We start from the raw sequence: 60,929 nt of genomic DNA on the forward strand, positions 1-60,929 counted from the left end.
TAGGGTGGTTGTGGGTCTATATATACCAATCTGACCCCAGGGCCAGGGAAATGGCTCACAGAGCACAGCCCCACACTACCAGCTTTTAAACCAGTTTGGTTCCTTTATCTTGACAGAGTTAGCAAGGATAACAATTAAGGGGTAACACACAAGAACTCAAATTTTCAGAAAGCTGTGCCAAACAAGCACAGCTAAATCCACCTACAAAATAAATCAACCAAATGCACCCCCACATCAAAAAACAACCCGAATCTCAACCCCAAATTGGGTTAGCTGAATGAGTTGCAAATCAAGCACAGTGCAGACCTTCCTCTTCACTCCCTTAAATTCAGCTTGACCACAGGAATATCTTCTCATCACTTAATGAGGTTTTTGCTCTGTATCTGCTTTTCTGCATTCAAATGATGCTGATCATTAGTTAATGAATAAGATAAAACCACTGTCCAACAAGCTGGATCAAGAATTTCCAGAAAAAGGCCTTTTGTTTTTCAAGAAACCTTCAAGAAATCAGTAGATTTTCCTTTCAGGGCTTCTGGAACTCTGCTTTAATTTTATCTGCTTGACACAGAAAGAGAATATTCCACAGTACAAGCATAAGATTTCCAAAAAGCTGCAATTATATCTAAATGGGCTGGTTATGCAATATTCTCCCCATTTTCCATAAAGGAATGAGTGATCATTCAGGATTAAGGTCTGCTGTTTCTGTCCTAAGATCCTATCACGAGACTACCCCATTTGGACATGGCATTATGCATGGCATTATTTGCACTTCAGGAAACATTTACAGTATCTCAATATACTCAATATACTCCAGACTTCTATGAGGCAATCTCAAATGTCTGATTGTAAACAAACTTACCATATGTCTGTTGAGATTACTGATTTGCACTTACATCTAATATTGAACCAGGCAATCCAAGTCTGTGTCAACAAAGAGGCACAGAACACTGGTACTCACACAAGGCTATTTCTCTTCCCCCAGTTCTCCTAAAGCCTAGCCAAGTTTTCCTGGTTTTGGCCAGGACACAGCTGTTTTCACAGTAGGCATGAGGGGGTAGAACCTGGAGTGGTGTGGGCATGTGTACCTTGTTATTCTATACCATCCTACCTCATTGCCAGAGGCAGGGAAAAGAGGCTCCCTCTCTTACTTCAGGAAGAAAGGTGGCCCCTTTGTCTGTGGTGGGATGGAACACTGTTGTTGTCTGGGGGTCATCTCTGTACACTTTTGTTACTAATATTGTTGCCGGTACTGTTTGTTTTCTTATCTCATTGCTGTTTCCAGTAAATGGTGCTTATCTCAACACACAATCTTTGACTTTTGTGCTTCCAGCTGGGGGGAGAGGGGAAACAACTGACAGCGTGGTTTTGGTGAGAGCACTAAATTGGGGAATACCATTCCTAAACATGACAAAGTTTATTTGGGAGAGAACTGAGAAAGATGAGGCAACCAGTAAGGTATCTAGATGCTCATTTTCCTTTTTTGAACATGGTACCAAAAGAGCTTTTCACTCAAATCTTTTAACAGATAGTCACGAAAATATTTCCTTTCATTTAAGAGACACAAGCCATCAGTATTTCCTAGTCTCGTTCCTAACCTTTAAAGAGTTTTCTAGAGAACTACAACTACCCACAGCAATTTATTTAGATGTTTTACTCATCACAGGTGCAGTATGTCATACAATTGCTTCAAGGGCTAACTAAGTGACATAATGGAAGCCATACAGAGATCTCTACCATGACCTGTAATGTATTTTTCCCCCCGAAACAGGTGGTAAACTACATGTGAAATAAGCATCTTTCAAAGCCAAAATGAAGCATTCAGGAGACATGTTTGTATTTCATGCCAAAACAATGAGCTAGGTCAGTGGATAGAGTGGATAAGACAGTTAGGAAACAAATTATTTCAGTGAGGTACCTGGAAAAGAGTAAAAGGTCTGAGCTAGTAGACTGTTAAGTGGAACCACAAAACTTGAACTGCTCCTCTATTTCGAATAAAAATATTGAAATACACCAACAAATCAGTTTTTAGTTTATTTTCTGTTATAGAATAATTTTATTAAAAAAATATTTATAGGGCAGTTTTTTGCTCTGCACTTGTCTGTTTTGCAACAACTTTTGAAACCATTCAAAAGGTGGAATTGCCATACATTCCTCCAATCTTTATGAAGCATTAGTGCCTAGAGGGAAAGCCCCGAGTCCAGTGAGCAAGAACTCATATATGATGATCTCTACCTTGTCCCACCTGCACATACACACTCCAGACTAATCCAAGTTTCATTTGGACGAGCCCAGCAGATGTCAGAGAAAACACAGAAGACACTGAGGATGCTATGGGGTAAAGAGGTATAGAGCACAAAAATCCATCCAAAGCTTTGTTTTGCTACTTGGAGGACAATTTTCATTTTAATTGGCGATTTAAACCTTATAACATGCATTTTTCTAACCATTTTGTGTGTATCAATGTTATTTCAGATGACGCTGCAATACTGACTTGAAGTGTTAATGTATCTTAAATAGTATTTGGTTTAGCAGATAAACCTCAAGATGATTGTTAAATGCTTTGTCACAGAGTAGACTATAGTCTATGAGTAAGCTTTCTCTGTGACACTTAAAGAATGGGCTTTTACAAGATCTATCTCACTACATACAACATTTTAAAGAAAGAACACATTTAAGATCACATTCAAAACACTGTTTTCTAAAATATCATGGTATTTTTAAAAGACTAACAATTTATTCAATGTAAAGGCAACTTAAAAGGTCATGGGGTTGCAAATACACATCCAGTCTGACGTTTCTAGTTTTCTGCAAGTTAATTTACTTAAAATAATTTCAAACCTAGAATGGTGTCAACTAAGATCCAACCTCCAAGGTTACAGAAGTGTTATTTTTCACATCTAATTGAAATGACACTTCCCACTTTTACTACATTTCTTTTTGATTTAAAAGAAAACACCCCTGTAAACCATTACTGTAGCAGCAGTTAGCAACAAGAATGGGTAACAACTGTCAGTCTGCAAACATAAGTTATGCCCTTTCGTACTGTCAATTTTTAGTCAAATATGTAAATAAATACAAGAGCTAACACAAAATATACCACTATAACAAAATACATTATAAGCTGCAATTTGGAATAAAATATCATGCAGTACTGGCTGCATGATTTGGAATATGTAATTAACTGCTTGGAACTGATACTAAACAGTTAAACCTTTTCTTTGTGTAGAAGATCACTCTTTTATTCACCATTAGAAATTTGTTTTGTAATTAATTTTATACTGCTATATTAAAATCCTAAATGTGAAAATGACTCAAGTCATTTAGTGAAAGAAGATACCATAGGCACCATAATATATATATATATATCTTTTTTTCCTTTTTGAACAAAATCTGGTGATAAACCAGCATTAACAGGATGAAAATTAAAAGGCACATTCAGGCAAAAAAAAAAAAATCAACATAGTTTGCATGATGCTATATTTTAAAAAAATAATGTATGCTCTGAGTAACAGATTGGACTAGAAACAAATATTCTAGGAGATTCCAATCTGTCCGAGTTAAAGTAAATCTTGTAAAAGGTGTGCAATTCAAATGACATAATTATTTTTAGTATTGAATTTCGTTTTGTTTTTAGGTCAGTATAAGGCTTATAACCAAGTGCTTGTTAAGAACGCTGACTACTCAACAGGTCTTGTTTTCTGAGTGCATAGAAATACAATGAGCAATGAAGATGCTTTCCTTGCAGGAGGACATATTCTTCTACTTGTGCAAATCTTGATCAAGTACTTGAGCGTCTTTCAGGTCTCGGAACACATTTCATAATTGCAGCTCTCCACAGGGCAGGGGCCAGTAAAAGGCTAAGAGTAGTCACACTCAGAATAAGGAGGTAGACCTGCAAAAGGCAAAGGAAAGCCATTACTTCTCTTGGTTACATGGCAGCACAAAGAAGTATCTGGAAGTTTGAAGGATTTGACAAAGAAGTCCTACGCAACCTTGCGTATTGCTACAAAAGCAAACAAATGCCTGCTCAAATCATCTAATTACTTGTTTACCTGGTGTGAAGATACAATTGCAAAACTATTATGAACTTTTAGAAAAACGATTGTTCTTATGTGATCAATTTTGAAGATTCAGTACTTGTTAAAAAGTTAAAGGCCAATTATCACTTTATTTAAAAAACGAAACAAAAATCCCCACACAAACAAACCAAACCAAACAGAACCCCAACCAATCAAACAAATTAAAAAAAAAACAAACCCAACAACACCACTCTAAACTATTCTGGTTTAATGATATCATGGCAAAGTTCACTGCTAGTTCATTTATCAACAGAAAAACACATACAAAAATCCCTTTAAGTCATACTGTACATCTACTAAAAAAAAAAAAATCCTAACTACATAGTCTGAGTAAGTCTTAGAAAACAGTGGCAGGAAGTAGTTTTGAGGTCTCAGGCAAAAGAATGAGTTTAGGAAATTTCAGAGATATACAAACCTATACAGTAGATAATCATGTGAGAGGAAAAAAAAAAACGGAAGCCTAAAAGCCTCCAAACTCAGTGGGTGGGCCCCTAAACTGGTTCTGTGATCACACACAGATATCTTGAAACTCTATGCAAACATGCAATATTTGTAACTCTAAATTACATGAGGGAGTAAACATGAAAGTGAATCACTTTTACCTAAGTGAACAGCATCATGTAAGTTTTTCACATGTGCTTTATTCGGAATTGGTTCCAACACTGTGCAGTCCACTTGCTCAAATAATGAAAACCTTGTAACACCAGGAGAGCACTTTTTGTGAGCAGAAGCACACAGGAGAAAGCAGCTAGTACTAGAAACTGAGGTCAGTTGCTGTATCTCTATAGCCAGAATTTATTTAATTTCATAAATCAGACTTCATCTTCTAAAAAAAGTAACATTCTCACAGGGTCACTATAAAACTAAGTTTACTGCTTCTTTCCTGGGGAACTTTCTTCATGACTACCAAAAACATTGGTTGTTTCTTCTGTGAAGGATTTAAAATGAACAAGCTTTGCAGGTTCAAGTGATTATAAGTTTATTTGCTTGTTTAATTGGTAAGGCAATTTTCACAATATCTGCTCTAGTTCTTATTTACTGATATTTCCTTCTTCAAATTCTATATTCTCTCTGTATTGTACACTCCTATACCTCTTTCAATAGCTGTATCAAGAGTTTAAAAGCAAAGGCTTCTCAGTCTTTGTGACTTGGGTGCTATCTGCAACTCACTATTCACATAACTGTGAGAGAAGTTAAGGTAAAACATTTATAACTAAGCTATTTAAAATATTAAAGTACAGTATGGAACAAGTAAAAACCAGCACTAAGAACCCTGTCAGGGACATACGAGTATCCATTTGTTTGGGTTGATTCTACATTTTTACAGTTGAGAGGTGCCACAAAATTGGAGTATATTGGTATTTCAGATACTGAGATTTTGTATTACAGTGTAAGTTATTCAGGTGCAAAAAAGGAAGTTAGTAACCACAGAACAGCTTACCTCCCGAGATATGATCCCTGCTCTGCGTGCTCTACTTCCCAGAACAAAAGAGAATTCACTGACTTGTGCCAGTCCTGCTGACACAATCCACTTGATATATTGGCTGGTCTTTGGAAGAATCAAAGAAAGGACAAGCACTGCCAAGACAAACTTTAAAAACAAGTTTTTTGAGTTATTGTGGGTTTGTTTGTTTGTTTAAATAAAGAAGTGCAATAAATAAGGTATTTTATCTCTGTAAGATATATAGCATCAAATAGAATAATTTTGGACATAACATAAAATAATAGACTTCCAAGTGTGTCTTCTGTATTAATGTTAAAACAGACGAATGTACATTGCACAGTAAAAAGTAGCATCTTCTTTACTACAATAAAATACTTGATAACTGTCACAAATTTCAAGATAAACAGATGCTTTGCCATGTGCAACTTACTTTTAATATTAAATAATTTTCTTTTTAAATACCTGAAGAATATTGTATCAAGCTGTATTCTAATCAGTAAGACTCCTCCAAATACATATTTACAGTAATATTCTCTGTTATATCAAATGTTTGGTTCTTGCTTAGAATTTTCTTTAGGACATGCAGCACAAAGATTACTTAGATTATTGAAGATTAAAATATTTTAAAAAGCATAAAAGAAAATACCTTCATTATGACGACAGACAATGTAAGGAATAGCAAGACTGTGAGTTCATATATTACAAACGTGGGAAAAACATGAAGTCCTAGAAGGCAAGAAAACAACATTGCACAGTTTGAGGCCAGTATCTTACTATGGTAATTTTCTGGGTTAAAAATATATCTAATGGCAAGACTGTATTCTTAAAATCAATCAAACAAAAAGCCTTAACTTACCTACCAACCACTTGATCACTAAAGCCCTAACTACCTACTTGATCACAAAAGCATTTCCCACAATATCCAGCCCTTTTTCCTTTGGGAGAGGTTTAGCACAGGCAATATTCCCAACTGAATTAAGTTGCATATGACTGATGCACAAGTGCTTTAATTTCTAAAGCCTTTTGTCTTCCACACCAGCCAACAATACAAAATCTGAACTGAAATACACATCTAATGAAAGCTATAAAAATCCTGCAAGAAAATAATTCCATTGTTATGCACAGTCATTGTAATATTTTGCTGGTCATTTAACTTTTGTTTTATGATATGGTAAATGACTATCACAGTGGGAGGAATATGATACTCAGTATTTGCATAGACTACAGCTACAACAGAAATCCAAACTGTTTTCATTCTATGACCATCACTTCCAAACACTGAAAGTCACCTGAACTTGAAAAGTAACAGCCTGGAATCAGGTAAGGCCATAAACCCTTGGGCACGGTCTAACAATTAAGGAATTATAGAAAAATCCATTGCTATGATGTTGATGGGGTTTCTTTTTTTGTTGGAGTAGATTGTCTTTGGGATTTTTTGCAGTATTTGGTCTTTTTAACTTGGCAGTTATTTAAAGAAACAACTCAGAAACATAGAACTAAGTCCTGCAAATATTAAACATAAGAAAAAGAAATATTTGTTGGAGAAGTCCTAGAGTCACTGAAGAGTAATCTTACAACTAAGTCCATTTTTATCTCCCGAAGTATGAGGAACTTGTGCAGGCAAATGTAACTGTGTATCTTCGGAAGCTCGTTCCTTTTTCATAAAAGCTTCTAAAAAGTGAAATCAAAATAATGGTGGTGTTCCCAACAAATTCATAACAGTTGGCATTTCTCCAACCCAGTTATTTCTGATGAAGGACAAGAATTCAGCTTTCTAAAGCATAAAGCATGTAAATCAATACTGTAAATAACTTCTTATTTTAAGGTGGGACATGGTTCCACTAATTTTCCCTCCCTATAGTGCTGCAGATCCAGATGAGCTGTAAAGAACCAAGAGTTGTCATCTCCTCCAGACTTACAGTAACTTCACAGGATTTTGTCTGTATGCACATTCAATTGCCAATGGAAACCTTCAATTACATCAAAGATCTTTACACAAGTGCCATCCAGTCAGCATGCACACACCCTGTTTTATTTCTTAGTTTCCTTCCAACTGCTGAAGCGCAAATGCAAAAGACTATCAAAGTAAGAGGACAGACAGCAGAATAAGAGATGTAAACCACAGCAAACAAAGAAATCCACATATATGCACAGATGCATGTGGAAGGGCAAGTAGCTTCTCTGTTTTCACTGTTTACCATGTGCACAGTGCTCCTTCACCTTTAGGCCAACTTCAGAATATACATGAAAAGCAACCTGAGAAATACAGCCCGTAGCAATGGCATGTTTGATAAGAGGGAAAATTCTGCCAGATCTAGAACTGAAGGTTTCCAGGGAAGGCTATAAACAAAGCCTAGTGCTCTCATCACTGCTGGTGGCACTACGTGTTCAGTTCTGGAGCACACAGGCAGTCTGAAGTCCATTTGAGCAGCTGCCTGGTGTTGAGATTATTGCCATATTCCAAAGAGCTGAAAGACAAATTACAGCAGATTTCTATACCAATCCTTTGGAGGAGAGTGTCTGCAAGGTAAAAACAAGCCTAAACCTGTCACATCCATTATTCTGAGCAGACAAATCGACATCCCAGAAACCAGACTTTTTTTAAAATAAATAAATCCCATCATAAGGTATTTTTATGGTCAGTACAGACCTTTGCCCCATTCCTAGATGAAAACCCAGGATAAGATCAGAAGTGCTATCAGACTCTCATACAAGCACGTGGCACCTTCCTGACAACACAAACACTATCAGAAAGATTAATTTCATAGGCAGAAGATGCATGAATATGGCCAATTATTGCAGTGGTTTTGATCAGACCTTGACTAAGCTCAGGAGTAATTTTGAAATCATTCTTAAACATGGGAGAAACACTGCAAGTAACTCAAAAACTTCAGCAATGCCATCGGCACATGTCCCAGTGGCCAGCAGTCAACAGCTAGGATAGCACTTAGGTACACTTTTACAGAGCTGACCACAAGCTAGCAGACTTCACCTCTAAGCAGTATTTGCAAAGAGCTGGGACAGAGGCCTTGGAGTGCATCACTGTCAAGCCAAAAAGCACAGTTTACTCAGAGAAGTTGGTATGTATTCCATGGACAATTACAGGCAAGACTTTGCACAATCTTTCTAAAAGTACTTTCTTCTTAACAAGTAAACTCCATTTTTTGTCGATTAGATGGATTCTATCAATCTGCTGGATAGCTTCTAAACAGCATGTCAAGATCCAAATGTCTTGACCACATCCTGATTAGATCCAATATCAAAATAAGCAGTCTTGGAGATCTTTGATGGCAAACAAGAGTACAAAAATCAGAACTCTGTGGGTCAAACTGGAGCCAGTAGAATCAACTCTGACACACCCTCAAGACAGGGCATCACTCAGAAAAATCACATTAGCTATGTATTGAGATGCTGTGTCTACTAGGAGTCGTAATGAACCCAAGATCATAGCCAGCAAATGCAATAAATGCTACAGCCCTGGCTAGATCATTAAGCAGCAGAGGGAAAAGCCAATCTTCCTAATCTTTCAGCAAAGGAAAAAGTCCTTTTGATTCTACTGTCAGTTCTGAGAGCATGAAACCTCCAAGTTCCATTGTGCCCCATGCAGAAAAACAAAGCAGTAGAGCTTTGGACAGATAAGGAAAAGGCATTGCATGCCACCTAACAAATTCCAGTTGGGATCTTCCTTTGATTTTCTCAGATTCAACAGAAATGCTAAGAGGCTCACTGGAGAATCCTTGTGTGCATGTTTGTTCTGCACAGTGGTGGTGTTGGCAGTGTCAGCATCACCCATCTTCTGAAGAAAAAAGACTGAGGTGTCAAAGGGTTTCCAGCATTTGCATTTAAGGTCCAACACTGACCCCTGGAGTTACCCAGAAGGGAAATGTGTAACCTGGCAGGTGGGCACATCTGTGCAGCACATTGAGAATACACAACTTGTCAGTCAGTGGAAGTAATCTGTTACCTCACCAATGGCAGAGAGGGTCTTGATGCCCAGTTTCAAACCCTATACTCCACATATAGACTAAAAAAAATGGAGCTTTTTAAAAACAATCAGTCTATGCAAAGATGCCTGCGATCTTTCCAAGAAGTATAATCAAAACAAAATCAAATGATGTATGGGTAAAGATCTGTGTACTAGATACAAAAGCAAATAAGAAAGAAAGTGCCCAAAATGTGTCTCTAAGGGATTGGTCAAGATGTTCTCTCAAAACTACCAGTGAAGACAGAGACTCACAGAAGCACTCCAACCTCAGCAGGTGGCATAAAATGTGCCAGGAACCTTGAAGAACACCCAGAGGCCTAAATATGTGTGCAGATAGAGAGTAACTCAAAGTGCAGCTGTTAATGCCTAACTGCGAAGGTGCACGGTTCCCACAAACGCACCCAAGCGCAAGTTTGAAAGCGGCACCATTGCACAGGTCAAGCTAAGGGCAGGTCCACTGCTACAGATATTACATGGACAAGCACTGTTCAGCTCAGCTTTCAGGCACCAGAAGGATTTCTGGAGTAAGAACAGAAAAGCAGGCATTTAAGACAAGCAAAATAGGAACGAACTTTCCCAAATTACATTCTTACAGTCACTTTTCAATTAAGATATTTTTTTCCATTTGTGCCTGTATTCTAAAGGGACTAGAAATGATACTACTGCAGTGGCATTCCTCAGGATCTCAAGGGTTTCTGCTCTCTATAAGGTGCTTGCTGCCTATAGTAACAAAAAAACCTTCTCTTCAGGCAGGGGAGAAGAATCTTTCCCTGTGGCTTTTACATAATTTCACACAGTAAATCTCTATATATTTATATATACATATAATTTGCATGTATACATATGTATACATATGTAAGTAGAGAGCAAGCAAGAAGTCTTTAAAAAGAAATCTAGTAAGAAAGATTAAGGAATACTTTTTGCTCTAGTCAGGTTTTCTTTGCAATATCACATCACTCCTTTTAAAACATACCTCCTTGCCACCTCACAGAATTTCCAGTTAAGCACAAAATTTAAAAGTAACTGAAAGTTAAGGGGAGAGGAGGGGCTAATTTTTATTTGGGGAGGAAGGGGATTTTTTTTGAGGGTGGGAGGTTTTTATGGTTTTGAGTCTTTTTCTTGGTTTTGGAGGGGGTTTTGTTGCTGGTTGGTTGGTTTTTTTGACAAGTAAGCATTATCACATTTTGGCAGAGGCCTCTTAACATGGTTCTTCTGATTTTCTACTTATTTTCTTCTGAGGCAGAAATAATACCCATTTTCTGTAAAATCACACCAATTTGTTAGGCAATTTTATTTTTTTCTCTTTCTGGCAATTATAATGGCAACATTTGTCAAGAAGACAATTTTTTTTAAATTCTGTAACAGAATGACTAAAATAATTTCCTTAGAGTATACAATGTAGGCTGTATGGAGTGCTGCTAGCATGCCAACTGAGGTCTTGCTGTTTTCTTGTATTCTAGCAAAGTCTTATCTCTAGTCTTAATTTATGCAGCTACAGGACTGTAGAACAGTATTTTTCATCAGTCCATTGTAAAATTAACTTCAGGCTTATAATCACTTGTTATGTTTTGTATCCCTGATAACACTATCCAGTCCATCAGCAACTTTACTGAAACACATAAACAACTTACATCTGTGAACATTTAGCAATTACTCATCCAAGCTTGTCAGTTATACAGGCCCAAGTTTCATCAGAGCTCACCACTTTCCTCCCATTATTAAAAAATAGGTTATTCAAATAAACATATTTATTACTAAGTAATCTGACTCATCACCAGAAGCTATTATCATGGGCTGGATTAAAAAAAAAATAAAATTAAGACTGGCAAGCATAGCTATTTCATTTTTGTTTTGACAGCCACCAGTTTTACTTTCTGTTATGAAACAATGAGTATCAAACAGGTATATAAGGAAAAATATTAAAATTATGCTGATGATGGGACTTTACTGTTACCTGAATAAATATATAGAGATTAAAATAACAGCAGAAGAAAACCCAAGCCCAAACCCTAAGACTTTCTGAGTAAACATGGTTTGAAGGAGGTTGGATTGGTGCACCAGGCCACATCCAAACCCCCTCTTAGACACTGCAGTGTCCCCAGCATAGGGACATGCATCCCCTGTACAATGCACAGGGAGAGGGAAGTGCTTTCACAGTGCCTGTCTCCTCACCCACTGGAGCTGAGCACCTCAGTAATGTGCTCCAGATTTCTTCAGACAAAGTGTATTGGGCATGCACAGACAACTAGAGAATGTAGCAATTCAAAAGGAAGTTACTGATTTACTGTAAGCATTCTGAGTTAACTCCTTTCAGATATCAAGCATAAAGAGTTACTCTCTTGCCCTATACCTCAATGCTGCATTTCAGTTGGCATTCAAGTAGTGTCTGAGATACATATTTTTTTAATTATCTTTTTCCCTGCATTGGGAACATACAGATCATACCCTCCCAATTAAATTTCTAAATAAACAAGCTATAAAAATTGTAATATTATGACATTCTGCTCTTATAAAAATCCAAGTCACAAAAATCTGAAATCTACTCTATCAATTGTCTCAAAATAGTAATACAATTTTAGTATAAATAACTAATACAGCTGCTGGGAAGACAAAAGAACATTCAAAAAACCCCAAACGAATCACCAACCAAACCAAGGCCTTTTAATTTTAAAATATTTTAGTTACATGTTTTAAGTAGGATGATTTCAGAATTAACACTGAAAAACTGACAATAAACCAAGACTTGGGAGCACATCATCGAAATGGCTTCTGAAACTGAATGTTACATTTAAAAACAGTAAAAGGCAAACCAATGTTATGGTCAATTAACAGTACAGTATTTTAACAAAATAAAATCTATCTCCTCCCATCATATTATAGACACCATTTTTTCTCCTCACCCACATTGTAAGCAAGGTTTTTATACATTTTTATATATATTTTATATGGTATAGATTTATTATTTAATATTACATATAAATACCAAATATTTTAAAGTAAGATTTCTTGGAAGTTACCTATAGATGCAAAGAAAATGATGGCAAGAAAGTCACGTATTGGTTCAATACAGCACATAATCTCCTCAGTAACCATGTGACCCTGAGAAGAGATCAGAGCTCCGGCTAAGAAGCATCCCAGCTCCATTGAAACATCCAACAGCTCTGTGATCTGTTAAGGAATAACAGAGAATCTACTGCTGAGTGACTTTATATACCATTTCACAGTGAAACTATAAAACTCTTGTTATACCAAATGCAGGAAATTACTATGTCTTTATGCAAATTCAACAATAAACAGAATTCAGTGTATTTCAGTGTCTTGACGTGTTGTATTTATACAGAAGATTCACAAATCTAGTTTCTCCCTTTATGTTACCTCCTTTCCCAAAAAAACAAAACAAAATTTCTTAATCTACATTGCAATGCTTTGTGTGACCCTTAAGGACAGCATCTGATTTCACAAGTCAGAGAGAGAGACTATAACAGTTCTGGAGCTGGGATTACATAACACATTGAGGCTGTGAAGTAAAGCAGTAAGAACAAGGTATTTTCCAGCTGTCAGCCAAGTGAGAAAAAATGAAAATCTAAGCTTATATCTGGGAGAAGCGTCTCAATCTAACAGAAGTCCCTGGCATAAATTACGTTTTATTATTGTAAAATTGGTTCAAATGTGCCTGTGTGCTTTACTGACTAGGGATTCGTTTAAGTGTGCAAAATAAACTGCTGAAATGAATCACAATGACTGCTTGAAAGAATTCAGACTGCTTCGTTCTTTTTTAATATTTTAATGCAGTACTAGAAGAAGAGATGAAACACATGTAAAGAGAATAAACAAAACACAAAGCAACTGCTTAAGGCAATGTTTGGAAAACTAAAAAAAAAAAGCAAACTGCACTTCTAATGCATGGCATGATATAAAGTATGTTTTAAAATAATTACTTCAAAATCATGCAGCTGCAGATGGTCATCTTGTGAGAAAGGATGTTATTAATATTAATAGAACATTTAAAACCAATGATTTATTTTTATTCTAGTTTAAATTAAGCAAGAATACACTACAGTACATTTATGGACACCATTCATCATATCTTGAATGGTGTTTTACTGTAAGATATTAAACAAAAACTCAGGCAAAATGAAACTAATAGAGGAGTGCAAAAGACACAATAAACAAGTCTTCACCCTATGCATAAGATGCCACCTAAAAATAACCCCAAGACCTTTGTGTACTGAAGTAATAATGCCTGAATGCTCATCACATAACTGCATTTGTGATAACACTGTAATTTATTGCAGGATGTTTAAGGTAATAAATTGGTTCTGTCAACTAATATAATTAGTTGCTGATCATGCAAAGCAAACAAGGTAATGTCATTTTTATTTTAAAACAAAAGGAATTTCAGTGCTTTTTAGAACAATTTGAAATTTTCAGAGAGAAGAAGGCAATATATACATAAAGGACATTAAAATCACCAAGAGATTAATAAAATTAAGAAAACAGTTATGAATAGGAAATGTTTAAGTTCTTCTAAATCATACACTAGTTGTTTTAAAAGTCATGGCCTCTCATGGATGATTAAGATCCAATATAGCCTATTCACATAAAATTGGAATTATTTTTACTACTCAGCTATGATCTTCCCATACTTAAGTGCTATCAACTGCAACAGAGCTCCACATCAAAAGCTTTATAGCTAGTATTTTAAACATTCCCTTGGACAAGATTAGGTTACCATAAAGAAAGAGATGCAGCATATCTTGTACCAGAATTGCATGAAACCTCACTGTTGTGAGAATCACTCTTCAAGCAAGGAGCAATTTGAGTGTGAAAGAAACATGTTTATTCAGAAAGCATCAGACATAACTGGAGCAAACTGCATGTCTAACTGGCAGTTTGGTCCCACAGCATAAAAACTGAATTACATTCCTTCATGGCAATTCCTTTATGGCAAGCCAAGTATGAGCTCAAGGCCTGGAAAAAAATAGGCAAGTTTTACCATTTGTTGTCTAGCCTCTGGGTACTACACAATTTCAGCTCTACAAAATCCACAGGTCATTCTACATACAGAAAAATGCAAAGTGTATCAGAGAGCAAGAAAAGAACCAAAAATTACATCATCATCTTCTTAATACTCTCTCCCCTCCTCCAATTTGTTCTTCAGATTTACAGAATCAAATTGTTTGGAAAAGACCTTTGAGATCACCAAGTTTAACCTTTTATATGTAGCTTTATACAGAAATTCCTTTTACAATTCCTATCTTGGTCGCCAGCTGTCCCATAGTATTACCTACAAGCGGACACATTTCCTCAGCTAAAACTGTACCATCAGGGTTTGCTATACATAATGTATGGGCACATGTGCACACACATACTGGAGAGGACTTGTTTGACTGGCAGGAAGGCATTTGCAGCAGAGTTTTTTACATAAGCAAAACCTGGAAAGTATTGAGCACTCAGTATTCCCTCTCTGCTTGCATCACTTCTGTTGTTCAGCCTTTACCAATCAGGGTTTTAGCCATTACTAATCTCTGGGCTTTGCACTGTCCTCTTCTCAACTGTTATGTTACAGAAAGCTTTTTCAGTCAAAATGACATAAAAAATTTTGTTAATTCACATGTTTTTCTCAGCACAACTTAGTTTTCAGTTGTATTCAAGGGTCTCATTTTACTCCAATTCAGAAAGGATTGCATTGCTTTCATTAGAATATTGTATTTTTATGTTCAATGTTCTACCATATCAATAAATAAAGAAATAAGTATTACTGCTATAACATGTTGTTTTGCTTATATTCTTTATGATGTCTATCTTATTGCTATTCTTTAATCATCACAGAAGCTTAATGAATACGGTAAGCCAGTAAAATTAAACAAAATTTTTGTGGAAATAAAAATATTAGAATTTCAGGCTTCAGTAACTTAAATCTGCACAAGAGTAAAGAGGCGAATTTTAAGCTTGCATTTCGAGAAAGTGAAGCTGTAATGGAAACTGAAACAATTTTAAGTGAACCTTGTAAAAACTCTATCTCAACCGTGTTTTATGAAATAATTAACTAAAACATTTGAGATTACAGTTCTTCCTTAATCTTCTTTCAGTTGATAGAAAAGAGTTCATAAGCAGGTTATAAGCCATTGAGAAGTACTTCAGGCAAGCAAAGAATGATATTCCAGTACTAGTAATGATATCTATAAGATACTCAGTAAAACCTCATACATTTTCATTTGTACAATACTGCAATAACACCACTGTATTATCTTTTCAGTCTATAAAGCAAACTGACAATTTGCCTCCACTTGCTGCCACCATCCCAGGTCAACCATCAGGCAGTGAAACTAGAAGCCACTTTTCCTCTGGGTGTAGGTACAGTCCTATAAACACGTAAATGTAACTGCTGTCCTTCTTGTCAGGTCAGGGTTTATATTTTTCCAATTCCCTTATAACATTCCACAATTTCAGTTTTAAAAAACAGTAAAACTGACTACTGTTGTCCTGCAGGTTTCCAATGCAGCACTTCATTATCAGGACAGTGTTTAAAACATTTTCCTTGTAATGTTTCCATACATATAGAACATGGAAAAGCAACACTACACCAGTGAATGCTAAGGCTGACATATTCTTCAGCTAAATATCTTGACTTACAACTAGCAGTTTGGTCACTGATCCTGAATGGTCATGTTTAAAACCATAAGTTAGATTTGCTCCTGATGCTGCAATTCAGGAAAATAGTTCACCAATTAAAATAAGCAAACAAACAAACAAACAAATGCTATCTACATAACTCAAAGCTTGAAAAGGAGTTGCTGAAAGTACAATAATCATATACTGAACCTTTGTTACTGAACACAAAGCACATGATTCAAAGATGCACAACTTTGTCTCAGTGTCATCTATACTATTACAGGACCGGCACTTGACACAATTCCTACCTCCCAGCCTTGATCTGCCTAACTAGTTGAAGGATAAAAGGGAGGGGAATTTCAAATATTCCTGAGAATACTGCAAACAGAAAGGATATCTGAAGCCCTAAGTCTTACTAAAATATCTGCAAGTGTAGCAAGTTGCAGAGTTATCCAAGTGACTTAAATTCACTAATGCTCAAAAGTCACAACATACTCAAAGCTCCTCAACTGACATGATAATCCTCATATGAAAATTGCTAACTCATATGGCAGTATAGGAACCTTTTTGGTCTCATCTTCCCTCTTGTTCTCCTATACAGAATTTGCCCTTAAAGGCAGGGAAATGGCAATTCTTGTTTAATTAATCATCTGAGATTTTTCAAACACAGGAACCAAACAAAATAGATCAAGTTTATATATAATGAACATTACACGTGCTGGTGTCGCACATTAATCCAAGTACAGAATAAGCTTAGCTGGACCCCAGAAATCCAGCCAATACTGAAGCACCTAATAACTAACTATATGCATGAGCCAGGAACACAATACCATTCCTAGTCTCTTTTTCATGTATTGGAAAGGATGTGTCCTGCAGAGTAACAATGCTAGAGAGTGATTTAAATTATTTTATTTAAAAATGTATGTCAAATTTTCTAAATGGAGCCAGAGAGTTGTCTTTGGTTAAGGATGCTAAAATAGGCACTCTCTTATTGCTCCTTTATGGATTCAAAAGCTTTTTTAGAATTACACCAGTACAGAAAATTCTATGTTTGCAGATTAATTATACAATCTCCTTCAATATTTAGCCTTGGCTTTCCAAGGAGAAAGATCTTTGCAGAATCCATGACAGTTTAATTGTTTTACTACTTGGCACCCAAAAACCTTAATTTAATCTTTCAAAAGCTATGCAACATTTTTTTTCAGCTTAGATTGTAATCACTCATCCTATGTTTGTACTCCTGACAAAGTACAGCATCTATACCAATTAAGATTGGTTTTCCAGATGATTTGTTTGTTCACCTATTCAACTCAACAAGCAAACACTTTTTTACTTTTCTTATTTTAAGTTTGTGTGTTCAAACTATAACTTGTACCACTGCTCTAATGACTCTATAAATGTCAGTGAATATCAAGCATCTGAACTGGTTCACTTTAGTTACCTGCAGTATCCTTTGTACCATTCCCTTTGATAAATTATTCATCAGCTTTAAAAGGAAAGAACTTTGAAATGCTGAAGAAGTCTTCTGGGTTTGCAGTATAAATCCAACAAACTCAAACATATTCCATCCTGCCATATTTGTGTACACACATGTTTTGTGTAAAGTCACATAGACAAACTCCTTGTATATTTGAAATGCAATTTGGGTACAAGAAGCCCAACTCTGTGTAGGCCATGGTTTTAATTAAAGTTAAATTGCTTCTAGATACCATAGTATTTTACACAACTTCAGTGGTTTATTTGCTGGGTTTTTTTTTAAGTTGTTCTACAAGTGTAATGTTTGTTTGTTAGAAAACAAAAAGGAGAAACTAGTTTTGTTTCTTCTCTTATTAGAGGATGCATTTGAAATATGCATAGCTGTTTAGAGCAATGGCATTTCTCACACAGCAGAAGTCATGAACTAGCTTCTTTCTAACCTTCTTCCTGAAGGTCAGCTTTTCCTATTGGACTGTAGTAACTAAGCAAACACCCCAAGACAACAGGCATAGGAACTTTTTGGCTTAATTATTCTCAGGGGATGTAACAATCTGCACATTCAGGATAATGGCGTGTCAAAGCCACAACATTATCAAGCAACTGTCACATTCTGCTCTCCAGCAGTGTTGTTTCTCAGAAGGCTGAAACATGAGATAGAAACAAAAATGGAGAATTCAGGAGAAAATGAACCACACCCAGTAAGGTTAATCAAAATCTATAAACCTTAAGGCATTTCTCTATTTTTCTTAACTTCATCCCAAGATGTGTCTCTCACATAAAAAGAAAATTATTTTATAATAAAAACCATGTTGAGAATTTGCTATTGAGAAGAAACTTGTGAGCAAATGTCACAAATGTCATTATCAGTATCTCAAAACCCATCCTGAATGATTTTCAAATGCATGAAGTAGCCCACAATTACAACTCATGATTCCTAAGCTGGCTGTGTTAAAAACCAACAGCAGAATTTCAACTGATTCACATTCAAATTGTATCTCTTCTTACTCATCTGTGCTACACTGCAGGAATCATCTGCACATTTGAGGGTTGTTTTAAAACAGTTTACAACCAAATAATTACAGAGGCACATGCAATAACACTAAGTGGGATGGCTTTTGTGATACTGATGAAGTAAACTACCACATGTATGAAAATGTTTTATCAATTTAAAAGATTACCGTTAACATAAGGAAGGTGAATGCAGTTATTCCTAGAATGAGGATTTCTTTATTCCCTTTGCTTTCTGTGTGCAGCTTGCGGTAATACGGTCCTATGAGATAAGTCTTTATAACAAGACATAGAAGAAAAACAGCAGCCAGAGAAAACAGAATCTGACCAATCAGTATCAGTATTCTCAAAATTTCCTTGAAAATGCTGGAAGAGAAGAACAAAGAAAAAGTTTCTTTCAAGTGCTCTCATACTTCCCAACCAGTTCCCCGTAAATGAAAATACTCAAATACTGAGTACAGGAAAGTATTTAGATACATTAGTAAACAAGACAAAGACTAAATCTGCAGAGTGCCCAGAAACCTCTTTTAGAGTCTAGAATTTACTTCCATGTTGACTCAGAAAGATTTTCATTGATCTCCAAGGTAAGCCATTTGGCACAATGATACTATCACTTAGTCTTTGACAAAAATATGCTCTGTGGGAACAAAGTAAGTGAAGAAAATAACTAACTTATTTACAGTAACAAACTTTTCACTAAAAAAATTAACTACCACACAGCACTAAAGCAGCTATAGCAAAGAGATTATTTTCACACAACTACTTTCATATAACTACTACAGGTTTCTACTTCACGACAAGTAGGAACAGTAAAGGAAATCTCACTGAGCAGAGTGCCTGTTTTCCATGGAACTGACATGAACTGCAATGCTTTCATATTCATATTGGCAATCTAATTACTAATTGCAGGGGTAGGGGGAAGATCCACACAATGATTTATTTTACCTGGAATGCGTGCTCACTCCTGCTTGAATAAGTGTAGGCATGACAGCTATAAACAAGCCAAGCTGCACATCCTGCATCACCAACATGCCAAGCAGTACGCTGCTGTAGTCAATGTCCCCTGTACACCAGCAAAGGGGTCATGGAAACAGTCATCAGAAGCTGTGAATGCTTGCAAACACTCAGAAATCTAGAAAAGGCTTCATCAAATGGAAGCCCAATACAGCATTTAATGGGCTGAAGGTCATTCAAAGCAGTCTAGGGACTTTTTTTTCCTCACTAGTAGGTAAATTAAAATGTATCTATAAAGACATATTAAAATACAAACAAAATATTCATATGAAACTTCTGTTACACAATAAAAACATAAATTTTGCTTAGCAGTTAGGCACTAGTTATGCATTTAGTGGAACTCCTCTACTGAGAGTATACAGGTTTTATTCTGAAGACACACATTCAAGCCAGCATGTGTAAAATACACACCTCGAATTTTGGCATTAGAATGGATATGCTGGAGGGTGAGGAGTGCTTTAATACAATTTGTATGAGGGAGATTAAAGTGGAAGAAAGCACAATGTCAAAACTTTCAAAAGGAAACATTTAGAAGTATTTGAGAAGCTAGAAATATGGCCCTTGAAGGTCCTTATTTGAAGAGCTGTTAGCTAGGAAAAACCATCTGAACTGGTTTCTGTTTCCTGAAGAAGGATGTGAATTTTTTAAATTAGCCTTTCTGCACCAATGACAGGTAGCAGGGGCTAATCTGGTAACCTCTTAAAAAGTTCAAGGATTCCACACACTCAGTAAAGTCAGTTCTCAATGGAGAGCACTGGTTGTACTACACTGTCTTTGCCCAAAGAGGACTGGCTATGTACAAATCAAGTACACTTCCTAGCAAGAATACACACTAGCCAGTGTTAAACAAGGATGCGTGTTTGTAATACAGGCTTAAGAGTGAGTTTTGTTTGGTTTTTTTAACTAGCTTCTCTTATAATATTACAAAGTTGACTTCTTTCAAATTTTATTAGATGCTAGAGTAGTCCATATTTAAAGTGATATTTACCTTCTTTATCTCCTCGAACACTACCTGCAAGAAATCTGGACACCAGTGGTGTGCTTGACAAAGACAAACAAGTGGAAATGAAGACGCTCTGTGTTGGTCTGATTTGGAGCAAGTGCCCCCATAGTAAACCAAAGGCAATCATCAGAACTGTCATGTAGCAGGGTCCTTGCAAAGATATTTTCCACACCTTGGGAAGAAAAGAAGTTCTTATTACACTTTTTTCACTGCTAAGTTACAACGTTTTTCATTGCAAATAAGCAGTTAAAAATGTGTGATTGGAGGCTGCAGTACTGGGGCACAGAGTAATGCACTGTCACACCATATCACCTAAAGCTCCCAGCTTAAGACACTGAGTAGATATTCTATCCCTACCAGAAACCAGGTGAATTTCCCAAAGCTCACGGACAAATTAAGGGCCAAATGGTCCAGTATGTGTGGAAATACTTTAAAATTATCAAATGAAAGACTGGTTATTTTAAGTGATTCTGAGATGAAGAAAAAATGGATGTGGCAAAGACAATCACCAATACCAGTAACCTGCTCCAAACCAGTGCACAAACCATTCTGAAGCAGCAAGTTACCTACTACAGTTAGGAACCCTTGAATTACTGAGTTTTATCTTGGACTTTAAATGGACTAGAAATAGCAGATTAAGCAAAATGGTCATAAATTGTAACATATTTCAATTAAAGCTTTTCTAGTATAATAAACTCACAACCATCAGTTTAGGAACAGATCACACTGCAATTCTTTGCATATATACAGTCTTCACATATTTGTAGCCATACTTTCCAATATTAAAATTCTAGCTGGTTTATAACTTTTTCTTTTTAAATTAAGACCAAAAGAAACTTATAGTTTTTGCTCAATTCTGATGGCCACATAATTTAATACTCCAGATTGTATTAACATACTTGCTTAATCTGTTTATTAGCCAGTAGAGTATGTACTATCAATTCAGTATGCAGTACTTAAACTTTCTGATTTTTTTATGACAGGAATGGCAAACATCACTGACACTGTAACAGCAACTGCACATTACTGCATGTTAAAAAAAAAGCAGAGATGGACTGTCAAACTGTGAGAGCTTTTTCTAGTCATCAAATTGTTTTACTAAAATAGGGAGTAAATGTAGGTTTTTCTGAGACACTGAATAAATAATGCATTCCATTCTTCCCAAAGTGCAGAAGCAAATGTCACATTTGTCTTTTCAAAAATGTACAAAGCTACACCAAGTGTACTGTAGAAGGTGTGTAAAAATCTAAAATATAACTGAAATCTGCAGTTTCAGTCATTCACAATTAAATCCCTTAATGCAGAGATATTATTAAAAAATACCTTTCTTAATCTTTCAGGAGAAAATTCCAGACCAACCAGAAAGAGAGTGAAGAATACACCAAACTCTCCTAACGTCTCCACCTGCACAATAGACTTAGGAAAAAAAAAAAATCAGTGCACAGCAGTTGATTTATAACACAAAATTATAAGTACACTACAAAACAAATAGCTTCTCATTAGGGTTTCCACAGGTGGTTCCCTTGCTGCTCATACGACATCAGGAGTCCCCAGAGCAATTCTTTTTCCTGGATACTAGGCAATGATGTGGTGGCAGAGTGCTGGTCACCCTGTGTGCACCTGTGCACTGATCTTGGTAAGTGTTGAGGAACACACCTGATCCAGGTAGCTTGGCTGGCAAGCTGCAGATGGAGATGGAGACTGAACTCTCCGTGGGAGCCTGCAACAAGTGTCAGTGAACTACCAACCTTTGGGAAAACCAAAGTGAAGAAGGCAGAGAGCCTTGTCAATGGTCAGACTGGGAAGTTTCCTTAGGAGTAAGCTTACTTGCTGGTTGAAGAAAAATGGGTTATGTTTCATACATTTACTATTAAATCTCCAAGGCTTGCACTCCAGAAGCTACTTCTTACTAGTTATTTTATTGGTCTGTTGGTGTAATCTTTCTGCTAGACTGTGGTTGCTGTTCTGTTCTCCATTCTACAGGCTCCACACATCCATCTCTCAGACAAGCACAATCATCAGCCTTTGTGCTACAGAGAGAAGGATCCAACAGCAAGAAAAGTGGTTGTCTTTCTCATCTCAACAGAAAAATGGGGATACTTCTGGCTGGCAACTGGTGTACCCTCAGGGTTCAGGTCTCAGGCCTGTTCTGTTCAACAGATACACACATATATCAATGATCAGAATGGAGGAGGTGAACACACCACTCACAAGTTTGATAAAAGACTGGGGCTGTTGACTCTTCTGAGGGACGAGATGCCTTGCAGAGGGATGTAGATACTGGAGCATCAAGCAATGATTAATGGGAGGAAATTATTTGACAATATGCTGGATTCTGATCCCCCTAGGATGAGGTAATGCCAGGCACAAGTACAGATTAGGAGAGGAGTGGCTGAAGAGCAGCCCTGCAGAAAGGGATCTGGGGGTGCTGGTGGACAGCAGGCTCAGTGTGAGACACCAGAGGGCAAACCCCGTCCTGGGGTGCATCAAACAGAGCATCAGCAGTCACTCAAACTTATCCCACTATGCTCAGTGTTGGTGTGGCCTCACCTGGAGCACTGTGGGCAGTTCTGGGCCTGCCATGGAAGGTGGATGTGAAGGCCCTTGAATGCATCCAGAGGAGGACAAAGCTGGTGGAAGGCTGGAAGAATGTCCTGTGAGGAACAGCTAAAGACTGGGTTTGCTTAGCTTGGAGAAAAGCAGGATGAGGGGCAACCTCATCATTCTCTACAGCTTCTTGAGGAGGGGAAGTGGAGAGGGAGGTGCAGAGCTCTTCTTACTGGTATGCATTGACAGGATGAGTGGGTCCAGTTCAAAGCTGCCTCAGGAGAGGTTCACACAGGACATTAGGAAGCATTTCTTTACTGAGAAGGTTGTCAAACCCTGGAACAAGCTTCCTAAAGAGCTGATTGATGCCTCATGCCAGTCAGTGTTTAAGAAGTATTTGGACAATATGAACAATATGCTTTAACTTTTGGTCAGCCCTGAAGCGTTCAGGCAGTTGACTGGAATAGTCTATTCTATTTTAAAAACCTAGTATTTTTCTATGTATTTACAGGCCAGAGTAGAAGAAAACAAGGTTCATCATCAATTACAGAAGTGGGGATGAGAACCATCTTTTCTGCCATTAGAATCTGTCTGCCTTCTCAGTTCTTCAGACATTCAACTTCTTTAGGAAATGGAGAAGAGACCAAACACAAGAGACCCAGTCAACATGAGTATTATCCAGATGAATAATGTTTAATCACAGCTCCACAAGAAAAAGGCACACCACTTAAACTGCTCTAAAGAGACTTGTCTGTTCTGACCACATCATCTTCAATGTAAGTCTCTTGAAAATTCGTTGTTGGGTCTCTTACTCGCCAAGTTTACAAACTTGTTTCTCAGTCCAAGTAGTCAAACTTTTCAGACAGTCTCAACCCAGAAATTATGTACAACACAGAGGCTGAGATTATTTAATATCTTCCAATACAAGACCAACAAAATCCTACAATTTCTACTAATCCCTACTTACTTTTGAGCTCAACAATCATTTTCAACAGAAGCCTACACAGGAGCAGATGTTGCAAAGACAGTAAGTTCCAAGTGGTTTCATAGCTATCAATGCAACAGACACATGCAACTTAGGCAGACATTACCATGCAGCCCTAGCATGTGTTCTGTTTTGCCTGCTGGCTAAACAATCTGTTAATGCACACCAGAGCACTAATCAAAACATGTCCAACCAACCACAGCTCACAGTTTCACAGGAGCCACTAATCTGAGTACACGTGATGGAGCTAAAAGGTTCAAAAGACTTCAGGAATGTGGGCAGGGTACTGGGAAAGGAATAGGGGGACTAGGGTGGATGAAAGCACTACAGAGGTGCAAAATAGCTCTCTAGAAAGCCAAGCTATGTTCCTTGGGGAACTATTTGTTTTAAATGCTTCCTCCGCTGTCCACACTGACTTTTTGCAAGTTTCTATGTATTTTATGTCATTTAAATAATTTGGCTCCCAACTGTGATGCTTTATGATTAAAATCAAAAAGAAAGAAAGAAAGAAAAAAAAAACTGACGTAAAACTTTCACGATACACAACCTTCAGTTTTCACTTTCAACAATTGTCATAATTTTATAGGAGAAAAAAAGATTGAAAACAAAATTATTCAAAGACATAAAATTTGAAGCCCTCCTCTTGTAAAGTTTCTTGTAAGGTTTGGGGATATCTCTTTTTTAAATACATCTGAGGTTGGCAATACCATATTATTTTAAAACTACTTTTAAAGATTTCAACAAATTAAATCAGTCAATGAGTAACTTGCATACTTACCTTGATACTATTTAGTCCTGAGGGTCCTAAGAGTACTCCACAGATAATATATCCAAACATGGTTGGCAATCCTATTGTTGTGCACAGCCAGCCACACGGCAAAGACAACATTCCTATTGTCACAATATCCTAAATACATAAGATTTATCAGGCATTAATATAAAGGATGCATAAATCTGGGATGAAATTGAAGATTCTTATCTTTCAAAAGATAAATAGTACTGTAAAATTAAATATAGACTACTTCCCATGAAAAGAAAACCAAACTTCTGTAAATTAACCTCAGTGCTGTTGTACGGGTAAGCACAGCAGTTTTTCAGATGAAAAAGATGAGGTACTGACCTTAAGTAACTGGGGGACTTTAAATCAATTTATAAATATTTTAAATACATTATAGAAAGTAGGCAATTTCCTGGCTGGAATGACACCTTGCATTAAAACAAGATGGTGACACAGAACTGGTTTGGGTTTTATAATTAAAACAAAAATCCCAATCCACTTATTCTATATGAAGCACAAATACAATCAAAACTCTACCATGTCTATGTATTTTCCAGTATCCCCTTTTTCATCACAAGGCACAACCAGATAAATTCTCTCTCCTGACAACATGCAAGTGGCTTCTTAAGCACAGCAGTAGCTTTAACACTTTGTAGTCTGAGAGAAGGAACAGTGCCCCAAAGGTACAAGAGAAGCGGAATAAAAGCGGAGAGGATTCACGTGACATCATGATCAGTCTTGTGAAGACAAACCTAAGAGTAGGGAACACACGGCTGAATCACCAGAGACAGGGGAGTCATGATAACTCTGATAACTTCAGAGAGACAGAGGATGAAACTATACTCACTCCAACCAAGCAGTACTGACATGCAAACTAGGGGGACTAAATCCAAAAGTGAATGACAAGAATGTCTCTAAAATTATTACCTTTATGAAATGATGATCAGCACGAGGAATGGTTGAATCTCTGGGTTTAGTAAGGATATACTGATTGTTCTGAGAATCAATAAGCATACTAAGACCTAAGTCATCTTCTACTTCTCTTTTTGAAGCATTTCTTTTGGAGTTGGCTTCATCTTCTTCCACCCTTAAAACTGCTTCAAAGTTTACACCTCTTACCTTTAAGAAAAAGAAAACAAATAAACAAACAGAAAAGGTGAGTCAATTAAGCATATCATAAAAAGGGAAAAACTATTAGCTGTGCTTGAAATTTCTACAGAACTTGTTGACACCAACAAAACATACTGCAGGTTTCTTCACTAAAAATCTTTCAATTTCTTTATTAAAACTTGATGTCTTTAAAAGTAACATTTTATTACCTTGAACAAACCCAACTGGAGATTACAAAGTGATATTCAGTTCACGAAAATCTGAACTAAAGACTGCGTTCCAAGTCAAGAAAAGGTCACTATCCTGTAAATTTGAAGGAGAGATTATAAGAACTGTTTCTACCTAGTTATTTTCAGAATTTTATTCCTCAGAACAGCAATTCTTGAACACAGGTTGTAGTGCAGATTTTTTAATTCATTTTTACCTGATACACTTCAGTATTTGGCTATATTTTAATAGAAGCTTGTGTATCTTTATCAGAATATTGACTACTATATTAAAACTTCTCTATTCTAAAATGCCACTGTTTTAGTTTAAAATAATGTTCCTTGCAATGGATGGAGAAGCACACAGCCCTCCAGGCTGCACTTCACGATTCCTTCTCTTTCACAGAGGGAGCTGGAGGCAGAGGGGCAGGGAGATGCCGGGAGAACAGGGCAGCCCTGGCCTGTGGCGGTGCCCGGGTGCCGCAGAGCTCCGGCTCCGGCGGGGCCGCTCCTCCCCGGCGCGCCAGGAGAGGGCGCTCCCGCCGGGCCCGCCCCGCCCGCGGCTCCCACGGCCACGGCCGCTCCCGTCTGCTGCACACAGAATCAAAACGCCGGCCGCTTTCACTTTCTCTCGATTCCAGCACAACTGCAGAAGAAAAGAAAAAAAAACAAAAACAAACAAACACCCTCCCCAAAAAACCAAACACAAAAAACCCAAACAAAACAACAGCTTGGCTGTCTAATACAGAGAAACTGGTTTTTGCCTCCTCAGAAGAACTCAAGAGCTCTGCTCACCTCAGGAGTCAACCTGGAAATCAACAAAAACCTCCCAAGAGCAGAAGGCAAATAAAAGGTAACTCGTGTTTATGCAAACAGGGCCAATTTAGGGAGTCTGAGGATGGCAAAATGGGACACGAGAATAAACTGACCTATTCCTGGCCCCAGAGACATACAGCCGTACCTGAAGGATACTGTCCCATCAGGCAACATAAAAACAAGGATCAGTGCAGGTAGGCCAAGGTACAAAATACAGAGCAAGTCAGATGTGGAAGAAAGTAACATCACAAATACATTTCAGGTCTTTCCTTTGAACAATGTGTTTTTTCCCAGACTGTGAAAACCAACTGCAAGGATTCTTTCTCTCCCGTAACTTTCTCAAGAAAATGAACAAGTGGAGACAATGCTTAACATGGTAACTCCATATCCTGCCAAGTCCAACCACCACAGAGATGCCATATCTCTCATGGGCTGTATCAGTGAGATGGACTACACTTGTCCCTGTCAAAGTGGCAGCTGCAGGGAGGACTTTCAATCAAAACCGCAGAAATCACTAGCAAAAAGGAGCAATTACTCCTGTTTGCTCACTCTTTAACAATCACTAAAATCCTAACAACTATATAACACAAGAGAAACACACAGTGCAAACACCAACTACAAATAAATGCACTCCAGTGAAATGACTGAGTCTACAGCATCACTTACAGATTTGTTGTCATCAAAGGCATGCTCTTCTATTTCCTCTTCCAGTCTATCAGCTGCCCTCCTGACATCTTCCAGAATTTCATCAAGCATCGACAGGCTTTTGTTTTGGTGCTGCATGTTCTTAAGGGCTTCAACCTGGTGTTTTTCTGCTGCTAAGAGTTCAACATATTCCATTTCTTCCTGTTGAATTTTACAACACACAGATAAAGTGTTGGCAGGCCTTTGAGCAGAAAAAACATTTGACATAAATGTGTGCTTCTTTTGACACAAAACATTTTAGCAGTGGAATTGCAAAAGCAATATAGATGCCATGAAGACAGTTAAAGATTGCTTTTTCTTGTGCCAATTTTCATTGGGTAAGTGGGTAAGAAAAACAACCAAACAAAATATCTACCAACTGCCTTTTTTATTACATTAAAGAGTAGACTTGCCCCAAGGTTATGATCCAGAAAATACAAGAAAGGATTTACTTTGAGAAACTCTAGGAAGCATTTCACAGTCAAATAAAGTTTAGAACTTTGTGCTTTTGAAGGGAAGCATAATACCTTGAAAGCATAGCTATACTATCTACAACAAACAAACAAATTAGATGTAAAGCACAATGAATCTTAACTTTATAAGCCCTTTTATAAACATAGGAAGAGGTCTGTTTATGGTTTTCAAGCATTACAATAACTGTGGAAACGAGAAGGAAAAAAGAACTGGGGAGAGATGAACAGCCAATCACTCTAGCCACACTTCCTGTTCATGTTTCCCAAAAAGCACTTTTCCTATTAGAATTAAAACATGGGACTTTTCCCTCTATTTCAGTTTGGGTCTTCTATCAACTTGCACTGACAACTTCTGAAATTACTAGGTTTCTGAAGTAAAAAGAGAAAATATGCTAATATGGTTTGATATGGTGTGAAAACATTTCAGTAAGTTCCCTGATAAAGTTATGATGTTTCATTTTTCTTTGGATGTTTCAGGTTCAAAAAGAGAAGTAAAAAGCTTAATTTACTCACAACTGTGCCAACACCTTTTACATAGTTACCATGACAGTAACCAAACAGAATACTTTGTGTAATGACTGGGAACAACTGGAGGGTTTTGGGGAAAAAAGATTCTTTCCTTTACATGCCTCTATTCTTTTAAAGATTGTTGAGAGAACAGCAATGAGTAAGGAAACAGACACAGGGCAGCGCTCCTTCCTTTCAGTTAGATTCAGGATTCTCAGAATATTTACAAGCAATCTATAGGTCTGGCTGAATTCTCAGAAAACACAAGTTTCTGTCTCCAGATGCCCTGCTCCTGCCATGCCCAGTTAAAAATCAGAGAATATAGGTCTCCCATAGGGTGTGTGTTATCTGCCTACCCTCCATGGATACCTTCAATAACCTCAGCTTATAAAATGGTCCTATACATCTATGCTTTAGTAACAGCAATGTCTCCTCCTCCACACATTTGCAGATGGACATTTTCCTCCTTGGAATCTGCAAGAACATGCACATAATTTAATCAATTCCTTGATGCCAAGACAAGAGTATGTTCGGTACAACCAGTAACTGTAGCCAAATCCTTTAAAAATCCTGACAGTGGGATGAATGTCTCAATTGTGATGAAACCACAGTACTGGTGTCTGTTGGTGTTTAGAACTATCATAGTTACACCCTCATGGTGAAAGTTACCCGGATCCCAAAATAACTGGAGCTGGGAAGAATGTAACTATTAATGCGTTTGGCCCAATGTCAACAATTAGTTCTTATGCAACACGTAAGTAGGAGACACAGCCACTCTGATACAGCCTCAAGGAAAAACATTTCCTATCTATTGCTCTCTGCTAGCAGACATCGCTCAAAAGATGTAAGCAACAGCCCCCATATGAGCTGCAGACTCTCTGCTAATTCAGCAACAACTCAGAACACAAGATGAAATCGACAGTGATTAGATTCTTTCCCCTCAAAAATGGAAGAGATTTTGGGTGCAAGAAGTCCATCTCAGTCCTTTCCATTGGCCAAGACAAACAGGCTAAACAGAGCTACAGAGGCCAACTACATAAAAAATAATTCTCTAATTTCAAAGAAGTTCACTTTCCCTGAAAAGCAAGGTAGAAAAGCTTGGAAAAAATAAGAGCTTAGCTGCAAGTTCCTTCATGGAGATAAAGGTTTTTGTAGTCTATTAAAGTGGCATCTGTTTCCACCAAGAGACAAGTGTGGTAGCAGTAGACTGGGATAACCACAGGCAGTGGTGTCCATAAAAAGCACCAGTTAATTCAAACAAGCTGCTGTGTGCTAAGGAGGAGTGCATCACAGCACAAACACTGTTCTGCACCTCGGGCTGGGATTGGAGACACCTACCTGATCACGAGGTACATCCCAAGCAACCTCTTAAGCAAAGTAATACAGATAAGGATTGTACACTTACAGGAACACCCAAAAACACATGAGCAAAATGAAGAAAGATTGAGTAAGACTTTAGGGCAATGCTGATTCAGAATGCAGCATTGCTGTTGCTCTCTACTATTTAATCAGAGATGACAAAAGCACATGCAGAAGAGGTTGCACCTTTGCAATACTTGCAAGTCATTTTTTTCACCCATGTCTGATTAGAAGGCATCCAAGAAATTAGAAGCTAATTAAAAAGTAGGTAAGATTTTGTTACTTTTTCCTGAACTTCCAAACAGGATCCTGAAGCAAAAGAAGGCAGAAACCAGCTTCAGTGCTTCTTTCTTACTTCCCCCTGCCCCACACCGTGAATAATTCCATCTTTTCACAGCAGCAGAATCAGCAAGAAATGCATCAGCCATACATACGTATCCCAGCACTAATGACTTCCAGGTATTTTAACTCAACAGAATAAAATAAAGGGAAGAGTCCAGCACTCCCTACAGTTATTAATATTTTCCATTCACTTACTATTTAAAAAATAGATGTTCTATGAGTATACCAACAATATAATCATTACAGTAAAATGAAACTGGGACAAAGTTGGACCTAATATGTGTCTTATGAAGTGAGAACAAGTCCAAAACAAATTTATCCCATACAATTTTCATCTTTTTGCATGCATTTTTCCATCTCCTTTGCTTCCCTTTTACAACATTTATAAGGTTAGAATCACAAATATTCTGTTTAAATAACCACGTGCATGGCATAAGAAAGAAGGTGCAAAAGATTGCTCACTCAAGTAAATATTTTGATAATACAAAAAAAACCCCTGCACAATCCACTTCTGCAAAAGTAAAGTTTTGTCTGGACACACCTGTAAAACTTTGTACACAAAGGCTTCCTTCTAGGAGAAGCACCTTTCTCAAGTTCAAGGATAAATTACTTCACTGTTTTACAGTAACGTTACCAAGAATTAGATAAATAGGAAAGAAGATTCTGGACACCTTCAGTGCTGCTATTTTACAAGCTCTGAGAAAGACAAAAGGTGGGAAATCAAGTAAAGCTCATGACAATTTCTATGACATTTCTATGCAGCAGAGGCTACCTCTACCATAAAGTATCAATATAAAAGTCACATAAAGCAGTTCACCGGAATACATCTAGACCCAAATTACTCTCTATTCAAATGTGTGGTAATTTAGTCTTCATTTCCACTGCACAGAATCACTCCAATCTGCCCAGTTTAATCCTAATTTCTACTTCCACCAACCCTATTTTGGCACGATTCACTGGACATCTTTCTCACACGTAATTTCTTTCCATCTTCACCTGTCAAGATCTGCACATTTCTTAGCAAAAATGCCCTTCAGAGACTCTCACAATTCAAATGCTAAATGCCAATTACATTTTTGTTCCTTCTCTTGCTCCCTTGTGCAAGGGCAGCCTCTTCTTTTGGAAGACAGAAAACAAAGAGAATTCTTAATATATTCCTCCAGTGGTTGACGGGTAGAAAAAGGAAAAGAGCAATTTAAATATCAAATATATTAAATTACATTTTCTCACAATGGGAGACTTTCAGTACAGTCAGATTTTCAGTCTGAGCACTACCAAGTCCAGAAGACAGTGGCAGATTGTGCTCAAATTAATGGGACATGGGAACTCAAATTTTCCGTGAAGTATTTGTGTTCAACTGTTACTCATCTGTGTTTTTCCTTGGCAAAGTAATTTCAGCTGACTCTTGGAAGCACTGCTTTTCAAACCTGCACTTCTTAGGCTAGGAGTACAGAAGTGAGTTTAAAAATCTAGTCACCCACTGTTTTGCATGTCCATTTTACCCATATCTATACAAACACGGAAATGAAAGGCAGCAAGTCATTCTGTTTTAACTTTGGACTTTGGTTGAGCAATTCTCAATTCAAATGGATAAAACAATCAGTATATCACTGTTTGATAGCATTATTTCCACTCAGCTAGTGCCACTGGCTTGTCTAGTGCAGCTGTGCTATGTGCACTGATTCACTCCTCTTATTCCTCTCCCTTGAACATTATATTTGCCATAGGTCTTGTGATTATGCTTAGCTTTGAGATAAGAACTACTGACTGCTAATAAGTTTTAAGCTGTACACCAAAATTAATTGTAATTTTACTAATGAAAACAAATACTTCATTAAACAGTAAACATTGCAGGTTTTATGTAGATACCCTTTTTATTAAAACAGACTGAAACTGTGTCATAAGAAAGTCAAAATCACAAGTAGAATATGAATACTCTAGTAACAAACATGGGGAAACCAACCTTAATTGCAGCTTCTCTCAAGGCTTCCAGTCTCTGTCTACTGCTTTCTTTCATATTCACAACATCTTTGTAATCACCCTGCAGAGCTCTCTGGAGGCCATGGATTGCCTGAAAGACTGAGTTTTCACTTTCATTTAGCTCCTTTTGGAAAATTTCGAAGGTGTGCACCTGAAAAAGTTTCTCTTCATCAGACAGTCCTGCGTCCTTCTCAACTGCTCTTATGGCATTTTTTAGTTTGTTGAGAACAACATTCTTTTGGCGAAGAAGACCAGACAGTTTTCTGCAGCTCTCCAACACCCACTGCTTCCTCTGAGTGATAACAGCTCCTTTCCCACGGTGCAGCTTTATTGCGTGCTTCACTACATCTTCACGTTCTGCAGGGTTTGCTAAGGGGCCACAAGGCAGCGAAACCAACGTCCACAGGGAAATAAACCCAGCCGCCTTCATTCTTCACTTTATATTGCTCTTGGGAGAAACTGATGATCCACTGCTCAAAGCTTTCTGCATCTCCAGTATGCTCACCAGGCTGCAAGACAGCACCAACCAGTTATCAAACATGGTAATGTCGGGACATTAGATCAAACGTAGAAAATAAATCCAAGACTGCCTCCTGCACCACAAGCTTTAACAGAACACATCCAGTCTTCTTCATTCAGCATTTATGAAAACCAAGAAACAGTCCAAGGTTACTGACAGATTTTTGTTTTCCCCTTGACTGTTTCCTAGATAACATCTTGTTTTAAAAGCAGTGACTGGAAAGCTTAGTCACTTCACATGGTACTCATCTGCACTTCTCACACGAAAGAAAAGCCTTTAAAAATATCAGGCCATGACATCATAAGGCTGCATTTCAACCCAGCTCTAGAACTCATTAATCTCAGCTATCAGGAAATCTCCTGTCTCTTCTCAAACCTTTCCTAAAACATTGTATCATAACCATTTATTATTTATAAAGCCTCAGAAGCATTAACAAATTCAACTACACACATTCAACAAAACATAATAATAAAAAACTTAACTGAACCAGATTACATTATAAATCATAATTGTGGAAGAAAAAATGGCAAAACTTCCTGGACTTCTGAGTGCTACTAGTTTGGATTAGAGACCTCCTTGACCTGAAAAGCTGCAGGGCCTTGAGGTACTTTACTTCAAAACCTATTAGGGATATTCAGGATTTCAAAGTAAATTATAAAAACACTAAATCAATTCATTTGTAAGTTTACTTCCCAGCAACCACTTGAAGATCTATACTTAAACTGCTGTATTTAATTTTAGCACCAAGCAGAATAGAATTTAAAAACTAATTTCCTTCCCTCAGAACCTAGAAGGAACTACTGACATTATTGCACAAAATAACAAGCGTATTTTCTTTTAAAAAATCCAAAGAAACATAAAAACCCTCAAAAAACCCCTCACACCACGAAGTTACACATAATAACATATAAAATTCTGTGCATGCCACGCTAAAAGCTCACATCACACACAACACGTTCATAGATCATCAATATAGCAGGGATTTCCCTAAAAAATTAATTACAGTCTTGCTCATTGGGCCAGCAGCCCTAATCAGGAACCAACACATGGACACAGTCATCTGGAAGCAGTGTGCCTAAGAGAGAATCTTCTCCTTCAAGGCAGTAGCAGTCACAACCCCAGGTAACCAAGCCAGCCATCATCAACACACAGAATGAGCTCCGAGTAACCTGGTGCAGTGGAAGGGGTCCCTGCCCACGGCAGAGGGGCTGGAGCCAGTGGTCTTTATGGTCCCTTCTAACCCAGGCCATTCTGTGATTCCATGGGAAAGGAACATGGCAAGCATAGTCACGCACTACCTTCATTTTTTAAAATGCCCTCCCATCTCTGTTTCAGAGAGAAATGAGAAAATCTGTCTGTGAATTCGTTTATTTCTTTTATCAATGCATGAAATGCAAGCCAAAATATTTAGTTACTAATAGTTGACTGTTGGCTAGGGTTTAACAACGCAAAGAGCTGAAACATTTAAAATGAAGAACTGACAGTGCAATCAAAGTAGCAAAAGCATATCACATCAGACTAGTGCCAATAAAATAATAAAGTACAAATATTTCATAACTTTGATAAAGCTGTAGGGTTCACTACTTTTAAGGAATCAGGAAAATAACAATCCCCACCATCTGGCAAAGTTCTAGAGTGAAATTTTAGGAAATATTTCTTCATATATACAAACTAATACTCTTCCTCTTTAGAGTAGGCTTGGGGCAGAGATTTTGCTAGATATATATTACAACCTATTTTGGCAAGAAAGAGGGAGAAGAAAACACCCAGTGTATATCCAAGGTGAGTAAAAGACTGCTGCATGTCTTATGTGGTACATCAAACCACAAAACTAAATTTTGAGCAGAGATTGACACCAGAAAAGTGTACTCACTGCTGCACTGTGCAAATTTAGCACTGTGGTTGACACATGGGACAGTTTTGTTTCAGTGCTTTTTACTTGGCTAGCAAATCTGTTTAGAGGAGCGGCAGTGCGCAAAAGCTCTTAAGGGAATAAAGATTTCACCTATGAAGTTAAATGATGTGATGCTGAGCGGAAAAAAAAAAAGGTAAAAAACGAACTCTCCATTCACCACCAGTAAGTATCAAATCGGAGAGAGCTACTGTAGTTTGGAGTCCTTATTTAAGCAGCGTTTGCTTCCTGCTGGATTGCAGCTCATCTTCCCCCTTTCTCCTTCTCGAACACGACACTGTAGCAGCAAATTTCCTGAAGCTGATGATACCTGACCCTGCCTGCAGACCGCTCCTGCGGGTCCTTCCACATCAGTGGCTTCGCCTGCACTCGCCCCCTTCCCAATCCCCGCTCCCCCGGGAGCCGCAGGGCAGCGGGGCCGTGTCCGCCCGGCGCCTCCGCCCCGGTGCGGTCGCACCTGGGCGCGATGGCAGCTCCCGGCCGCTCCCCGGGGCAGGCCGGGCGGACGGCGGGGCACAAGGGGGGAACACAAGGAGGTAAGCGGAGCGCGGGAGCGACCGGCCCGGCTCCCTCTCCCTCATGGCGGCGGAGGGACGGGAGAAAAGAGGCGGCCGCCCCGCCCGGCACTCTCGGCAGCGACGCTCACCTGAGGGACGGAGGAAGGCCCGCAGCGGCGGGGCGGGAAGGGCGGGATCGCAGGGCGGCGGGCACGGGTGTTAGAGGGCGGCGGCCGCTGGCGGAGGGCAGCGAGGAGCCCCGTCCTTGCGGCCGCCCCTCGCCCCGCGCCGGTGCCCGAGCGCCGGGGCGGCGCCTCGGAGAGCAGCCGGGCGGGACCCGCGCTCCGAGCGCCGCCTCGCGGCGGGAAACGTCACGGCGGCTTCTCGCCGCACGCCGGGAGTTGTAGTCGGAGCCGCGGCCCCGCAGCCGCCCCAGCGCCGCGGCCGCCGCCGCTCCCCCCGGCAGCGCTGCGGGCTCCGCACCGCGACCCGCGCTCCGCCTCTGCGGCCCGTGCCCGGAGCGCTCCCCGGCGGGAGGCGGCGCGGGCGGGCCGGTGCGCGCCTGCGCGGGAGGCGGCGCCGGGCGGTGAAGTTGGTGGGAGCGCCGGTGATAAAATGGTAGGTTGTGCGAGCCGGGGGGGAGGGGAGGCGGCGAAACCGGGGAGGGGGAGCCTCGAACAACCCCAGGAGCCCCCCCGGGCTGCTGAGGCGAGCGCCCCCGCACCTCCCGCAGCGCCCAGTCCCGTTGCCGTGCCCGCGGAGGCGCCAGGCGGGGGGGACACGCGGCGCGGGGACTTGGGGACGCGCACCCCCCGTGCGGAGTCGCTCTCCCGCCGCCTCCTCCGCCGGGCCAGGAGCGGGGAAGGTCACCGGGGGCGGCGGGGGAAGGGAGGGGGCCGGGCCCCGCCGCGGGTATTTCGAGCGCAGGCAGCCGGCGCAGCGCGTACCTTTCCCTTTTTTGGGATTGGGGCTGGCGGGGCAGGTCACCGGAGCTGCGAGTCCCTCGCTCCTACCGGCCCCTTCCCCGCCGCGGGACGCGGCAGGTGCAGCCTGAGGCGGTGGGAAAGGTGCGGTACGAATTCCCTTGCTGGGTCTGGGTGGCGGGCTCGGCCGGGGCTGTTTTGGGAAGGAAGGGCTGTCCTAGTGCCTCTGCAGCAGCTTCAGCGCTTCCCTGGGGTGTGCGGTACAGTGTCATTAGCGCTGGGAGAGGGCTCCCGGAAGGTGACTGAGCTGTGCCTGGATGCGAGGGGCGCATCCTTGTTCGGCTGCCACCAGCGAGGTCGTGCTGGGGACGGGCGCTCCGGAGCCCCGCGGCCCCGGGGAAGGTGCGCGGTGCCGCTCCCCTGCAGGGCTCTGCCCGCGGGTGAGCGGCAGGAGCCGTGCTACGTGGCAGGGTGGTGGGCTGGAGAGTCGTGTGTGTTTCTTATCGCTTCTAATAATTTAGTGTTTCATTCCGCTAGAAATGAAGCTAGAAAATAGCCGTAAGTGCCTGGCGTTAACCGGGCTTGAAAGAGGACGTAGGGTTTGCTTTGGCGTTGTTGGCAGAGCCCTCTGTTTTGAAGCGATTATCGCTAAGTTTGTTGCCCAGAAGAAGTTTATGTAACTGAGGAAGATCTAGGTGCAGAGACTCCCTTAGCTAAACCTTCATGAAAATTTGGAGTCAGGCTGGAGCTTGCAGCCAAAGGATTATTGGTTATTTACTTACCAAAGTATGCAGTGGTTATATTTTGCACATTTTTCCTCCCACTGTACACATTTCTTGTTTGAAAAGAAACCCGGCACGTTTCTTCTTATATTAGATTGAAAAATCTTGTAGGAAAGACCAAAATCCTTATCTTGTTTACATGATGTGTTTCTTATCTCAGGACCATCTATAGTCAAGATGTCCATATGGGTACAAGAGATAAAAAGTAAACTGAAAGGTGGTCCCATGTTTACTGCTCACTGGATCAGGATTCAGTTCTCTTTTAAGAGACCTGTAAATTTTCCATTATACCTGATGATTTAAGCGGTAGTGGGGAATTTATACAAATTTCTCAGCTTAATTGTTGGCCCAGAACATGTGTTACGTATGGTTTAATAAAATCGGAAAGCACGGAATATAATAAAAAACAGAGTTTGATTTAAGCTATCTCCTTCTGCTTCCAATTTCACGTAAATAACATTATTGAAATATGTTACTAGCAAATCATCTCCCTGTAAAATGCCCACTCCTACCTCTTGAGTGTTCCAGAAGTTTAAGGATATTATCTCAGTATGGTTGCTGCAATTGAGAGAAACATCGTATTGGTCCCTGTAGACCACTGCATTAGGCTTTTTTGTTGTTTAATATATTAGTAGTATAAACAATTTTCAAAGTTTAATTTGAGTTTTAGATCACATTTACAGCAATCTTAAAGTTTCATTGTAACATTCAGCAGTCTCCAGTATATCCGTCTATTTTATTTTTGCCTTATGTCTTCTGTTGGTGATGTTTTATAACATAATGGTATGAGAAATGCTTCTGCCTTTTTTAGCTGGGGACTTAGAATGATTAAATTCTGCATTGTTAGTTGTTACTAAGAAAATATTAGGAAAACTCTTGGGTATTTTTTCTCCATGTATGAAGGATTTATACAGAATTTGAGAGTCTCTGAGTTGCACCTTTTTAATTTCTTTCTTTTATAACCACTAGGCATATCTTTCAGAAGATAACCATATTGTAAAATGACGAAACTTGTGTTTACTGCTGTTACAGAACAGAAAAAACGTCAGCATATGTGAGCAATAAAGCAGAAATACAAGTTTGTTACTGACAGAATATGTGCTGCTAGAAATGTATATATAGATGCTGTCATTTCAATTTACAGAAGAAAATGCTGTCTGTTTAACTGCAGAAGAACAAGGCTTTGTCTTCCTGTAATTCTGAAGTGAAAGTTGTCATCAACAAGAAAACTAAAACCTTTAAAAGATAGGCATTAGTAGTAGAATGCTGAAACAAACTTCTGGATTAGCTTCATTGGCTTTCCTGCTTCTTTTGCATCCCAAAGCATAAACTTAAATCATCCCAGAAGGACAAGGTCCGCCAGTTTATGGCATTTACCCAGGCTGGTGAAAGGACTGCTATATACTGCTTAACACAGAATGAATGGAAACTAGAAGTGGCAACAGACAACTACTTCCAGAATCCAGACTTGTACTACAAAGAATCCATGAAAAATTCAGTAGACAAGAAGAAATTAGAACAATTGTATAATCGATACAAAGGTAAGGTTTAGTTTTCTGGGGAGTTTTTGGTTGGTGGGCTTGGGGTTGTTGTTGTTGTTGTTGTTGTGGATTTTGTTTTGGTTTTTTCTAAATTATTTTGTGTGAGGAGTTTTTCCGCTTTTCTGTCTACCATTTTTAAGGAGTTTTAAGTAAAGCTTGCTAGCTTTTGCTTCTCTCTATGTGTTTACAATAATAAGATAAGAATGCAAAAAGGTTTTAAAGTCTCTTAATGATCTGTACACAACTTCTGTAGAGATTTCTGTAGACTTTAAAAGTAGGAAATTAAACTTAGAGTGAGGAAGAAGTGCTAGCTGTCAAATATGGTAGCAAAGTTTATTATGCAACTTACATGATTTTTTGATGCTAGCTGCTCTTAAATGTGTAGGATGATCTTTCCATGGCAAAATAATACATACTGGTCTTATGCTAACTTTTGGGGGAATTAACTATGTTTAAAGACAGTACTATTTCTATACATTAAAATCAGATAACATTACAACTAGGAGTGTGACAAAACAGGTAAGAAAACTAAAAAACTGGAAACTAGATCCTTATTTAATTCCTTCATGCTGGCATATTACAGCAAAAGTGATGTGCCTTTCAGAGAGGCTTGGAGGGAAAACCGCAGAAAAGTGGAGTAAAGGCAGAGTTGCTTGTTTTCAAAGTTCCATTTTACATCATTGTTAAAAAAAAAAAAGCTAGGCATTTAAATATCAGAATGTATGTGATCCAGGTGACAGTGCTTGCTGAGCTGTGGCCATCTGACATGAGTGTGGATTGCTCATGTTGGAGCAGGGCAGGCTGGAGTCATTGCTGGCTCCTGTTGAAATCCATACATCACCTGTTTGAAAACACCAGCTCTTAACCACTACTCAACTATGATTTTATCTACTTTTCTAATTGAAATTTGTATACACTTTATCCTTTTTTATGTTACTGCTTCCACCATTTTTGTTCTTCTTTACATAATCTGTTCTATTTTAAGTGTAGGGATTCTTTAATACTTGAATGTTGTGTGGTAATGAATTGTGTAGGGACAAAGAGACAGCAATGCTATAGCATTTCTTTGTGAAAACAAAAACCCAGAGACAAAATGCAACCATATTTTGTTTTATAAGTGCCTATGTGTATATGGTATATACTATATACATACATGTATGTGACTCTTTTGTTTACTCCTTGAATGTCAGTCTTGGAGATTGCTGGGTCAAAAATATATATTTAAATTCATGAATGCTATTAAGAATATCAAAAATGGAAGAAGATTATCACGAATACTATTAATTATTTATAGATTTCTAGCAGTGGCAAATTGCACCATTTGACTTTTGTGAAAGCAAGTGTAGCCAGTTTACATCAGTGTTTTAGGTAGCAGCACACCTTTGCAGTTCTGGGACTTAAACACTGAAGCTGTAAACATTAAAAACTTTCACAAGATTTGACAGAAGATTATAAAAAATTTTGGTTAAGCACCTTTCCTTGATTCATGTCTGGCTTAAACCTGAGTCACTGGCCCCTCAACAGTAAGGGATTCCTTCGTTCCACAAGATCTATGGGTTAGTGCACTATACTTGGAATCTGAAATGTCTTTTTCTGTGCTCTTTTTTCTTAGTTTTCCTACCTGTTTATCCAGCAACTATGTCAAAACAAGAATTGCATTTTTGTTATTAGTTGCTTGGATGATGTGAAGTATGATAGAGGTGAAAAGTCCTTGTTGAAATCCAGCAGAATTTTTCTACTGATTTCAAGACAGTGCACATCTCACCTTCAGTTCTTCAATCACTCCCCAAATACACAAGAAATATGCTTTCCATGTCTTAGAACTAGTTGAATAGATGTATTTACTTGTTATTTGGGATCAAAGGTTCCTGAATTACACTGAATTGTGGGTGTGATTCTTGGTTTAATAGATGCAAGTCTGTTTGCCAAATTACTTCCTCTCTGGAATTTAAAATTACTTTCACTGTAGTATTGGCTGGAAAAGTAAAAGATATCTTAGCTTAAGAATTAAAATAAAATTCAAAAGGTTTTATCTTGATTTTTTTAAATCAACTTATTGGATCAGGACTTAAAAATAACATGGTTGAAAATGGTAGTTTAAGAAGCTAGTGTTAAATCTACTCAAGAGATGCTTTTCTACATAGCCCAACTTATGATATTGAAATATCTCCCTCTCAGTAGCTGGGAAAGAAAGTTTTACAGTTTGTAAAGTCTCAGGCTTTGAAAACTAGAGATGTTCATTTATCTTCTTTTGTTTTCAATTGCTTTTTCTTCTCCAGTTATCTAAGTTTACATGCAGAGGATTGTTTGTTTGGGGGCTTTTTCCAGAAAGAACTTTGTTACAGAATTATTATAAGGCATGTACAGACATTTAGAAAGGTACTACTGGGGAAATACTATGTTTCACTTGTACTAAATTGCATTAATTAGCTTAAGACTCTGTTATGCTAAGACATTGTTTGAACAATGTTTTGGAGATTTTGCTGACTTGTGATTAAACCCCCAAAATGTTTAAATGTGGTCTTTAAGTAGATATAGTGGATACCCATATATCACTGTCAGGGAAAAAAAATTCTGGGGTCTAATGTGGTAGGTGTGTTTTTGTTAGACTTGAGTTTGGGTTGCATTTTTTTGTTAAGTTTAATACACACTGACCAATATAAATGTTGTACATTTTGATGTGTTTATCACCCTTACTGTTTCTGAATATAGGCAGCATCTCCTGAGTTAAGTCCAATCTCATAGAGGATTGTGGAGGGAAAACAAAATTATCTAGTCGATGTTAGCAGATAACTTGAGGAAAACTTGCAAATCAATTTCTCTATAAGTTTACAGAATACCTGATCTGTTTACTGATTCTCTTTTAAAAATATCTAGACTTCAAGTGAAAACATTTGTGAAGGCCATGAAAAAATGAATACCTGTATTATGCAGCACATCAGAGCTGTCACATGAGTATTTATTAAGAAGTTTTGTAAATAATTATAATTCTCCTCTTTGTATTTTGAACTCCAGACCCCCAAGATGAAAATAAAATTGGCATTGATGGGATTCAGCAGTTCTGTGATGATTTAAGCCTGGACCCAGCCAGTATCAGTGTTCTGGTCGTGGCATGGAAATTCAGGGCAGCCACGCAATGTGAATTCAGTAAAAAGGAATTTGTTGATGGCATGACAGAGTTAGGGTAAGTATCCATTTCTGCATCGTTTATAATGTAAGACCCAAACCATTTTTCTGTTCAAAACACTTTCAGTTATATTGCACAAAGCTTGAAAAAGCTATTGAGGCTGGTGCCAAGCTTAACAGGTGCAAAATGTCTGTAGTGTCTTGTCTTCCTTGAACTGGTGCTTTACTGCAAAGCCTTAATGACCACAGCAGGGGAGACGCAAAACAATTTCTACCTGTACAGCAAGCGAGTCAGATGAATGATTCACACGTCTTTTTATGTAGTTCATAGTAAGCATATGCATATCTGTGTTAAGGATTTGAGTTGGACCTCCTGCTGTTAAAAACTGAAAGTCACTGGAGGAGTATGAAGGGAAGAAAAGTCAATGTTGAAGTAGAAAAGGAATAGAAAAGAAAAGAGCCTTCAATTCTTTCGCTTTACCTTGCCACCAGCAAATGGACCTGTCTTTCTTTTTGTCCATTTTACCACCCATACTTTCCTCTCTTTCATAGTAGATACTTCATTTGTACAAAATATCTATGAGGAATTGAAATAAAAATGAGGATATTGGTAGTAGAAAAGATTGGTCCAACTGTGATGTAACTGATAAAAATTTCCTTCCTGGATTATGGAGCTATTCTGGATAATAAACTTTGAACGTTGCCTCTGTTAACCAATAAAGTCAAGCATTTACCATCATAAAATAATACTTTGTGTGTAATTTTTCCTTGAAGAGGAGCAGCATTTCTAATATTTAGAGACGACAAATGACTCTTTTTATCAGATTGCATTCAATGGGTGCATAAGAACAGTTTATTACTTGTTCCTGGTTTTTGTAGCTAAGCAATTTCATTTGGTCTTAGAATGGCACCTTATCAATACATTTCTAAGATAGACCAACTTTTAGGAATGTGGTGGTTGTTTCTTGGGCAGAGATTGTAGCAGTCTGATGTTACTGACCTCATTAGTTATTGATTTCTTTTTAAGCTTTCCTTTTTAAGAAATTACGATGAAATAACTTTTGATAGCATCTGAAGTTTACTGCTTTATTTTGTCCCATTGGGTAGCTTTGGATAGAAATTACAAGAAGAACTAAGATTTTCTAACCATGGAGAGAAATTAAGTGCTCATGCTGTTATATTAAAGGTTGCCAGCATTTTTTTTTTTTTTATGGAAGTGATTGAAAAGGTTTTGCTAAACCACCTGTTCTTGGAACAACAACTGTTCTTGGGAGCACAATATGGCTGTGCCTGCTTGCCACAGCACTTACTGAGAATTGGGAATGGTTTTGTTACATACTTGGAGGCACAGTGTCTGCGGTTTTTAGCAGTGAACACAAGTGAGCAGTCGAATGGAAAGAAATTCCCTGAGGCTTAGATCACATAGCATCTTTAGGATGCATATGGGAAGGTATATTTACTGACTAGATCGAGTCCCAGTGAAACTGAGCTTCTCACTTGAAGACTGTTGGCAGAATTCTTTCTTTTCTCCGCCAGGTACTGCTGGAGGCCGGAAAGGTACTTATTTTTATCTGTACCATGCAAGACAGTTAAAACTACATTTGCATTTTATGGATGTTGTTATAGTTACCCATCCTTTAGTAGATTTTTTCCTTGACTCTTTAGAATAAATACAAACATATCTCTACGGGGATCTTTCAAATACACAGTGTTAGTTGTGATAGCTGTTCTTTGAAACCTGTTTGCTTCGCTTTGAGTTTCTAGGTAGAATGCAAGATATTGGTAATGTCCTGTACACCTTGATTATTCATTTGATGCCTCATGGTAGCAGAAACACTTCCCCTTCTAAAAGTGTGTCTTGTCAGCTCAGGTGAAAATACTTTGGTGGTGTTATCCAGGGATGTGTTCCTGTTAGAATTTCAGTAACTTGATTCTGTCTTATCTTACCTGTGCCAGGCTGTTAAATAGTTTGCCAGCCTTCAGGCTATCATTGAAGGCTCATTTTGTTCCTTGGTTTTATTCTCAAGTGTTCTGTGGTGGGGAGAGAATGCAAATAATAGTTCATTTAGTTGGAAAGTCCTCAGATGTTAAGACGAATTGTAAAAACATAGAGTGAAGCTCTTTATTCAGGAGAGCAGGGAATAAGCAATGTCTATCTAGATTAAAGCAAAATGTCACACACTTGTGTTACAACATCTGTCTCAGGGGAAGGAATAACAGAGTTCAGTGAGGTTTGGGTGTTCTTTCAGAACAGAATAGCGTCTGTTCAGAAATTGTTCGTAAAGAGATAGAAAAGAAGTTAAACCATTGAATCCTGTTTGCATTCTGTACCTAATGGATGCCTGTATACAATATTCCACTTAAAATTCTTTAGTAAAGGCACATGAGCATTTATATTTTTCAGAACACTATCCACAAAGATAATCTTGTTTTGTCTTAAACACTGTTTTGTTTTGCTCTTAGACTAAACCATAAAAAGGGTGGGGGGAAAGTAAGAAGAAATTTTAAATATATGCAAATAATGTGATCTCTCTTGAACAGATGTGACACCACAGAAAAGCTAAAAGCTCTATTGCCAAGACTGGAACAAGAGCTGAAGGATCCAGCAAAGTTCAAAGATTTTTATCAGTTTACTTTTAACTTTGCTAAAAATCCTGGACAAAAAGGTCTAGGTAAGTAGTAAAGAAGTGAGAAAATGTCTGCAGTCAGTGAAGTCTTCCAAATGTTTCCAGTACTACAGTATTCTCATTGGCAATTGTATGGTAAATTCATTATTGATTTCTTCACTGACTTCTCTTTCCCATCTCCTTTCATTTAATCTCTTCTTAATGTCCCCTTGGTACAGATAATTTAATGGGGTTTTCTTCCAGTATTGACATTCTCTCACCTGTTGTCAAAAGAAGTTTCTGCAGTTCTTCGAGACCTGTCAAATTTTATTTTTCAAAAATACTGAGCTAGTGAGCTCTGTGTGTTAAGAACTACTGAAACAAGATGTCTATATCAGCTCAGGAAGAGGGAGAAAACTGGGCAAAAGTTACTGTTCTTCTCAGAATTTTTAGTTTTAGCTCATGTTTTTTGTAAAGTTTAGAAAAAGGGTATTATTAGCTTGGTTTAAAAGTAGTGAGTAAAAATAAGGATAGTTTATATAGTATTAAACTATTATTCTTCATAAAGTTTGAGATTTATCCCAATCCATGCCTTGTATTGCTGGAGTAAAACAGATACATAATTTAAATTCCTTTTTTTCCTTCAAATCAAAAATCTCTACTTTGTGAACAGATAAAAAAATGGAAAGATTAAGTCCACTCTTTTCAAATTTATGTCCACTTTCAGGAGATATTGTGTAGGAAGAAATTAATGTTTTGTATATAGAATAGCACTGTACCATCATCCCAGTTCTTTGTGGTGTGTGTGAGAGGAAGTGGTTTGTTGGGTTTTTTTAGGGTTTGGGGTTTTTTTTCTTTTTTAACATAGCTACTTGAAATCTGTGTCTAAGTAACTTGGAAAGTTGATAAATGGTTTTCTCAAGAACTGTTGGGAGAGCAGAATATCAATTTAGACCTCAATCCAAGTGTGTCTGTTCCACATTCCTTACTTTATTCTGAGTAATCTCTCTTGTCTTTCCTGGTGTCTTTTTTCTTTTTTTTTTTTTTTTTTTTTTTTTTTTAAACTATGGACAACTTTTAGCCAGTTTATATTTTTCTTCATTTTTTTTCAGCAGTTTCATTTTTCACCTCATCTGTCACTCTCATGGCTCATGTGCCACTTTTACTGACACAAAAATGAAGAAGTCTTGTAGTGACTCTGTGAGGTTAGAATTCTAGTTCCTCAGCTAGGTTTCATTAACAAAGCTTGGTACTTTCAAATTGCAGGAAAGGTAAGTCAGTTACAGCTGAGGCTGGGATTTATGGGATACCTAAAGAAATATTACAAAATAGCTTCCCAATTAATAGATGAATTAATTGGGTCGTTCCCACATGAAACTCATGAACTTGGGCAGTAGATTTCAAAAGGTTTTCACCTAAGCCTTTATGAACAGTGGAGGAGGGGAGGCAGCAAAACCCAGATTTGGAACTGAATGTGCTGTTTATTTGACATTAGGGGAAACTGCCTTGTTTTCCATTACTTCTTTTTATTCAGTACTGGGGGTCCTTTCATTGCTAAGTCTGTCTTCTGTGTTGTGTAACAAAGATATTTTATTGCCAGAAAGTACCAAAGTTCCTTCTTACTCTAAGAGTTGAGCTATTAGCAGGAGAAAGTAAGAAGTGCAAAAACTGAAGTAAAACTTAAACTGTGTAATGAATTGATGGGAACTGTTGCTGATTTCAGCTTTCAGGAATTTTAGTAATTTCAATGATATTTACAATCTCTTAATTTCTAGTACTTAGTTCTTACAGGGTAGTATATTGGTGCCATTTTTCATCAGTCTTTTTCTGGTTTTGCTGAGATGATTCTAGACAGTAAAGAAATATAAGCAGATACCACTTTCCTTACTTCAGTGGAGATACACCATATTTCTTGGATCACCATAGACTGAGTAGAAAGAGACTACTGAGCAAACATACAGACTGATACTGCATTTTTAAGTGAGTGAGGCCAGTGATGGCTTACCCAAATAAAAATGAGCACTGTATAGGTTTGGAGATGGAGTCTTTACAGGGATTAACAGTCACAGTGGAGCAAAGAGGTGAAGGAAAAAAGTAAATTTACAGGTAGGTGTTTGTAATAACCACAGAGGGAAGCAGTATGTTGTAACCAAGGAGGAAAATCCCACCAGTTATTTTACTGGAGTGCCTGTATGAGCTGAGAATTCTAGTTGCTTCAGCTACATTAAATACAGGTTTAGTTGTTTTTTTCTATTTCAGATCCTCTTCTCTGTATAGATTTACATATTTTCTCCTATGAGAGTGAGAAACTGTCCATCTTTGTTCCCTGTCTCCAAGGTTGTTTGGTGTTTGTGTCCAATGACTGTGTGCCCTATTGTCAAGGAGATGTGGGAATTGATACCAACCATGTACAAAGTCTGTTGCTGTCTTACTCCATTTGGAGCTTTTACTTTAAGTCCAGATAGTTAAACAGAATGAATTGTTAGATTTGTTACCATCTGAGCTGTTAGAAATCTGTGCCTGCCTCTGTCTAGGTCATCTTAGAGTGATGACCTCTCCTTCTTCCCCACATTAGATGACAATCAGTCAGTATAGGGTGCTTCTTAGCTCCTGCCCAAGCTGCTTGCCTTAAAGTCATTCTGGTGAATTGTAACTTGGAGGAGTCTCAGAGGTCTGTAAGTTTACTTCAAGTAAAAGATAAAAGTGAATGGTTTAAATTAATGAAGTGGAAATAATCTGGGAATTCTTTCCTAAATTTCAGTTGCAGAATATTTTAATGCGGTTTTTCTGGGGTCTGAAGCATTCAGTGCTTTTTCTTATTAGGCTGGGAACTTAAATTACCAAGTATGGTAATTGTACTCATTGGTTGGAGGACTGATCTGAAGGCTAAAAAAAATATTGTTTGATTCTTGGATGTACACATGACCTATAAATGTGCCTATTTGAAAACTAAGCAAGTTTGACTTAGTGCCAGTGACAAATGAGGAATCCATATTCTTAGCAGATTGTTAATAGAAACCTTTTATAAAAGAATACGTAATTGAACTCCTTCTGTTGGGTCCTTCAGGCTAAGTGCTTGGGCATCTTTTTTTTTAACAGAAATAGCTCTTGAGACTAGAGCTTACCAGAAATGTGCCTGTGATAGACAGACTGACTCACACAATTATTTTTCTTTTTTTCTTGTTTGTTATCTTAGCATATTGAAGCCATAAGAAATGAGTGAAATATCTCTCAAATGTTCAAGTAGCAATGCTTTGGTTATGAGTCATGTTCATTGCTTCATCTTTTCAGATTACTTCTTTTAAAATATGTATCTGCCGTTTTAAGAAGTGATATGCAACAGTTATTACTTTATTTATTGTCCCCTTTCCTCTGAAAAACACTAGGAAATAGTGATTTATGGTTTCCTTTTTAATATGCCAGGTGGTCTTTAAATTTAAAAGGTAGCGAAATACTTACATAGTGTATTCCTTTGTGCTAGACATAATCAACATCAACCTAAACCAATTCTTGCAGACGCTTTCCTATCCAAATGTTCTGTGATATGCTACAATATATACTAAATTACCTTTTCAGTTTCAATAGGTATTTATAAGATTGGAAGTCTGATTTGTACTGGTCCTCTGGCTTAACAAGTTGAGAGGCATTGCCTTCACAAAGTAGAACCTTAAATTTTTGTTGGCAGGTTCCATACATCTTTGTCCGTGTTTGTTTAAACCTATTGCTAGATTTTTCTTTTTCTAGCATATAACTTAACCCTCTGTTTCTGAATTTTCCAGTTTAATACTTTAACCAGCCAAAGTAAGTACACAGAATACATTTCCTTAGAGTGAGTACCAACTTCTTACATAGTTGGCGATTATGTATGTGTCTTCACTTAGTCTCTGGACTGAGTAAAACCAACTACCCTGATAAATTTTCTCCCCTAGCTCTCTGATACTGGAATTTTGTCTTCTGACTCTTGTTTCCTTTACAGTCAAATTGATCTAATTTTCTCTTGTCATGTAGTACCCAAACAAGCCAGATACCTTCCTTGTGTCTTAGATATTTTGCTTCTTGTTTTCCATCTTTTGAGTTTGCTTAAATTCCATACTGTCTGCAGTTTGCAGTCTGTTTTGCTATTGGGTTTCTGCAGCACTACAATGTACCCAGTTAAGTCTGATCTTTCTGATCTGATATTTCTGCAGTTGATTACTCCCACTAGCACTATGACTTTTGCACTTCTCTTTAATGAAATCTTTTCTACTTATTTCCAAGTGATTTTCCAGTTTGTCCAAATTTTGAATCCTAATCCTGTCTTCTATCACATTAGACCTTTTTGAGGTTTTGTCCAAGTTGCAAATTTAACAGAAGTTTCCTTTGTTTTATCATCTTAAGTTACTTAAGTATTGGGCAGTGTTAGATACAGGACTGACCCACTTGGATGAGTTACTTTCTCCCAGTTTGGCAGGGAAGCCTAAAGTTCTTCCAGAACTTCTTTGACCTTTATGAAGTTTCAAACGTGGTAAGAAGCAGTTTTTTTTCTGAAATAACTGTCGGTTTTTATTGCATCTTTTTGCTTGGAGCATAGTTTGGAAAAAAATCTCTGTGTGTCCCAGACTTTCTGGAGTTACTATCAGCAGGACACAGTATCTTTTATCATACCAGCTGCTATTTGTAAGATGGGGAGGTGGAGAGCACAGAAGCCCTTCTTAGAAATTTTTTTGGTGATAGAGAAATTTCAATAATACCTGACACAGCTGTGTTTGTAATTCAGAGGGGATTTTGCTCCAGGAAAAATGGTCTTGGAGAGTAGGAGTGTGTGTGTAGTTTTGTATTTTCTTTATATTTGGAAAAGCCATGCTTTTTAATTTCTTCTTCTTCTCTGGTTCCCCTCAAAACCAATGCAAGAAATTCTGCAGTTATGTAATTAGATGGGAAGGATCCTCTCCAATAAACTAAGTTACATCTGTTCTGTCTTTCCCTAAAATAGACACAGAACTCAGTATACCAATACTCATTCCTAGAAACAGGACTGCCTTTTATAGGAGTCTCTTCTCCACAGTTCATGTGGTGACAGTTTTTATTTCTCTTTGTATCTGCAGGACTTCTGTCGCTATAATCTCATCTGACTCGAATGCTCACGTTTACTTTTATTAGCTCAGCCTTCCCAAGTAGAATGCTCCAGTCTGGACACGTGCTGTTTAAAGAAGTGAAAGTAGTAGCAGTCCCCTAGGGCAGTATCTTGTGTAAGGAGTGAGATGCAGGAGGCAAAAGCTCGGTGCTTAAGATCTGCCATGATGATCTTGAAGCAGAAAATGATGTTCTCATTAATGTTACTCAGCACCCAACTGTCGAGTGTCTTTCAAATACCTCTGAATAGATTTGATCATTATCAAAGAAGACAATGAACACTTATAATTGTTAAGACTGTGACTTTCTAAGTGGTAGACAGAATTCAGGAAAAAAAGCCAAGTTTCAACACAGCAGTGCTATCTCAATGGCTGCATGTTTGACCTGTAGTACATAATATTTAGATATTTAAGACTTGATTTATGTTTTGTCTTCAGAGTTTGAAGGTGCAGTTTATCAAGTTATGTGGTCTGCCCAGGAGACTTTAAAAATAGTTATTATGGATAACTGTGATTCTGTCTTTAATCTGCTTTCTCATGTTCTTACTACTGTATATAGTACAATAAATCTCTAACTTTTGCATGGTGCAGATTTGGAGAGGTTTATCTTGCCTTCTACTCCCAAGGTTCAGCTTTTCTACTGCAGTCTGAGTGAAATTTTGTATCCTAGCTCTTGTTGGTAAGTGTGTTATAGAATAGGATTATAGGTCTTTTGTCATGTCGTCTACAGACCAGTTCAGATTTCTAAGGGCGCTTTCAAGCTAAAACTAGGCCTTAGCTCTATCTCAATTTTTTTTTTTTTTTTCATTTTTTGAACCTGATACTTGCTGTGATTCTCTTGCTGGGTCTCCCTTTGAGCCCCAAAAAGACATGCTCAGGAGTTTGTTAGAGTTTGTTTCAGCCGCAGGAAGGAACTTAATGCATTCTTTCATGGTCTTCACCTTCCAACATGGAAACAAAAAGCCGATTTGGTCCTTCATCACTTCTTTGTGATCCCTTCGTCTGCTTGCTGGCTCAAAAGGTTGTGCTTCCTTCTCTCTGCCAGTTGCCTGGGATCAAGCAAGAGATGAAAGATGAGGAGGGCATTCAGACTTGAATCAAATATTACCTCAAGACCAGAAGAATGACTATCTTTGCATCCGGTTTGTGGACTTCAAGGAGGTTTCCTCTCCTGTAAGCAGATGAGTATAATGTACTCTTTTTAATTGAAGCAACATCAACTTTGGCTTTTATCATAGCATATCTCAAGATACTTTGAAGAGATCTTTAGACATTAGGGAAGGAATTTTTTTTCTTTCTATTTTGTTTTCTATTTTTACTCCCACCCTCCCCCAACCTAGTTACCAAGATGTCTCCCCCTTTCAATGAAGAATTAGCTTCATAGACAATTTGTAGGAGTGAGTGCCTGGAAAAAGTTGCGTGAGGTCCATAAATGAATTTTACATTTATTTTGAAAGAGGTCTATGAATGCTATATTTTAGGTGTTCCAGTGGCCTTGGTTTATGTGTATGGTTCTTGCTTTATTTTTGTTCACATTTTCCATGTTGAAAATGCCAGCAGTTTAAGAGAAACTTGGTTATAGAGGAGGTGCTCTGATCAGTGAAAGTGTGGCATAACTTCCAATTCTAATGCCTCATTGATTCTTTTACTCATGTTTGGACCTTGTTAGGGAAATGTATATCCAGTCAACTTTAAGTCATCTGTTGTAGTTTCTCTGAATGGTACATGGAGAGATTTGCAGAGGCAAAAGGATTTTTAAAGTGGCTACAGTCAGGTTCATCAGGCTGCACTCAAACTGGTGTCCAGACAGCCATCTCCTAAGTCTGACTTGCATTCCAAAGCAGTTCATCTGTTTTTGTGCTTAAGGTGATAAATAGATACACATGGAAGGTTCTGCATGGAATCAGGCTGCTTCAGCATGGCAGATGCTGGGACCAGTGAGCACAGCCAGAGCCAGTGAGCACAGCCAGACCCTGCTGGATTCCTGCAGTGCTCCTCTGAAATCCATGGGCTGTGCTTTACCATTCCTCCTGTCCCCCACAGGCACTTAAGCCTGACACTGTGCATTATCTGTCCCCTAAGTCAGGGCACTGGGAAACTCTTTGCTTACGTCTCTGCAGGATGAGTGGATCCAGCTCAGCTAAATCCTGAGTTTAGCCATGTTCTGTATTTGTACCACCTCTCTTACTTTTTTCTTTTCCCTTCTGCTTGTCTTCTATGGGGGAGCTTCCTGTTGCAACTACAGGCTACTTTGCTCTAAGCTTTTGGCAGTTCAACTAAGTGTTTTTAGTTTTAATCTTCATGGTATATTCTTATTAATTTGCTGATTAGGAAAGAAGAAACTAATTCTTGTGTCTGTTCTTAGCAATTTGGAGGCCAAAGAAGACACTTAAAAATCATTCAGAAATGAAGAAACAAGGAATTTTTAACTCACTGAATCTTGCAAGTATTCACTTGATGCTTATTGGTCAGGCAGGTATAACAGTCCTGTCCTTGAGACAGATTGACACCGATTTCCATTGTTCTTACCTGTGCATCAGTTTCAACACACTGTTGAAAAGTTGTATTAGTAATTCAGGGGAATTAATGATCATATTCTATCCATTTCAAACATGAGTGCACAAAGAGGTCTTGGTGGTAGGGCAGACTGAGAGCTAGAAAAGCTCTCTTTGGCAGCTATCTAATAATGATTTTTTTCTTTCTTAGCAAGATCAAATATTAAAAGTAGACACAGAGTGTATTTCTCCTTTTGTATCAATTGTGCTGTTTGTTACCACTTCAAGCTTTCTATTCAATCAGGATAGAAGAGGCTGAGGGTTTTTTAAAGCAAGTTTAGAATGAGGTTTTAATGTTTGAGGATAGATCATACTGCATACAAAATACTCCTTCTGACTGAGGAAAAACTGATTGTTTAAGGGTCTCCATGACATACAGCTCTCATACAATTAGATATTGACACTGAAAATATTTTTGGATTGAAAGGAAAGCTCAAACTATATAATGTACAGTATATGATGTGGTATTTTTATGATGATCTTTAACCATTTAGCAGTTTTATGCTTTGGCTATGAACATGGATGTTAGCAATGAAGACTCTTTTAAACTGATCATTTTCTAGGTATTTTCAGAGATTGATGCATCTGTCTTTTTCTGTTTATAAAGCTTACATTAGTGGTCTGTAATGTGGGTAGCATATATTTTGATATAAAAAACCCAGCATATTTTTGAGTAGTTTGATTCTTACTGTAATGATGCCTTCGTATCTATACAGCATTGAAAGAGATACTCCTAAGACTGCCTGAGGAATTTTTGCCTTGCAAAAGCATCTTTCTGTGGGGATGCAGGGCTCTAATGCCATAAGGGCTTTTCTCTTTTTTTGGTATCTATTAGTGCAGCACTAATTGTAGCAGATCCACAGCATTAATGTTTCTTGATATTACTGTCAACATGCTAATGTAGACTTTGAACTCTGTAACTAGGTCTTCTGTTTAAAGCAGAAAAATCCTCTTTTTTGTCCTACAGTGCCAAATTTTTCAACCTAGCTAGGGAATGGTCTTCAAACAGGAGTGTAGGCATATCCCCTGAGGCTGGCAAACCTGAAGGCCTAGTTTTCTCCTGTACTTTAGGACTGAATAAACTGGCACCACTACCAAAAGTGATAGTCCCATCTAGTCCTTGTGTTCAAATAACACTTGTGTTAGTTGATGGCTTTGTGGGATTACAGTGAACCAGATGAGGAAGACTGGACTTTTTTTTTTCCCCTTTAGCAAACTTTATAATATAAGTATAAGAACTTCTCTCCTTGTGCCTATTGGGAAGAGCAGCTCCAGTGTGCAGCTGTTTCATCCACTACAGAGCAGCATCCTCAGTGGGATATGCATTTTTCAAATGTTACAGCAAATAACTTCTGTGTCTTTGTGCTGGAGAAGTCATTGGCAGACACATGTACACAATGGCTCTCAGGTGTCAACTTAAGACAGTATTTCACATGCATTGTGTTAAAAATTTTGCAATACTTAAGTTCACCCCAACATAATACTGACTTTGACAAAAACCAAGGAAGTGTTCTCTCTTCTTTGCTTTTACTTCTTCTTTTGTGGCACCTTGAATCATCTTTGTTTCCCTACCTCTACTTTATTCTTTTTCCTAGGAATATTTCCATCAGAAGTATAAACCTTTCAAGGTGTTATTTCTTCAAAATGCATTTTGCTTGAAGTTGTCACATTATAGATTTGCTTGGAGATGTTGAGTCTTCATCAAGAAGCCTGAGTGTGTGGGATCAAGGCCAACTACTAGTTCACAGTGAACTTTAGAAACTGTTAAGATTCTTTAAGTTTCTCCTTTTGTATTCTTTTTGCCTTTTATTTGGATAACAGATAAGAATAATTAATCTGCATATCTAAGCAGCAAGTGTTCTATTAATTACTCTTTTCTACCCTTTTTTTGTGAAAAATGAGCATGGTGGCATAGACAGGAAGAACTGAAGGAGGTTTATTAGAGCATAATTCAAGTTCTGTACTGAAGAGCACTGATCATAGATGGACAAACACTGTGTAGATAGGTTGAGGCATATTGCATTTCTCTACACCTGAACTGCTGTACTTCATCCAGGCTCCAGCCTTGTCTGAAACAGGGACTCTAGTGGCATGGCTGTATTAAAATCTGGAATGTCTCTTTCAGACCTGAAGCTTGATTTCAGGTGACAGTGTCCTTTGGTTTGTAGTATGATATATACAGTTTCAAAAGCGATTCTTCCTTTTTGTAGGTGCAGGTCGAGCTTCTGTTTTATGTGCTATCACAGTACTTTCTCTTAAGCTTCATGTTCTGTTTACACTTCCTTTATACTGAAAGCACAAGCTGAAATATTTCTGTGGTTTAAGAAAGGCTGTGCTTTATTTTATGGTTGCCCATTAGTAATCATGTACTTAGTGCTGTTACCCATGGGAGCAAGCACCAAAGAGCTTAGAGCTGCTGAGGATGAAAACAGGCCTTCAAGGAAACATCCTTTCTACCCTTAAGCTGCATCTAATGTTGCTTCTGCCTTTCTGCTGGAATATGTGGCAATGCTGCCCCTTCCTGGAACCCCACTCTCAGATCACTGGTCATGATGCAGAATTAGGGCTGATTTCTTGGACTTGTATTTTCAGTACTGGGTGTAGGTGTTTGTCTATTGACTGATTCCAGAAGATGAGAATTGTTCCTGTAAGGGGTTCTGTAGAATCATAATACCACAGACAAATGACTTTTTCCATCTCCTCATGTCCTTCAATTCCCTTCAAAGTCAAGTGCGTCCAAAATGTGATCAATTAAGAGGACTTGACATCTGTGGATTTAAATGTTTATGTTTCTATCAATATTTGCTATGTTTGAGCATGTGTGTATATATTTTTTGGTTTTGATTTGCAGAGAAATTTATCATTAAGTATTCAGCTCTGTTACTGTAGATTGAAAGTAGCTTTAATCTGGCACTGGTAGATGGTGACAAAAATATTTTTGCTTTGTTGACTGATGTTCAATACAAAATTTATACTGCTACTGCTTGTCTTCTACCTTTTGGGTTAGGGAGAGTAGAAAACAATTCCTTTTAGTTTTTTAGTGATTTTAAAAGAGTGTTATTTATTTGTATCATAATATACTAGATGTAGCTCTAATAGTTTACTCAGAAGGAGTTTATTGCTTATAATGTGCTTCAATATTTACGTGTTGCTTAATCTCTTGCAGATCTAGAAATGGCGATTGCATACTGGAATTTAGTCTTGTCAGGAAGGTTTAAATTTTTAGATCTTTGGAATAAATTTTTGTTGGTAAGTATCTATTTTATTCCTTACTGCCTGTCTTATTCCTCAGTAGTCTGACTTTTTTTGGCTGTGTGCTTCCAGTAAGAAAAAGATGGCATATCTCTATACTTCCTTCAAATTTTTTCCTTTTTGAAAACTGATATAAAATAGTCTCAAATCAAGCCAAATTAAATCTTTTCTTTATGATTTTCTAATTTAGAAGAATGCAAAAAGGTGAAGCAAAAGTACAGAGTGTTCTCCTTGCTTAATCCTGTATCCTCCTAGTTAGGAAAGTTCCTGCACAAAAGCCATGATTGTAGATGGAACTGGTGCTGCTGATTGTCAAAACAGCTGGAATTATTGTCAACCATGTGTTTTACTATACTCTGCCTTTTGTACTACTAATGCATAAAGTCGCTCTATTCAAATCAGTCATACCAGAATTTAACCTTAAAGAGACTTTCCATTTTCAACAAAGTTTCTCGCCTGAGTAATCACATTGACTAATGTTTTAGCTGATAGTTGTGAACTGATCTTGATAGGTTTTTTATTACTAGTGCAGTCTGTGGGCAGCAGAGTAAAGATACATAAATTAAACCTTAGAAGTTCAAAAATATTCTTGTAAAAGACCCAATTCACTCATCCATGTTTCTACATTTGCATGTCTATATAATTACAAAAAATGAAAATACATAATATATAATTTATCTTGATTTTCTTCTTCATTTTATCTTTTTATCTGTAGTTTAGGAGAAATAAAGTCTTTTCTGCATTTTTGTCCCCTAGTGCCTAATAAGAAAGGTGTACATTTTTTGAAATATTTTTCTGTAGTTTTTTTTCTAAGTTTTTTGGCAGTATATTTGTTTGAATCACTGAATAATGTTGCAGTTTCGTTGAGAGGGCTTCTGAAAACATTTTGTGTTTTAACTGCTTTAATGCACTTTAAGATATCCAAATTCAATCTATAGATGTAACTGAAGAAAAATCTGCAAGTCATGACCTGGTATTAAAATGTGTTACTTTAGAAGAAATATTTAACCTGAATGTTTAGTTCAGAAGAAATATTTAAATTAAAAGATTTCAACCTAAGGAAAAGAAGCTGGAACTCTTTCAGATGGGGTGGTGTTTTTTTTGGTTATGAGTTTTTTAAGATAAAGAAGGTGAAGAAATGTTTGTAATAGGTATATTTCTTTGTATGTTAACATAAAATACTGCTGTGAAATTGAAAGGTAGTTTGAACTGAACAATACTGTTATTCCTCTGTACAGGAACATCATAAAAGATCAATTCCAAAAGATACTTGGAATCTTTTATTAGATTTTGGAAATATGATTGCAGATGATATGTCCAACTATGATGAAGAAGGTAAGCAGTACCTGAATATCTTCAAAAATTGGTACAGCAGAATTAAAATACTGCTATAAATGAACAAGAGAACATGTTGTTACCTTGTGTCCTGATTTGTTTACCCTTAACGTTTCAGCTGCCAGTACAGTGTCAGACTTATTGCCAAAATAGTAGTGATGACAGAGTTAACTGGTTTGCTGTAATTTGAAAACAGAAGTAAAGATAGTCACACCATGGCAGAGCATATTATTTGAATGTGTTATGCTATAGACTTCTGAGTGAAACAACATTTTGTACAAAATTTTTGCTACCCTAAATGCAGTTTACTCTCTGTTATTAATTCTGTTCTGGAATGTGTACAGAAATAAGTCCTAAGATATAAATGTCTATAATAAGAGTGCTGTGGTTTTGCTATCAACTGATGTTTATATTTGTACTGTGGAGTTCTGTATTTTAAATATATTTTGGTTGTCTTTAAGAACTATTGCTGCAAGAAGAGATTCAAATGTGGAATTTATTAGTTAGGTTTTTCTTTCAAGTATTTTATATGTGCCTGTTAAAGCTAGACTAGGCCAGAAATGTCAAGATGAGCTTCTAACCCTTTGTATCTATAGACTGCCCCAGTTTATTGCTGATAATGGTAGGCTAATTTCTCAATTGCTTGATTTCTCTGTAGGAGCATGGCCTGTTCTAATAGATGATTTTGTGGAATATGCGCGACCAGTAGTCACAGGAGGAAAACATAAAACTTCCTAACCCCAGATGTGTCAATATGGACTTAATGAACTGCACTGGGTAATGAAGATTTGTTAGCTGATAACTGCACCTTGGTGCTGGTTTCAGTGGTCATGATTACGTTCTGCAGACAAAACTGAAATTCCTCCTTTCTGCCTAAAGAAAATGATGACTGATGCTTGGACACTTCAAGAACAAAAACTCAGAAGATCGAAGCTGTTTGTAGAATATTGGCTTCAATTATTGTTCTGGTTGTATCATATAGGATGTAGATTTTGCATGATTTTATACTTTGGAGAAGTTTAACTAGAGGCCATTTTATTAAAGTTTTGACAGCACAGCATGCCATTCAGTTCATAATCCAAAGTGAACACCAGCAGTTACATAAATAAAAATGTATTATATTGTACTTATATTAAAAGCAGTATTTGTGGTATATAAATTAAATCCATAAATAAAACTTATGCAGTATGTTGTATTTTTATAAAAGTTAGTTCTGTGGATCTGTCTTAATACAGAGTTGTAAAAAAACCCCAAACAAATGAACATATGTTTTTTTTGCTTTGAACTTATTACCAAGATTTTAAATTTGTATTTTCACATCCTAGATGTATACAGGTGATTACATCCGGCCTTTTGCTTTCTCGCAGTGAACTTGACTTCCTCATTTTATTTCTTGAAGTGCTTGGACATGTAACAATAGCATTGCTCAGGACAGGCTTCTGCTCTGTGCTGTGTTGCAACTCCAGATTTTTTTAGACATTTAGTAACCATTTTAACGTAGACATTAAACAACCAAAGATGTGTTTATAATTCATGTTTAATTATCATAATCCAGTTAGTCTCCAATTATGTGTTTTATGTATTTTTAATAAGGAACTGATGGAATATGGGTTTTATTTGTAGCTTGAAACATACCATAAATTCTAGCTAAATGCAACAGAGTTGTAAATTCATTTTGTGGCACTTCTCATCGAAAATAGTTGTGAATAAACCCAAAGACTTAACTAGTTGGCTTTCATGGTGAAGAAACAGTTAGGGGTAAGGAGACTTTATACTAATGATTATAAGTATTCATGCCTGTGGATGTGTTGTGCATTCAACTGTAATTATTTAAGGGGGCGGGGGGAAAGGCAAATTAATGCAGTTTCATTGATCTCAAGGCTGGTGAAATTGGATCAGTTTTCACCAAATCTAGATTTGTGCAGTCACTTGTTTCTCCCCTTTTGCCAGCCACTGATTATGAAGTGCACAGAGGTGTCAGTCTTCGTTTCTCATCAGTGTATTCCGCTGTCTAAGCACAAAAGAGTTTTACCAGAAACTATTCAGCGCATCTTCACACAGGGCTCTTGCAAATGCTACCTCATCAAAATGAGTTTGTCATAGCCACTGTAAAAGTTTGTTAATGAAGATTTGCTAAAGAGTATGTATACAGCTATGATCAATATATTTTCTGTATGTAAGGCTGAATAGATGCAAGAATTTTGGAGAAAATAGTGCATTAAGTTATATAAATTATATGTGTGGATCGTTGAAGTGTTGCATGACAGCAGACTATTTTATTTTGTAGTTGCCAGGGTGTAAAAGCTTACAATATGCTCTTAAACTCTAATATTTAGAGTTTCATACAAGCAGTCAGCTTTCATTGTGTCAACACAACCTGCAAGGACAAGTGTACATGCTGCATACAGAGACTGCCTTCATTCTTCCACTTGCTAGAATTTCAGTTGTGCACGATGTTTAAAAAGCAGGACAAGGGAAAATTTGAACAAATAAGTGATTTTTCTCTTAGTAAGAGCCTAGCAAGCAAGTAACAAGTGCCCTGTGAGAGATTTGTTATGAATATTTGTCTTTTTTTGGTGAGTGTCAGCCCTGGCCAAACAGCCGCCAGGTGTCAGCGTCTGAGCCCGCTGCTACAGGGCACTCCTGTGCAGTTACCCACCGAGGTCATGCCCAGTTACTGCTTTCTGACTGCCCCTTTTCAGAAGGGCATTTGTGTACATAACTACAAGTATCCTGCAGAAGTCAGCAGAGAGGTAGAAGTAGTTATGCTCTTTTTACTGCTTTTGATTTATCTATGCCCTCTCCCCAAAACAAGCCGTTCCTATCTCTGTCCTGCAGGCTTTGCTGAATGTGTAACATCTTACAGCATCAAGTGCATTTATCTAGCCAGAAGCAGTGGAATGCTTGTTACTCACACAATTGCCACTTAAAATATATAGATAAACTGTAACTGGCCAGAAGTAGCTTAAGTTCCATTGGTATGTGATGTAACTGAAATTTCTTAGCACTAGAGCTTGTGAAACATTTGCTCATGATGAAAGCTCCATCAAATCATTCTGATGAACCTTCTACCTTTTAAAATAAATAGAGCATAAAAAATGCATGTGGGTTGAGGGATTTTTTTCCTTGTTAATCTGAGCAAGAAGGAAGGTGCTTAGCCCAGGATTCTGTATGTGTGTATATATATACGCATACACATTTACTCTTAAACCTCATTCCTGGGGGGACCCTTCATGGGTGACAGCTTCTAGCAGAGGAAGACTGGGCAAAACACTCCAAAGACATTAGCTGATCCTTGTCAACCAGCTTTTGAGGTTTGCTTCACTTTTTCTTTTGTTATTCCTAGTCTTCTACCTATTTAAAACCACATGTGATTTTTACATTCTCATACATAAATAGCATGAAGTAACACCTTGATACTGAACAGTCATAAAAAATGCAAATAAACTGCTTTCACCTTACCAGTTTTTTCCATATTTTAATCATTTGTTGCTGTCCACAGTTCCACTTTACAGGGTACTCTGATTTCCATTTTAAGTAAGCTGATACAGTGGTAACACCTAGGCTGCTCAGTTTATAATTCTAAATGGTACAGATGTCTTCAAGTTGTTCAGTGCATACAGTATTACTTCACAGATATGCTGTATGTATTTTTAAACTTGGTGCCAAGTTGTTTGGTTTGAAACTGAGCCATAGGATTTGTACTTGCCAATTCTAAATTTAAATGTAATTTATCATGTGTGTCATGCCAAGGAGAGCAAACCTGCAGGCATCTGCTCATTCAGTGCACCTGGGAGATTTGCTGCTGAGTAAGCTGTATGTGTGTGTATATTTTTTGGCAATGGAAAAAGGAATAAATGGACTGTCAAAGGATTGAAGTCAGTCATGTGAGATGTCTATGATTCTTGTCAGTTTTCTGCTTTGGAAATCTTGGTCTAGCGGGAGTTTTTTGTTGTTGTTTTCTGGTTCATTTATTAGGCTCTTGTGTTACTACTCCATCGGCCAGAAGAGGGTAAGGATGTAACTCATTAATTTTTAAATGGCCTTAATAAATGTTTGTTTGGTCATCTGTGTCACCGTTAAGCTTTTGAGGCTTGACACTTTTAGCTGCAGTACTGTATTCACTGCATGTATCTGCTGGTCACCAGACACCGCAATTTGTGCCATGAGTTTGTACTGGCAATGGGAGCTGTAATTGCAGGAAAAGTGTTGCTCAGTCCTGGCTCTGAGCTCTGTAGGAGAAGCAGCATGCTCAGAAATCTGTGCAAAGACCTTCAGAGGTATGCATTCGCCTATTGTTAAATCTCTTCTGAAGGTTTAAGTCAAAATAAGTAAGTTGTCTATCTTCACCCAGCTGC

At 37.9% G+C, this 60,929-nt stretch overlaps 2 protein-coding genes across 10 annotated transcripts; one reads left to right on the top strand and one right to left on the bottom strand.

The window, feature by feature from the left end:
- Window positions 1-1,395: 1,395 nt before the first annotated feature.
- On the bottom strand, window positions 1,396-35,629 carry TMCO3 (transmembrane and coiled-coil domains 3). Of its 2 annotated transcripts, XM_063392726.1 has the most exons (13): window positions 35,490-35,629; window positions 32,395-32,920; window positions 27,733-27,912; window positions 25,862-26,053; window positions 24,935-25,063; window positions 21,948-22,040; window positions 20,610-20,796; window positions 19,553-19,670; window positions 18,778-18,973; window positions 12,526-12,676; window positions 6,170-6,249; window positions 5,521-5,670; window positions 1,396-3,892 (listed from the first exon to the last, which is right to left on the bottom strand). In XM_063392726.1, the coding sequence occupies exons 2-13, from the start codon at window positions 32,839-32,841 to the stop codon at window positions 3,779-3,781; spliced, it is 2,037 nt and encodes a 678-aa protein (XP_063248796.1). In that variant the 5' UTR covers window positions 32,842-32,920; window positions 35,490-35,629; the 3' UTR covers window positions 1,396-3,778. The 2 variants fall into 2 exon arrangements, 1 of the variants encoding a protein (XP_063248796.1); XR_010079714.1 differs by lacking the exons at window positions 1,396-3,892; window positions 12,526-12,676 and having other exon boundaries at window positions 5,533-5,670.
- Window positions 35,630-35,819: 190 nt separating this feature from the next.
- DCUN1D2 (defective in cullin neddylation 1 domain containing 2) lies at window positions 35,820-60,445 on the top strand. 8 transcript variants are annotated; one of them, XM_063392731.1, is made up of 7 exons: window positions 35,820-35,958; window positions 38,190-38,586; window positions 41,602-41,770; window positions 44,254-44,384; window positions 55,151-55,233; window positions 56,475-56,571; window positions 57,230-60,445. In XM_063392731.1, the coding sequence occupies exons 2-7, from the start codon at window positions 38,412-38,414 to the stop codon at window positions 57,307-57,309; spliced, it is 735 nt and encodes a 244-aa protein (XP_063248801.1). In that variant the 5' UTR covers window positions 35,820-35,958; window positions 38,190-38,411; the 3' UTR covers window positions 57,310-60,445. The 8 variants fall into 8 exon arrangements, with proteins under 8 accessions (XP_063248801.1, XP_063248797.1, XP_063248798.1 ...); XM_063392727.1 differs by having other exon boundaries at window positions 35,825-35,958; window positions 38,370-38,586; XM_063392728.1 differs by having other exon boundaries at window positions 35,833-35,958; window positions 38,015-38,586.
- The last annotated feature ends 484 nt before the right edge of the window (window positions 60,446-60,929 follow it).

This window comes from Prinia subflava, chromosome 3, assembly GCF_021018805.1.
Source record: "Prinia subflava isolate CZ2003 ecotype Zambia chromosome 3, Cam_Psub_1.2, whole genome shotgun sequence".
Classification (NCBI taxonomy): Eukaryota; Metazoa; Chordata; class Aves; order Passeriformes; family Cisticolidae; genus Prinia; species Prinia subflava.

Bases quoted from the DNA above. Each gene is read 5' to 3' on its own strand.
- TMCO3 (XM_063392726.1), bottom strand. From the start codon at position 32,841: ATGAAGGCGGCTGGGTTTATTTCCCTGTGGACGTTGGTTTCGCTGCCT. The intron at 18,974-19,552 runs GTAAAATAAATC...CTTCTCTTCCAG, and splicing joins GGAGTGAGCACGCATTCCAG to CATTTTCAAGGAAATTTTGA. The intron at 3,893-5,520 runs GTAAGCTGTTCT...TGCCTTTTGCAG, and splicing joins CAGGGATCATATCTCGGGAG to GTCTACCTCCTTATTCTGAG.
- DCUN1D2 (XM_063392735.1), top strand. From the start codon at position 36,987: ATGAAAATTTGGAGTCAGGCTGGAGCTTGCAGCCAAAGGATTATTGGT. The intron at 38,587-41,601 runs GTAAGGTTTAGT...TTTGAACTCCAG, and splicing joins ATTGTATAATCGATACAAAG to ACCCCCAAGATGAAAATAAA. The intron at 41,771-44,253 runs GTAAGTATCCAT...TCTCTTGAACAG, and splicing joins GATGGCATGACAGAGTTAGG to ATGTGACACCACAGAAAAGC.